At 36.6% G+C, this 67,775-nt stretch overlaps 1 protein-coding gene across 1 annotated transcript; it reads left to right on the forward strand.

The window, feature by feature from the left end:
* The first annotated feature begins 11,289 nt into the window (after positions 1-11,289).
* On the forward strand, positions 11,290-45,953 carry LOC110446305 (b(0,+)-type amino acid transporter 1-like). Its single transcript, XM_021491384.1, has 13 exons — positions 11,290-11,785; positions 34,355-34,489; positions 36,695-36,796; positions 37,510-37,749; positions 38,225-38,350; positions 38,687-38,786; positions 39,079-39,123; positions 40,481-40,604; positions 41,757-41,860; positions 42,521-42,617; positions 43,487-43,636; positions 44,029-44,197; positions 45,013-45,953. Exons 1-13 carry the CDS (start codon positions 11,761-11,763, stop codon positions 45,081-45,083), a joined length of 1,488 nt encoding a protein of 495 aa, XP_021347059.1. The 5' UTR covers positions 11,290-11,760; the 3' UTR covers positions 45,084-45,953.
* Positions 45,954-67,775: the final 21,822 nt, after the last annotated feature.

Genomic DNA, 67,775 nt, shown 5'->3' on the forward strand with positions numbered 1-67,775 from the left:
AAACCTATTCTATATTTTACAAAAGGGAGTGTGTCGTTCTGATTTTTGTAACTGTACCAGAATATACGTATTTCTGTTAATAAAAAACATACATAAACTTAGATGCTGCAATAAAACTAATTTGATAATTTTCTTCCATTTCTGAAGTTCAAATTAAAAAAAATTGAAAGAGATAATATTGAAGCATAACAATTTCAAACAAGTGCAAGAAAATTAATGAATGATATCTTATTTGTTGTAATTTTGTGTATAAACTAGACAATTATCTCTCAAACACATGGAGGTCCTTTTACATCTAGGTACAGTAGTATACAGACATGTTGGTATAGGTTTGCGTACTTGTTTATTTATACACACGCATACATACATGTATTCAGCAGCAGGTTTCCGTATAGGAAAATAATGCTAATTCGACATTAAGATATCGGGCTTCAGTGATGGGACATCAAGGTTACGTTGACATCCAGTAAATGCTATATCGGATAACTTACACCACACTTCTATCCCTGTTGTTTTTGTGTCTGTTGGCAGGTGAAGGGGGTTACAAAGAATTATCATAAATAGCTACTGGGCGTGAGGAAAATACCTCTTTTATTCTTTAATCCCTAGAGGAGGGGGATACTGAACGCTCATCCCTATCGAAGATTTAAAGAAAAAACAAGTTAATTCACAATGAAAAAGATATCTTATTTATTTTCATACCACAGCATGGTTTGCTTCAGTATTTATCATTTTTTCTATCGTTAAAACGTGTTTTTTCTTTTAAAACGCAAGAAATATATGAAATGTCTTATCCCCTAATTTTACCTATATAAACCTACTGGTAAAACCATGTTTTTTTCAGAACAACTTGTCTTTACCACTGTAATCAGCGCCCAGGCCGGGACATAGCGAAGTCCTTAAAAATGGTTATTGATATTCCCTGCTTAACGTTCAGAATTTAGGGGAATGGAAACAACTGGTTCACCCGTTGTCGGTATAACGTGACCGGGCAGAATGCTGTGCTGGGTACCTTCGACATGACATTTAAGTGAGATAGCACTATAAAGTCGGCATCAAATCCGTGCTATCACAGGGAGGCAAGAACACAAACTGCCCTGTCTTCTGCATACACACGCACCAGAACGCATACACTTCACACATGGAGGCACGTCCTTAAATGACCTTAGCTGTTAATAGGACGTTAAACAAAATTATACCAAACCAAACCTGTGCTGGGTGTCTTCGGCATGGCATTTCAGCGAGAAGGCACTATAATGTCGGCATCAGATCCTCGCTATCACAAGGAGGCAAGCACCCCAACATACCCTGTCTCCTGCATACACAAACGCAAACACTACGCACATGAGGGCAGGTCCTTAAATGACCTTAGCTGTTTATAGGACGTTAAACCAACTCAACAAAAAGTTTATATCTTACAAACTTTAAAGGGACATTACGGCGAAGCATATGTTTTTCATCATTTTTTTCCAAATACTACATACTACATAAACATATTATTGAGTTTCCTTATGAAAAATAGCGGTCGGATTTGGCTGATTTGTATTCATAAAAATGATTTATTCTAAGATAACTATTGGGATTTCAACCTGTCTGACCAACGCGTTGATCAGGGATTCCCTTTGTACTAGCGCATGCGCATAACACACCATTTCATCATAAAGAAAATGACTGGCCGTTGAAAGTGTTAGCAAGTGAAAACCGTTACCCGTCAGCTACGAAGCGAAAAGTTGCCAAATGGTCAAAAGCCAGCGAAAGAAGTACGTTATGGAAGCATTCTTGCTTATTGGAATTTTTTAAATGGAGAACAGCTGCTCTAACAGTTAGCAAAAACTTTGCATCTCGGTCAGACCACCTGTGTTACTGCCTCGTTTAATAACCGTCACGTGGCGTTATCAGCGCTATTTTTAACGGGGCTTTCCCTAACAATTTAAGCGGTCAAACTAGACATTTGGAACGGTTCGGTTTAGTTTGGATTTTTTTTACGTCCTATCAACAGCTACGGTCATTTAAGGACGGCCTCCTCGATATGTTCGTGTTTGTCTCCGTGTGATAGCGCGGAACTGATGTCGACTTCAAAGTGCTACCTCACTGAAACATACTGCCGAAGACACCCAGCAGGACACCCCACCCAGGTGAGGAAGCTTTTGGGTTCTGTCCCCTGGCCGGGACATGCAACAGTTCTTAATTATGGTATTTATGGTTTAACATTTAGCATAACATGAAATGACAACAACTGGTTCAAGCGTTGTCAGTATAATGTGACAAGGCAGCATGATGTGGTGGGTGCCTTCGGCATCATATTTCAGTGCGATAGATCTATAAAGTCAGCATCAGTTCCGCGCTATCACAAGGAGACTTATACCAGCATACCCTGTCTCCGGCACACATACACAAGTACACGCATACATAACACACATAGAGGCACGTCCTTAAATGACCTTAGCTTTTAAGAGGACGTTATACAACACAAAACTCTGTCCAATAATAATAAATGGGTAAATCACAGATAATTACTGCTTTTATCAATCTATAAATATATATATGACATTTAAAAAAATAAAATCCATAGTGTTAAAAAAAACATAAAAGTATAAATACTATAAACAAAAAATATTTGAAGAATTGCTGATTTAGTGACATGGAATCTAAGCCACAACCATTTGACATAATCACCGGATTCACCTTGATGTGATAGCTTGTGGACTTAGTGTGAATGGTAATATTGACATTCCTGATGTGTCAGCCCGTGGACCCAAAGAATGGATCATGAAACATATATAAGACAACTCCACCCTCTGTCAGTATGGTGCGACAGCTTGTTGACAATTCTGGTGTGACAGGCTGTGACCCATAAAATAGATCATGAGGCATCTATAAAACAACTCCACCCTCTGTCAATATGGTGCGACAGCTTGTTGACAATTTTGGTGTGACAGCCTGTGACCCATAAAATAGATCATGAGACATCTATAAGACAACTCCACCCTCTGTCAGTATGGTGCGACAGCTTGTTGACAATTCTGGTGTGACAGCCTGTGGACTTGGTGAGACAGGTAGTTGATATTTCTGGTGTGACAGCTTCTGGACAGGGTGTGACCCATAGAATGGATCATGAGACATCTATAAGACAACTCCACCCTCTGTCAGTATGGTGCGACAGCTTGTTGAAAATTCTGGTGTACATGTGAACATATGGTAAAACTACTCTTATTCATTCAAGCATTCCTGACAGAACCATGCCTTAGGCAACTCTTCCAAGTTTTCAAGTTTCAAGCAATTTGAATGGTACCACTTGTCACATCCATCACAACCAATTGAATCAAAACTTGCATCCTTTCCACAAATTCCACAAGGCCATATCACTTTCATGCGTTTGTTGGTAGATTTCCCTTTTCTGATACACTGTTGATTCCTTTGAACCACATGGTCTTTCATCACTTTGTTGTACATCAGACACACTTTGTAAATCATTAGATACATCGACTGCGGGAATGTCAACACTACTGAGACTTGATATATCTGTAATAAATGGCTCATCAAAACTATTCAAAGAGTCAGGTATTGCACATTTTTGGACCTTTACCACTGTCAAATTGAGGCTTTCTTGCATACTCTTTTTTGTTTTTAGAGCCTATTTATCCTGGATACTATATGCTTTACACAAATATGTAAGTTCCCTTTTAGAAAATGTTCTTTCCAAGAATGTGGCATCACATAATATTTCTATGAGATGCTTCTTTGTCTTTGGATATGTCATCTTTCATTGTCCTGAAGCTGAACTTTGTTGTTGATACCTTGTCAGTACGCATTCTGATCTGCTTTCTTGTTGCTTCCCTTTTCTTTACATTCTTCTCATTTAAGTATTCTTTTCTAAACAGTGACACAGACATTAAGACATATTTTTCAAGAATTTCATAAAGCAACAAATTAATATTGTGTCGAGCTTTGATGTTGTCAAATTCTGCCTCTGTGAATAGAAGTCTCCACTGTGTAGCCAAGTTAGCATCATTAATTAATGAAGATTTAAGGAAATGTCCAAAATTAGTGTGGTGTAAACAAAAGTGTGCAGGACTTTGTAAAGTTCGGATTGTTTTGTCAAGATTCTGAAAGAAATTGAAAGCATTGTCATTAACCACAAAGAGGCCCTTTCTCACATTTTGTTTTCTATAAATCTCTTGAAGTGATTCAGTGTCCTCACACTCCTCTTCAGTGTGTGACTGGAGATTTTCAAGAAGTCTCTTCTGTAAAATGTTCATTTCAGTGCCTTCAATTTTCTTCTTGTTATACAGAGACAGGGCAATATTTCTCTTGCATCTTTTTGCGAGAGATGATACACACCATTCTGCTATGTATCGAATCTTTGCCCTGCCTTCTCCAGATTCTTCAAATTGTGTACCTTTCACATATTCTGCCTCCTTCCTCATAGTGTCACGGATAGGCTCTGCTTTCTGTTGTACAATTCGGTTTCTCAATTCCGTGGACACTCTGTAAATGATGTTATCCTGTGCTGATGACGTGTTTTGTCCAAAAAGGTATGTAACTCTAAGACGATGACTTTCAGGGCAGATTAAGGCGCTGTATTCCATGTAAAAGGAATGGATATCCTTATTATTGAGATTTGGTGTCGATGTCAAGTGTTGTCTGATAACTCTGCAATGACATGACATAGGTAGGCTACAAACAGTCTTGTTCTGTCTATGTTGGTAAGCAATAGTTTCACAGCATCATTTTCCTGCTTCTGCTGGTCAGTCTTTGGTGATTGTATCTGTAACCCTTCTAAAATGGACTGCTCATCAATGCCATCCGGTAGTGATGTGACATCTTTAGAAAAAGATTCAATGCCCTCCAAACACTTCACTATTGCATCATCATCATCGTCATCATCGTCATCATCGCCATATGATTGTACAGGTTCCAGTGGCATTACTGCAGGACTTGCCATTAAAGCTGGCATCACCAAAGCACAGTTGATGCAACACTTCAGATCATCTTTTATCACCAGCGGTTGTCTCTGGTAGAAGTCATTGATGCATTCAGGAGGTTTTTGAAGGAGGCGAGTAGTGAAGTTCTTGATCCGTGAGTCCTTTTACATTGAGCACGACTTAAGGCTACTGTAAGCTGTCCATACTGCCGCATGTTCCTACAATCCACAGACACCCTATCCAGTGTCATTCCTTGTGACTTGTGCACAGTCATAGCATAGCTCAGTTGGAGAGGTAGCTGACGTCTGCTTCCAATATCCTTCTTCAGAATACTGCAGTACTTGGTGAAGACATGAGTGGTGATGACTTCTGTCCTGTTCAATCCAGGGAAGTAGACATGTACATATTCAGGCTCCATTTTTGAAGCAGTCCCTGTCAATGCATTTACTAGCACATCTGATAAATTGACAAGTAGCATAACTGGACATGACTTCTTCAGATGTACCTCCTTCTTCACTTTCAAGCCACTAACATCTCCCTCTTCCGTGCAATGGTACACAAATTCCTCTCCTGTAAGCACAAAACACTTCAATCTGATTAAAACCTATCTTGATCTATGTTCCGTACACTCTGCTGCATTATTTCATTTTTTATAAACTTAATATTGCATTTCAAAACGTGTGATTCAATTTCCATACTAATAATATTTAAATGAATTATTAAAAAACAAAGAAAAATAAAACATTTGTGTATACTGTATAGTCTGACACCATAATTTGGCACAACAATTTGAAGAATAAGACAGGGAGTCATAGTTCGTTTCATATTTATGTTAGAAATATGATTACAGCATGATGATTAGAACGGAGTTCTGAATACTATGTGGTCAGAATAGACAGGATGTCAGAATATCAAGGGGTTAGATTGGCATGTCAGAATAGTAAGAGACCGGCAAATAAGACAGGAAACCAGAATATTAAGTGGTCAGATTTTAAGTTCCATGATACTTGTTAGCATCTATGTACATTATGCATAAATCAATTTCTATGATCTATCTTAAACCATGTTTTATGTAGAACTTTGAAATATATATTTAACAGGTTACTTCATAATCTGGTAGAAGACAGTCAAGGTCAAGTTTCTAAGGAGGAAGTATTACAGCGTTTCCATGATTTCCAGCATACAACGCCTGACACAATCTTATTATCAACTCGTATATTTGCCCGGTATTTGACAAATGTTTTCTCAAATGTTTATGCATCTAGACTAAGAGATAGAAGAGCTGGCACACGAGCACATGTGCATTGTGGGATAAGTTATTGGCAAGAACCTGTGGTAAAAATCAATCCTGGAAACATCAACTTAACTGCATTAGCGGGGCAATATTTCTGTACAGACCAAACAAAAAATGGAGAGGTAGTGTTTTATGTCAAAAGCAAAATCATTGTTAAAGGCATTGAGGTTTTAAAGAAAGCGATTATCAATTTTTCGAAACAATGTTGGACATTAGAAGTCAGAGGGAAAACAATAAATCTAGAAAGACTTGGTAGTTCTGATGACTTTGATAATACAGAGAGAAATCTAACGAACGTATTTTTCATTGTAAGTCACCTCAAACTGTGTACTGGTAGAGATGCGGATGCCATTCAAGTTCCTGTTCACATAACTGCAGAAAACATCAGAAATGAATCAAATGATAGTGCGAGAATGATACGCTCCGCAAACTGTCTCTGTGTCATAACGCTTCTTTCCGAAGTAAACTGCAGTATAAAGTGTAGTGTGGCTGTGCATAACTTTAAGACACGAACCCTTTCAAAACCAGAAGCAGAAATTTGTACAGAGGATCTCCATGACATTGCAAAAATAATGTCATCAGTGTTTCCTGGTGCATCTCCTGAGATGCAAAGTTTTCTACAAAACCAGCATGACGTACTCGCCTCTAAGCAAACAAGTAAAAGTGCAATACGATGGGAAATAGACACCATTCGTACTTGCCTGGAGCTGTGGTGCAAAAGTCCTAGGGCACACGAGAACTTTAAAGGAAGTAATATTTTCAATCTCCCCTCAGGTAGAACGTTACAAAAATACAAAAATGTTACACCACAACATGCTGGTATCAACAGAGATGTATTTAACTGGATGGCCAACACTGCCAAAAAGGTTCACCTTCCACCTTTTATCTTACAAGATGGCGGGGACCAGAACCGACAATACATACGACTACATTTCAACAACGATGAGGATGCCATAAGAAAAAACTATATGAGTCCTAATTTGGCAAATATGTCCCGTAATGTGGCCCCCTCGCAAGATTTTTCACACAACGTGAAAAAGCTACGAAATGCTGTTCTATCCAGTGGAACACAGAAACACCATACACGGTACCTTCGACTAGGAGACCAGTCAATTGTTTGGGAGATGTGGCTAGATGCAGTTAGATGGGATGAAAAGATCAATTATAGGCGGGCCAACAGAAAAATATCAACATCTCATATGTACCAGAAAAGATGAGAAATCATTTAGCCGAGGAAATGCTGGATCAAGATTTCCTGTACCTAATGGAGGCCAATCAGAAGTCCATTCAAAACAGAAGTGTTCTTGATGGAGCAGTACGTTTCCTGGAGCAGACAAGACGACTGATTTCCATCTTTAGGGATAAGCGCCCAATATCATCTGTGCCAGATATTCGGCTCTCTACATTGAAAGAGATCCAAAAATGGTTCAGAGACTGGAAAGAAGAAGTCCATTGCTTAGTGGGATTATCTGCAAAGGAAAGAGAGCGGAGTCTTCCAAGCACAAAATGTCTGTGTGACCAAGAAAGTCTCTTATCAACATTTGTAGAGATTAGCTGTATACATCTGAAAGACTTTCCTTCCTCATCAATTTATCCTGCCCGTTTCAACTCAGATGTGATAGAAAATAACTTGTGTCAGGTCAGGGGAATTCACAATGGAAATTCAACAAATCCTTGCTATCAGACATACTGCAATACAATGAATTCTGTGATTTTGGGGCAATCAGCAAAATCCCGAGGGAGAAAAGGTAATGCCAGACAAATTTCTGCAGACCCATATTCATATAGTGCTACAATCACAACATGTCCAAAAAAAGGAAAGTGTTGAAAGACATCTCAAACCATATCTACCGTAGTACTTAGACAAAAGCACAAGCTGTCACACCAGGATTGTTCGGAAGCTGTCACACCATATCAACAGAGGGTGGAGGGCATCTTATAGATGTCTTATGATCCATTCTATGGGTCACACCCTGTCCACAAGCTGTCACACCAGAATTGTCAACAAACTGTCACACCATACTGACAGAGGGTGGAGTTGTCTTATAAATGTCTCATGATCCATTCTATGGGTCACATCCTGTCCACAAGCTGTCACACCAGAATTGTCAACAAGCTGTCACACCATAATTGTCAAAAAGCTGTCACAATAGACCGACCAAGGGTGGAGTGAAAATGAATTATGTAATTCCGGGGAAGAAATATTAATGCTGGACAAATTTCTGCAGACATGTAAATCTTGTACACTGCTACAGTCACATCATGTCCAGAGAAGGAAAAGTGTTAACATACATCTCAAACTTTATACAGGTGGATTGGGACTACTCGAGTGCTTATATAATTATGTCCAAACAAACACTATGTGCGTTTCAGTTAACATGACAGAAAAAAATAGGGTAGGTCATGATCATGAGCAAATAATTTTAATCAATTTGTTTTTTTATTTTCATATAGCAATATATATTGTGCTTTAAATTTATAATTTTACAAAATATTTCCACAAATACATTGTATTTTGACTATAAGATTTAAAGAATGGAGTCCACTCTCAGAAAAGGAAGAAATTACATTTTAATGAAAAACTGATCTTTCTTTGTCTGCCTAATACATTAATATTAGCTTCAAATATGTGATAAAATGCTGGCAGACAGGTCTGGATATATGAACCATACATAATATTTGTGTTTGCCTTACAGTGGAGACCAATACAGGCATGAACTCATAACTGTTAATAAATTGCTACATGTCTTAATACATTCTACTCATTTAAGAAATATGATGTACCTTCCATATCCATGAGACACTGTGCATTGTGGATATCAACGTAACGGTTTGTTGAATATAGATGTACAGTTTTTCTCCTGGGGGTAGTGTACGCCCTAATCGTTTCAACAGCTGAAGACTCTCTCTCTCCAAATAACCTCTAAAATTTGAAATTTAGTGCATATAGAACAAAACCTGATAATCAAATACCAACCCAATTATATCAACATTGAAATTGGAGAATAACTAGTGATGTCATCATTCCAACATTATCCCTGATGTATTCAGAAAACTAATCTGGACTTTGCTCATGTAGAAGAAAATTGCATGTACATGTACTTGAATTGTGTGATGCAACACAATTATGAAATTTCTTCTCAGAAAAAGATAATATGTCTTTGTAATTTGCATTTGGCCCTTACCATATCATTTAAATATGGATGCAATGTACAAGACAAGAAATCTGATAGAAATTATTGTTGCAGTATTTTCCTACTGGTAGTTGCTTTCTGTTTAGTGTTGATGAGCATGTACTGGTCACCATTTTCTCCGACTGATATCAATGTATATACTTAGAGTAGGATATAACTACATATAGCAATCTATAATAAAAATGTGCCCAGTACATGCTAATTGATACCACACCATACTTATTATTACCGTGTCAGTCCTTTCACAGCCAAGGCAAAATCTTCCTCTTTCTGGCGATGGATCTCATCCAGGTTCATATGGTGAAAATACTTCATGGAGGAGGAGAACAACACATATTCTCCTTGATCTCCATACTGTTGGGAAGGGAAAGGGGTAGCTGGTAAAAGTCCCCACTGACAATCATTTGTACTCCACCAAAAGGTTGGTAATTTCCCTTGACATGCCGCAATACACACTCTATTTGGTCAAATAATTTACAGCTAACAAGCGAAATTTCATCAATTATCAAAACGTTCACATCTAAAATATATCTACGTTTGCTTTCATATGTTTCATCGTGGTCAAATAAATTACACAACTCTGTGTTTGTGTACCGACCATCTAGTAAGCCAATAAATCTGTGGATAGTCACACAACTAATGTCTTTACTGGTAAGGGCCTCTCTGAGAAGAACGGCAGATTTCCCAGTACTTGAAGTAAATGTCACATTTTTACTTATTGATATAGTTTCAATGATATGTGAAAGCACAAAGGATTTCCCAGTGCCTGGAATATCTGTCAACATTATATCGTGGCCAAGATTCGCATGCTGAAAAACGTCTGTTTGAAAAGTATCCATAGCCACGTTTTTGGCAAACTTTTCAATACGCGGATGTCACTCACCTTAGATAAAAGTAGAGAACTTCCGAACAGAGTTTTATTCACTGCGGTCCTTTCATCATTTCCGGGTCAGGTTCAAGTTAATCATGGCGGTAAAACTGCAAATTCTCCGATAAAGTGCTTGATTGGATGTATTAAACGAATGATTACACAATTAATCATGATGGATTACTTAATTACAATTCAAACCGAAGCTATCGCCGGAGATCCCTGGAAAAAATAGCGAAAGTAAGTGTTGAAAATCTTCATTTGAAATTTGGCGGTACCGGTAGTGCTCTGACGAAGCTTCTTCCCTTGTGTATGTTTATGTGTGTTGTGACCCGTATCAGTATAGCATATGTGTATTTCAGACATTTGTAACGTGACCCTGTGATCAGATATTACTGGTTGTTGTTGTCGCATTGTCTGTGTCGCTGCAGCTTCATAAAGGCGACGACATTTTGTGAAATGTATACATATCTATCCTTATGTTGTTGTTGTTTTTTGCAGCTTTTCCACATGCGAGTTTGTGTCTAATTGTATGTGGATGTTTATACACTGAAAGGTACGAAATATCAATAGCGACTGGTTATAAACCAATAACCGGTATTCGTCATTTTACTGCAAGGACCAACAATAAATATTCCATCAGACAGCATGAATACAATTTGCGGATAAAATGTGTTTACTTGTTGATCGTATTCGTTAAGGAAGAGTATTGTTTTGATTTACTTACAATGGATCTACACATTTATTTAATTTCCCGTTGACGATTGTTTTCATAATTTTAGGAAAGCGCTATTAAGGATGTACAGCTTGGTTATTATGTCTCTCCGTTTGTTGCCCGGTGTGAATGACATTAGGGGTTGTGCGAATGTGCGTGTAATCTTAATTACTTTGAAATGATTCAATATATTCATTTTACATATTTGTCATCATACTAACTTTCATACTCGTACATTGAAAAGCGTTCGCAGGACAAACGCATACATTGCTGGAAACACAGGTACGGCACTAATACCGTCTAGGCGGGTGCTCTGTCCCGCGGGTATTAAGGCTGCTCACAGTATATACAAATTTGAACCCACATATATTCGATCAATAAGGTTCAACGGTCAAGCTAATTTGGTGTTGTGTGTCAGTCGGGGACGTGTTCAAAGAGTAGCAACTATAGCCAGTCAGTCAGACACATATTATTAAATGAAGGCCGTACGTCGACACCGGAATATTTACGTTACGCTCTCTTGATTTTCCCCACAGGTGAAGTAACGCCGGTTCATACACCTTTACATTGGTATACGTGTGTGAGGTGCAGGAGAAAATCATTTCAGTAAACATTTGTGTATATGATACTTTGGAGATAATTCGGTGACTGCAACTGTTTTAAGAAGCGAAAGTGTTATGAATTATTTCAAATCCTGTCTTGGATTTACATAAAATACAACAAGGACTATCTTACCAGTGTTTAAAGTGAAGAATTGAATAAATATGGAAAATACAGGCTACCAACCAGGTAAGTGTATTGCTGTTGAAACAGTTAGCGAGTTTATACACTGCAATTTGAAAGATGTGAATACTTAGAACCAGGGATAGTATATATATAGTATATATACTTCATTATACATGTACGTCCCTGCTAGAACGTAAGCTTCACCATGTTTTAAAAGTGAACAAACAGGTTCTGTCTACAACCAACCATGTCGTTTTCTGTACAACCACTATGTTAGGATTCAATACATTCTTATGGAAATAGCGATAAGCGGTTGTATGTATCAGGTCAGGTGTGGCAACGATAGATGTGAACATTGCATGAAGGTTATAATACAGACAGGTGTGAAACATATCGCTCTTCCTCCATTACTTTGTAAAACTCTTAATCTGACTCATTATTTCTTTTTAGCAGTCCTGACAACAGTAAGTTTCAATATGAAGATGTTTACATTGATATTCCTTACAGTTTATAAACGTAAACGTTCTTTAGTATTTCAACGCGTCTTGATGTTAGTTGAGTCTGATAAGCACTGTAACTAAAGGGAAATGAGAGGCGCACGTATCAGATTTCCTGTTATCGTCTGAAATCGACAACCAACATATAGGTTAAATTTGTACAGTTGTGGGATCGCACAACGTTACACGATGTGCGGTGTGCGCACGGTGTGTGCACGAAGTGCGAACGATAGAAATTGGACAATCATTCCTTGCGCACATTTGTGCGGACGATCGACGAGGGGTTTCGTGTTTGAGCATAAAATCAGATTTTTTAGTATGTTTCTATACTCTAGTTACATCTATAAGCGTTTACCCCGCCCGGGGCACTTACGTAACTCGCCAAGGTGTGAAAACCAGATGAAGGGGAGCTATAGACCAAAACGAATGCAAATAACAAATATTAAACGTCCAGTTGAGTTTTCATAACGGTCATACGGGGTCATATGTCAGCTCTATGTGTCAAGTACAGGCCAAGTAAAACTCCGGTCACTCATCAAATTGTTATTTACGTGTTCTGTTACCGAGGAGCCAAACCCATTCTTGACAGTCTAACGGTCAGAGTATACTGTATTACACGCATTGTAAACTTGTACATACTCTTAATTATAGAAGAGACGTATACGTCTCTGATTATAGTGATGAGAAATTATAGTGATATATACAGTGTACATTATTGCATACGAGCATTCCGTATTTTTTCCATTCCGTAATATTGATCAACAAATTGTACCATATCGCACAGATGTGCGGAGAGAAGCGCACAACGGGGCGAACGATTGTTAAATCGCACAGTTGTGCGCACCATGTGTGGACGATGTGCGGACGGTGTGTGGACGATGTATGCACGGTGTGCGCACGGTATTTTTGGTGCGTTGTGAGTTCCCACACCTGTATTAAAAAGCCGACTTTGCAAGTCCGATAGTGTAGGGCTGAATGGACAAACTTTGACTGTATAATGTGGACTTGTAAGTTCATTCACCAATCTTGAAGTGCAAGAATTCTTCCGTAGAATAATAAAGCATTCGAATGAATATTCAAATATGTTGAATGACGACGAGTATGTCTGATACAGATATGATGTTTGCATGTACTATCATACAATCATGTTTGTTCCCAGTATTGACAGTTATAAAATATCACAGATTATAAATGATACCCTGATGCGTCATTAGGTTAACACGTCCCATACGCCTTTGCAGTCGGATATTCCAATACGCGTATAAAGAGCGTCATTAAACGAGTCCCATTCAAAGTGTGTAATGTTATGTGCAGAAAGAACCACCACACTGTACCTTTTTATCAAGTCTTGGTAAACTGTTGAATTTGTGTAAATGATTCGTATTAAAATATCAGTGTATTCGCTTGTTAAATATTAAAGCGCATGCAGTATATGCTTGACACAGTAGAACCTTCATCTGATTGATATGTCCATACCATATAAATATGCCCTTCAGCTTAATTCATATCAAACACGCTATACTATAATATATTCTTTATCATCAGAACTAAAAAAAAAAAAACCAATATGTCATCACAACCACAAGGATGCAAATACGCCAACGTACATTGTCACCTGCATACACACACACACGCACGCAAACATACCCTGTCTCCGGCATACACACACACTCTCACACACACACACACACGCAAACATACCCTGTCTCCGGCATACACACACACAATCACGCAAACATACCATGTCTCCGGCATACACACTCACACGCAAGCAAACATACCCTGTCTCCGGCAGACACACACACACGCACGCAAACATACCCTGTCTCTGGCATACACACCCACACGCACGCAAACATACCCTGTCTCCGGCAGACACACACACACGCACGCAAAAATACCCTGTCTCCGGCATACACACACACAATCACGCAAACATACCATGTCTCCGGCATACACACTCACACGCAAGCAAACATACCCTGTCTCCGGCAGACACACACACACGCACGCAAACATACCCTGTCTCTGGCATACACACCCACACGCACGCAAACATACCCTGTCTCCGGCAGACACACACACACGCACGCAAAAATACCCTGTCTCCGGCATACACACACACAATCACGCAAACATACCATGTCTCCGGCATACACACTCACACGCAAGCAAACATACCCTGTCTCCGGCAGACACACACACACGCACGCAAACATACCCTGTCTCTGGCATACACACCCACACGCACGCAAACATACCCTGTCTCCGGCAGACACACACACACGCACGCAAAAATACCCTGTCTCCGGCATACACACACACAATCACGCAAACATACCATGTCTCCGGCATACACACTCACACGCAAGCAAACATACCCTGTCTCCGGCAGACACACACACACGCACGCAAACATACCCTGTCTCTGGCATACACACCCACACGNACACACACACACACACACACACACACACACACACGCAAACATACCCTGTCTCCGGCATACATACACACAATCACGCAAACATACCATGTCTCCGGCATACACACACACAAGCACGCAAACATACCCTGTCTCCGGCATACACACTCACACGCAAGCAAACATAACCTGTCTCCGGCAGAGACGCACACACGCACGCAAACATACCCTGTCTCCGGCATACACACACACAAGCACGCAAACATACCATGTCTCCGGCATACACACCCACACGCACGCAAACATACCCTGTCTCCGGTATAGACACACACAAGCACGCAAACATACTCTGTCTCTGGCATACACACCCACACGCACGCAAACATAACCTGTCTCCGGCATACACACACACACTCACGCAAACATACCCTGTCTCCGGCATACACACACACACCCACGCAAACATACCATGTCTCCGGCATACACACACACAAGCACGCAAACATCCCCTGTCTCCGGCATACACACACACACGCACGCGAACATACCACGTCTCCGGCATACACACCCACACGCACGCAAACACACCCTGTCTCCGGCATACATGTACACACACACAAGCACACAAACATACCATGTCTCCGGCATACACACCCACACGCACGCAAACATACCCTGTCTCCGGCATACACACACACACGCACGCAAACATACCCTGTCTCCGGCATACATGTACACACACACAAGCACGCAAACATACCATGTCTCCGGCATACACACCCACACGCGCGCAAACATACCCTGTCTCCGGCATACACACACACACTTTCGCAAACATACCCTGTCTCCGGCATACACACACACACACTTTCACAAACATACCCTGTCTCCGGCATACACACACAAGCACGCAAACATACCCTGTCTCTGACACATACACACACACAACCTCGCATACACAACACACATGGAGGCACGTCCTTAAATTACCGTAGCTGTTAATAGGACGTTAAACAAAATACAACTAACCAAACCATTACAATCAAACTGAAAAGTTAACACCTAGATATATCGTTAGTGACTGGCTTCTGTGAATTGCCACACAGTGTACCAGGTCGCGGGTGTTAGTCAGAAGTCGGCCGCACGTAACGAGGGCGATCCTGACACTATATGAATTAACATATATGTGTAGATACGGCTACATCGGTCCGGGTTTACATTGGTCGAGTTAAAGTCACAACCTACTGGTGAAGCCATTCTTATTAAAACACATTTACATTACATCAACGATAATCTCAGATAGAATAAGAGTTTGTTTCATAACGGAACGCCAATAGTTTTGTCTTTAAATAGATTATTTAACAATGGATTGATATTTTTCATTTATGAACTCATATACAAATAATGTAAATTTACTGATGTCTTCAATTAGATTCTTTTACAATGGATTGATATTTTTCATTTATGAACTCATTTACAAAGAATGTACCTTTACTGATGAAGACAAAGGGTTATTTCTTTTAATAGTCTGTTTATGAATGTGATATGGTTATAAGAAAGAATGCCTTTTTATGAATGTGGTTTGAAGCAAGAAAGTAAATTTGGTTTGTATTGTTTGATAGCCGATCGACACTGTGACACAAATTAAAACCCTATCTCACTGAAACACCATGCCGAAGGCACCCAGCACATTTGTTTTGGTTTGGTTTTATTTTGTTTAACGTCCTATTAACATTAAGGTCACTTGATTAAGGACGTGCCTCCATGTGTGTTGTGTAAGGGTGACCCGGCACAGTATCCACCCGGTCACATTATTCTGAAAACGGGTAAACCAGGTTTCGCTATTATCCTAAATGAAAAACGTTTAACAAGAAATAACAACTAGCATTTTAAAGGACTTTTAGTATGTCCCGTTCGGGGACAGAACACATCGCCTACCCCATCTGTGCGAACGCTCAACACTTTGGCAAAAAGTGAGGTTTTGAGAAACAAAGCACTCGGAAGGAAAAGGGTTGTTAGGAAGTAGAGAGGAAGTATATAGATCCAAAATTTTACGATTGGGAAGCTGATTGATTTTGTTTTTTAATGTCCTCTTAGCATAAGACACAGAAGATAACTCCGGATTTTTGCACGGGTCCCACATTAGTCGCCTTTTACGACACTCTGTGGGATGCAGTAAGCCTTTTTTTCCCTTCTCTTCATGTATGAGAATATTGAATACATCTACATTGCATGAGGAAGACCTGTCTCTATATCAATGGTAATATAAGAGAATATATATATGACCGAATAGATCACTTTGTAGAGGAATGTCCTTTGAAAAACTCATTGAAGAGTCGATCCATTTTTTTTTATCGAATTATAATCATATTCGTTTTATCGGACGGAATCGATAAACTGTCAACACATTTGATAAAAAATAATCTAAACTCTGTCGAATAGAAATTATTGTTGTTCGTATGACGGAATCGGTAAAATGTAAACTGGGGGAACAAATTATAAAAAAAATGAATCTTAAACTCGTTCCAATTTCCTGATTTTGATGAACGTTGCTGAAGATTAGACCCTCTTTAAAAGTTCGATATTTGCACATTAGTCGCCTCTTACGATACATAGAGTGGGTCTTTTCTTTTCTCAACCCCCCACCTGCAAGGGTTAACTTACTCGAATTAGATAATTATTATAAATAAAAAGCACTTTTCACTTCTTCGCCTGATGTGGGTGCTCTCTTATTCTCATCTTTTCTGACACCAGATAGTATGCCTATAGAACGAAATATACTTTGAATATGTTAGCGCAAGGGATTGGAGAGTTCCAGCTCGTAAATAAGATTGAAATCAGACATTAAAGCAATGCTATATTTATACTCACACAATGTACATGAATTTGGATAATCTTTTAAAAATGTAGCGTTATAACGAATCAACGGTAAGTTTATGCTGTCGGGTTGTCCGTGTATTTATTATTACACTGTTTAACATGTATTACATTGTCATATTTGTATGTCGGTCTGTACAGATATAAAACAGTATATTGACATGTCAATTATTTTGATAAATGTAAACTAGTATATAAGAAATATATCAATATATAACCATTCTGACTTAAGACACTCAAACTCTTCGGGTAGAAGTATGTACAGGTAGGCTATATCGGTATGTAAGTTAAGTTAAGTTTTATTTAAGGTATGTATGACCCTTCCTGCTCATGGTCCGTGACCGTCGCTATGGTGACAAAATCGTAACCCGAGCGTTTGTCGGGGCTGTATATACAAATGTACCTACCCGTCAATTAGTTTATTCAGTAAAATGACCGTGTTTTATGGTTGTGTGGCTTCACTAGGGTAATTTAAACTTGTTACAGGGAACTACTAACTATACATTTTTACTTCATCGTGTCACACATGAAATCCCGGGAACCCACACAAGTCGTCTCATATAATCAGATATGGTAAAAATACCTTTGTCCAAAACGTGCTGGACTTGTACCTGAACAATTGCATAAATTGGATACAAGTTCAGAATACTTCCGGGTTATTACAAACGGTAAAATGTTTGTGGTAAGAGCCTCTTTCATGTTAAATGTTCAACAGAATAGTCCGTATGAAACCAGTAATGCTATATTCATTAGGGTTTTCCGTGATAGGTCTAAGATAACTGGCGACTTCCCCAATGCATCTCTCAATTAGGTTCTCATTTTATACTATTTCAGATACAAAAATATAACAATTATTTAAAACAGGCGAATCATACATTTTAACAAGAAAGCACCTTGGTAAAAAATAACGCCGATGGAATTCTTCTTAGACCCAATGTAAGCGATCCCCAAAATTGCCTCATAGGGCAATGTGGCATTTTCACCGGTAGTCGAACTAGCACACAAGGGTTTAAACGCTGTCAAACGCTTATAAAAAGACCTGACCGCTGAACAGGACTAATACATTTTGGTATCAAGATTCACGAGGTTCATGTGCGAGTTCTTGAAATGCCTTAAGTAGTCTAATATTTTAGTTTCAACATATATACAAATTGATACAACACAAAGACAACATGTAATAAGTGGGGACAGCACACTAACCGGGCATCAGCTAAGATCTCCTTTTGTTTGCTTGTATATACCCGGGTCCGTATTTTCTGATTTATCATTTCAAACAAACGTTTGAATCTCATCCGCAATCAATATAAGCATGTATACATAGATTCATTCTTATATCAAGGGCATTTCAAAGTAAAATTATTCAAGTCACATTTCTTATGATCCTCATAACTGCACGTTTCGTTTCACAGGCTATATCACTTCTAAAGTATGTTTCATTAAATTTGAATAAAATTCTAGTGACTTCTAAATATGAAAACGTAAGTAAGACAAATATCAGCGGTAGCCGCAGATATATGAATTGAATAAAAACAATGAGGTAATACTCCCGAAACGCCGTGTAGCGAAAAAAGTTTATAAAAGCATTTCTTAGTTATTGAAAAAGTTGTTCATATCTAACTGTTTAAAATTCTTTGTACAAAATGTTCTCGTAATGAAACGGGGCAATAAAGGAAACACATGACAGAATTTGGTAAACAGACATATATATATATATTATATACATATACTTTATATTAAAGCATTTCGCAGATTTATTGAAAGAGTACGTGGTGTCTACTATATTTACAATATATTTAAAATATATTTAAAATATATAAAAAAAAAATATCTCCAAAAAAGGTTATAATGGTGCACGTAGGATTTGGTAAGCAGACTAATGTTACTGTTCCTGGTACGGAAGTCGTGCAAAGTTAGAAATACAAGGAAGTAATGGCGAAATAAATACCAGCGCTTTAAAAATGACATTCCGGGCGTCGATTTTATCATGACCAGGGACACGTTTGTCTTAGTCTGTATTGTCGACATTGTACACACGTACGGCAGAACTGTCTGTATCTCTGTCTACCTACTAAATGGGCTAGAGATTGTAACACAACGGGAAACATGTCGTAGTCAGCGATTACGGGGGCTACTTTTCCCTTAGCTTACAAAGCAATTGTTTGATACTATCACAACAGTCACATAACATTAGAGGACACGGTCTTATTCACTTTGACCTTCAGCATAAAGTCTTCTTTTTAAACCTCCTCATTGGTTTTAAGAAGCACCAATCGAATATGGATTTTGTTTATAGCCAATGGTTCGGAAAAGCATATTTCCTTGAATGAAGAAACACAAAAGTGCCAGGCTTAGTAAATGAAACGTTTTTCAAGATATCAATGATCCAACCATGTATTCCTATTTCCAAACTTCCTTGTAATGTATCTGAATGTATCTCATACATGGAAGTTACTTGAAAAATATTCAGACAATGGTCCTGTCTTTTGAATTAATATAATAAAATATTTGCCGATTAAGACTTCGATAATCTGTAAAAACCTCTGACATGCTACTTTATAAACAGAAAAGTTTATAGATACACTTAAAAAGATATTTTCGCGAAACTGTGCTGGGTAACTGTGGCATGGCATTTCAGTGAGATAGCACTATAAAGTCGGCATCAGATTTGCGCTATAACAAGGAGGCAATTACTCCAACATAAGCACACATACATTCATGCACACATCCTTAATACACATGGAGGCCATCCTTAAAGTAGATGTTCTTAAAGATTTATCTGTATTGTTAGGTAAACAAGTGAGACACATGTGACTGGGCTTAAGAGATAAGTATTCTCAAACGTGGGTTCACGCGTGCATGTACATTTACAAACGTTTCAAAATACGTAAACTAGCAAAATCCAATTACTCGCTTGATTGAAACCAGATAATTAGGTATTGAAGTTTTAAAGAATAACCTATGACAATTAAGTGTATTTTATCTTCACTAGGCATTCCATCATTGTAGATGTCCTTAACCATTCAGTTGCAGCAATTTTTGTTCATCCTAGAGTTGCCCCTGTATTTATACAAAACATTTTTATCAATGGTTGCACGTTTTTTTCTAAAGTATAATATCGTTGATTTCGAGCGCAAACAATTTTGGTCAACGATGCGTTCAGTGTAATTATTGTCGGGACATTGTTTTAAAATCTTATTTCATTTTTGTTTTTTTATTCAATGCAATGTACAGTACTGTAACTGCTATGCGAAAATATCGACCTTATATTGTCGACACTAATGTAACGACTTCATTACCACAAATATTGTACCTAATGTATCCCTTTACAATGCCTCACTTTTGGCCTTTAGTTGACGCTCAGCAATTTAGGAGTGGGACGACTGGTTCGCCCGTTGTCAGTATTATATGGCCGGGTGGGGTGTCCTGCTGGGTGTTTTCGGCAGTATGATTCAGTGAAGTAGCACTATAAAGTCGGCATTAGTTCCGCGCTATCACAAGGAGACAAACATGACAACATCGCAGCCTCCCAAAACACACACGCATACACTACACGCATGCATCTTGCACACAGGGGAGGCCGTCCTTAAATGGCCATAGCTGTTAGGACGTTAAACAATGCTAAAACAAGCCAGACCATTTGAGCAAACCGTATCAAACAAATATCCTTCCGCGAGGGAGCAGTGTAATGTGGGGTTTCTCCGTTAATATTTCTGTTTACCTTTTTCTACATATACATTATACCACTGATGGCCTCAGGATATTTTCATCAGTCACGTGAAACTCCGCCACGGCTTGTACCAGCGACTCTTAAATAATTGTGTTAATATATACTCAGAATGAGACATGTATATGAAATACATAACAATTACACAATAACCGTCGCCGTCAGGGTCATTCCATTGTCAACAACCTGTATATCGTCTGAAATATTCACGAGTAATACAAAGAAATAATTATTGGAAAAGAGTGTATGTACCAGCAGAGACCAACAAAGTAAATATTTTACTGTACCGTTTGACCTTTTTGTCCATCTACTCATTACTGGTGAAAAAGGTCAAAAGATGTATATATATATAATACAGCAAAAGGAATGATACTCATGGTACAGTGAATGGTTACTGTATGCACCATTGATCACTTATAAAGTTTGCATCATATCCGCACTATCACAAGGAGGCAAGCAAACGAACAAACCCTGTCTCCTGCACACACACACAATCAGGCATACACTACACATATCGAGGCACGTCGTTAAATTACCTTAGCTGTTTATAGGTATTTTTTTACGGTACGATTTCTCACCCTGACACGATTTCCCACCCGGATGAGAAATCGTGTTAGGAGTAGGCATAATACCCGTTGCCTTGAGGACGAACACAGATTTTGATGTTGGGCGATTTTGGTATATTTAGGCTTGTTTATTTAGAAACTATTGCGCAAACTTCAAACTTTTTTAAGCTTCAATTTTTTTAATTTTATCTCAACATCTTTGACTTATACAATAGTATTCACATATACAATATTGACTATTGACTTATACAATAGTATACGCAAACCGAGTTTCGATATAATCAATGTTAGCACGATTTCTCACCTGGGTGAGAAATCGTGCCGTCGTTACAATCAAACCAAACTTACTGGGATTGAGAAAAATATATACCTGTTGTTACCAACAGCATGTACCGTAAGAGGCGAGTAATGAAGGAACCCCCAGCAGAATTTGGGACTTGCTTCTGTGCCCTCTACATGCGGACACAAAAGCGACCAAACTAAATCTGCAATTGCAACAGTTGGAATCTTAATATTTCTCTCTAACTACCTTTTATATCCTTGTGCCTTGCATGGCAATACCTCATGTTTGGCGTTAATGCAGAGCGTTCGCTCAGGCATCTGATTGGTCATCATCATCCGCTTACCGGCTCAGGTAAGGAAGGTAATTGGTTCTGTCCCCAGGCCGGGGCATACCAATGTCCTTAAAAACGTAGTTGTTATTCTCCGCTTACCGTTCAGCTTAATGGTAATGTCAACAGCTGGTTTACCATTGTCAGTAAAATGTGACCGGGCGGTATGTTGTGCTGGTTGCCTTAGGCACGGTATTTCAGTGAGATAGCACTTTAAAGTCAGCATCAGATCTACTCTATCACAAGGAGGCAAGTACACCAGCATACCGTCTCCAGCACACATACACACATGCATGCATCCAAAGCATACACGGAATCGTGTCCTTAAATGACATTATAGCTGTTAATAGGACGTTGATCAAAACACAGCCAAACACAACACTATAATAATAATAATAATAATGATATACAGCATTTATATAGCGCCCAATATAATTTGTAAAATTACTCTAAGGCGCTTTACAACATATGGATAAAAGTAATGGTTATAATTGTGAAAACAAACAACAAAGGCTTGCAATCACTTTCATACATTTAACAAGCAATGTGCACATAATTGAACAAATAAAAGGGTGGTATTTACATGACGTCTTTGCAAATAATACCAGTGGACACCAGGTACACACGTTGCGAGCTACAGTTGGGAGCAAACTTACCTTGGTATCTAGTGCACTTCGTTTTTTGTTTTTTATTACTTAAAATTTCAACTGAAAATATACATGTATAAAGAGGATTGTACACTATCTCTGGTGATTATAGAAAATGTATAGATAGCTGTACTATTTCGGAGGAAAAAGTTTAAAAGTGCACTTAATCAAGTTAAATGTACATCACATTTCATACCAATGTTGTAGTGTCAGGATGGGGGTATCAGTATCTGTCATGTGGTATGGGTAAATGTTTTCCTAAGGTTTCTCTACAACACGACATAAGTAGAGTAATTCGTTTCTTCGTTTTATACAAACAAGTCAGGAAAAAATAAAATTCCAGAAAGATCTTATATCATGGCATGGCACTATATAGATATAAGGTAAAGATCAAGCTAAAGATGTGTTATTAACTTAAGTTGTTAATATGGTGGTACTGTAATGAATTGCCACTTGTTAAAATGATGACAAAATTCATGGTTGCAGGGTGCAAGCACCTGTAGGTAAGGTTATATATATATATATACTTGTACAAAAATGAAATAAGTTGATTGATAAAATATCAAATCAGTTTTAATCATACAGTTGCAACTTTAATTCAGTGGCAGATTTAAAGATGGTTACAAGGACAATGTAACCACCCCCTTACACATATTTTTCTTTTCAATGTGGTTTCTGCCTGATAATATATGGGCAATGACCAACCACTGACCATTCACCTGTGGTCACATGGGATTCAGATGGGCTGTACCTAAATCTTGAACACATTTTGTGAAGGCAATGAATCCTGTCAATTAATCCGGTCTATTGTCTGTCCAGTAGATACACAGGTAATCAGTACACAGTTACAGGTAGGATACTGTTGCTGTCGCTTTGTCAGGAAATGACACTACTACCTAATCCCTCAAATGGTTTACAATTTGGTTGTTACATAAATAGTCAACACGTATTGGTATCGCACCCCAACATCAATTAATGGGTCACTGAACCATGCTAGAGCCTTTTGAACCTGTACGTTAAGTGGTCCATAATACCCGCAGGCCACAGGTGTTACAATTAAAAAACAGGCTCAATTAGGAAATTAAATTTTGAAAATTTCAAAATAAATCTGGAAGCATTATGAGAAGGCTAAATGAATAAAGCAATATGTAGGTACTTTTTTGAAAGCACAATTACATCTGTTCTTTTTTTATCCAAGGACTTGAAGCAGTTATCATTTATAGTTAATTCATCATTTTTTAAAAGAGAATTACATATAAATCACTATGGTATTTTTTTATGCATAAGTCACCTACTCTTTGGATAGGTGATCTGACAATACCATAAGGTGTGTATTTTGATTGGATGATACATTTTTTTGTTTTTTTCAGACATTTGTAAAGCTTATTCTTATATTATATTTTTATAGTAGACATATAGCAAAATATATATTCTAACTTGAAACACAGACTAAGAGAACATGTATTTCCGTACTAGAAAACTGCACACTTCCTAGAATCAATATCATTTGTTTTTTAGTGAGTTTTTCAAGAAAGTTTTGATAACTTGATTAACAAAGAGACAATTGTAAAAATTATGACATCCCCCTGAAAACACTTTACAAAGGTACATAGGGATTTTTTGGGGTCAGGTCCCTCCTACCCTCCGTTTGCACATTGATTTCTACAGCTGGAGTGTATACAGTGCTTTAACTCCAGTTCACTTCATTGTTAACTCCATTGTACAAACTAGTGAACTGGAGTTCACTTTTCTTGTCAACTCCAGTGCACTAGGCTACCAAGTTAAGTTTATCACTGTATGTTGCTATCATTAATTGAATAGTGGGTTCCTTAATATTAAACATCACTGTAATCTTACGATAAGAGTAATCTATGATTATCAATTTTAATATCAGTTTAAGAAGCGACGCTAATTTTGTTTCATAAAATTATAAAACATACCTTGTACATGTAGGACATGATATCTAACATGTTCATAACATCCCCTATATATATATATATTTTTTTTAACTAGGGTTGTCGACGATAAGCCGGTTACGCGGACGGAAGAACACACATATCAGTTACAAAATCCAATAATCGAATAGTCTGACAATGCATGACTCCTCATACATCAATGAGTAGGTGAGAATTACACAGCGCACGGCCTACGCTTTTATTGGGTTTTTTTTGCACTCGACAGCAAAGAGGTGCCGCCAGCGCAATACAAATCATGTACTTTAAAAGGGAATGAGGAAGTACAGTTGTTAATATGCAATCTTTGCAACGACATTATATTATATGACTTATCTGTTTAGATGCAGTCTAGTGGTAAGACGTCGGGCTCGTGACAGAAGGGTTGCGGGTTCGAGTCACGTCACGGCACTAACTTTTAACAATATATTTTACTCCCCTTGTTCCAATCTACTCAGCTGTAAATGAGTACGTGGTTGGACAGTGCTAGAATTGTTGAATGCTAGCTGTGAGCGTCGAAATGGCGGCACCAGCTGTGTGCTCCCCAAGGAGATGAGATATATGTTGGCTGGTTTAAAAGGCCCTGTAACCACGGATAATAACTTGTGAACCGCTTTGAGACGACCTACAAGCTAGGTTGTAATAAGGCGGTAAATAAGAACCTCGAATTATTATTATTGTTATCATTAATATTTATAGCACGTCATACATTAACAAAACCTTTGATAAATGTAACCCCGCATAAACTAATGCATGCATACACAACACACATGGCGGCATGTCTTTAAACGACCTTAGCTGTTAATAGGAGGTTAAATCCTGTACAACCAACAAAGTTAAAGTAATAATCCGCCATAATAATGTTTTGACTTGATGTCGGAGATTTTGATGCGATACTACTGTTCAGGTTTTGTGGATGTTGAGGTCAGAAGTGTTTTGGTTAGGTTGTGGACGAGACTATTTCACAGATAGTATTTACTTATGTCTGTTTTATATAACAGTCATCAACTTCGCATTTTCTTATGCATAGTTCACATTTCGTACAACTTAAAAAAAAACTTTCAAAAAGAAAAATTGTTTTCTCAATACAATATTATATTATACTATTCATAAATGAAGCAAATTTTGTGAGAATTGTGAACTGTGTTTACCTTTGGCACCCTATCATAATATTGAAAAATACTTGCAAGGTCCCTGTGTTTTGACAAATGCTATGAAATCGTTACCCACATTAAACGTGTTACTGCATCCCTTTATGTCTGATAGAATATTAAAACGTGTTACTCCATCCCCTTATGTCTGATAGAACATTAAAACGTGTTTCTCCATCCCCTTATGTCTGATAGAACATTAAAACGTGTTACTCCATCCCCATTTGTCTGATTGAACATTTAAACGTGTTACTCCATCCCCTTATGTCTGATAGAATATTAAAACGTGTTACTCCATCCCCTTATGTCTCACAGAACATTAAATAAAACATGTTACTCCATCTCCTTATGTCTAATAGAACATTAAATAAAAAGTGTTACTCAATCCCCTTATGTCTGATAGAACATTAAAACGTGTTCCTCCATCCCCATTTGTCTGATTGAACATTTAAACGTGTTACTCCATCCCCTTATGTCTGATTGAACATTAAAACGTGTTACTCCATCCCCTTATGTCTGACAGAACATTAAATAAAACATGTTACTCCATCTCCTTATGTCTAATAGAACATTAAATAAAAAGTGTTACTCAATCCCCTTATGTCTGAAAGAACATCAAATAAAACATGTTACTCCATCCCCTTATGTCTAATAGAACATTAAATAAAAAGTGTTACTCAATCCCCTTATGTCTGAAAGAACATTAAATAAAACATGTTACTCCATCCCCTTATGTCTGATTGAACATTAAAACGTGTTACTCCATCCCCTTATGTCTGATAGAACATTAAATAAAACGTGTTACTCCATCCCCTTCTGTCTGATAGAACTTGAAATAAAACGTGTTACTCCATCCTCTTATGTCTGACAGAACATTAAAACGTGTTACTGCATCCCCTTATGTCTGATAGAACATTAAATAAAACGTGTTACTCCATCCCCTTATGTCTGATAGAACTTGAAATAAAACGTGTTACTCCATCCTCTTATGTCTGACAGAACATTAAAACGTGTTACTCCATCCCCTTATGTCTAATGGAACATTAAATAAAACGTGTTGCTCCATCCCCTTATGTCTTACAGAACATTAAATAAAACATGTTACTCCTTCCCCTTATGTCTGACAGAACATAAAATAAAACGCGTTACTCCATCCCCTTATGTCTAATAGAACATTAAATAAAACGTGTTACTCAATCCCCTTATGTCTAATAGAACATTAAATAAAACGTGTTACTCAATCCCCTTATGTCTAATAGAACATTGAATAAAACCTGTTACTCAATCCCCTTATGTCTGATAGAACATTAAAACGTGTTACTTCATCCCCTTATGTCTGATATAGCATGAAATGAAACGTGTTACTCCATCTCCTTATGTCTGACAGAACATTAAAACGTGTTACTCTATCCCCTTATGTCTGATAGAACATTAAAACGTGTTACTTCATCCCCTTATGTCTGATATAGCATGAAATGAAACGTGTTACTCCATCTCCTTATGTCTGACAGAACATTAAAACGTGTTACTCTATCCCCTTATGTCTGACAGAACATTTAAACGTGTTATTCCATCCCCATTTGTCTGATTGAACAGTAAAACGTGTTACTCCATCCCCTTATGTCTTACAGAACATTAAATAAAACATGTTACTCCTTCCCCTTATGTCTGACAGAACATAAAATAAAACGCGTTACTCCATCCCCTTATGTCTAATAGAACATTAAATAAAACATGTTACTCCTTCCCCTTATGTCTGATAGAACATTAAATAAAACGTGTTCCTCCATCCCCTTATGTCTGATAGAACTTGAAATAAAACGTGTTACTCCATCCTCTTATGTCTGACAGAACATTAAAACGTGTTACTCCATCCCCTTATGTCTGATAGAACATTAAATAAAACGTGTTCCTCCATCCCCTTATGTCTGATAGAACTTGAAATAAAACGTGTTACTCCATCCTCTTATGTCTGACAGAACATTAAAACGTGTTACTCTATCGCCTTATGTCTGACAGAATATTTAAACGTGTTACTCCATCCCCTTATGTCTGATAGAACTTTAAATAAAACGTGTTACTCCATCCTCTTATGTCTGACAGAACATTAAAACGTGTTACTCTATCCCCTTATGTCTGACAGAACATTAAAAAGTGTTACTCCATTCCTATTTGTCTGATAGAATATTAAAACGTGTTATTCCATCCCCTTATGTCTGATAGAACATTAAAACGTGTTACTCCATCCCTTATGTCTGACAGAACATTAAAACTTGTTATTCCATCCCCTTATGTCTGACAGAACATTAAAACGTGTTATTCCATCCCCATTTGTCTGATTGAACAGTAAAACGTGTTACTCCATCCCCTTATGTCTTACAGAACATTAAATAAAACATGTTACTCCTTCCCCTTATGTCTGACAGAACATAAAATAAAACGTGTTACTCCATCCCCTTATGTCTAATAGAACATTAAATAAAACGTGTTACTCAATCCCCTTATGTCTGATAGAACATTAAAACGTGTTACTCCATCCCTTATGTCTGTTATGTCTGATAGAACATTAAATAAAACGTGTTACTCAATCCCCTTATGTCTAATAGAACATTAAATAAAACATGTTACTCCTTCCCCTTATGTCTGACAGAACATAAAATAAAACGTGTTACTCCATCCCCTTATGTCTGATAGAATATTAAAACGTGTTACTCCATCCCCTTATGTCTCACAGAACATTAAATAAAACGTGTTACTCCATCCCCTTATGTCTGATAGAATATTAAAACGTGTTACTCCATCCCCTTATGTCTAATGGAACATTAAATAAAACGTGTTACTCCATCCCCTTATGTCTGATAGAATATTAAAACGTGTTACTCCATCCCCTTATGTCTAATGGAACATTAAATAAAACGTGTTGCTCCATCCCCTTATGTCTTACAGAACATTAAATAAAACATGTTACTCCTTCCCCTTATGTCTGACAGAACATAAAATAAAACGCGTTACTCCATCCCCTTATGTCTAATAGAACATTAAATAAAACGTGTTACTCCATCCCCTTATGTCTTACAGAACATTAAATAAAACATGTTACTCCTTCCCCTTATGTCTGATAGAACATTAAATAAAACGTGTTACTCAATCCCCTTATGTCTAATAGAACATTAAATAAAACGTGTTACTCAATCCCCTTATGTCTAATAGAACATTAAATAAAACGTGTTACTCAATCCCCTTATGTCTAATAGAACATTGAATAAAACCTGTTACTCAATCCCCTTATGTCTGATAGAACATTAAAACGTGTTACTCCATCCCCTTATGTCTGATATAGCATGAAATGAAACGTGTTACTCCATCCCCTTATGTCTGACAGAACATTAAAACGTGTTACTCCATCCCCTTATGTCTTACAGAACATTAAATAAAACATGTTACTCCATCCCCTTATGTCTGATAGAACATTAAATAAAACATGTTACTCCTTCCCCTTATGTCTGACAGAACATAAAATAAAACGTGTTACTCCATCCCCTTATGTCTGACAGAACATTAAATAAAACATGTTACTCCATCCCCTTATGTATGACAGAACATTAAATAAAACATGTTACTCCTTCCCCTTATGTCTGACAGAACATAAAATAAAACGTGTTACTCCATCCCCTTATGTCTGACAGAACATTAAATAAAACATGTTACTCCATCCCCTTATGTCTGACAGAACATTAAAACTTGTTATTCCATCCCCTTATGTCTGACAGAACATTAAAACGTGTTATTCCATCCCCATTTGTCTAATTGAACATTAAAACGTGTTACTCCATCCCCTTATGTCTGATAGAACATTAAATAAAACATGTTACTCCTTCCCCTTATGTCTGACAGAACATTAAATAAAACATGTTACTCCATCCCCTTATGTCTAATAGAACATTAAATAAAACATGTTACTCCATCCCCTTATGTCTGACAGAACATTAAAACGTGTTACTATATCCCCTTATGTCTGATAGAACATTAAAACGTGTTACTTCATCCCCTTATGTCTGATATAGCATGAAATGAAACGTGTTACTCCATCTCCTTATGTCTGACAGAACATTAAAACGTGTTACTCTATCCCCTTATGTCTGATAGAACATTAAAACGTGTTACTTCATCCCCTTATGTCTGATATAGCATGAAATGAAACGTGTTACTCCATCTCCTTATGTCTGACAGAACATTAAAACGTGTTACTCTATCCCCTTATGTCTGACAGAACATTAAAACGTGTTACTCTATCCCCTTATGTCTGACAGAACATTAAAAAGTGTTACTCCATTCCTATTTGTCTGATAGAATATTAAAACGTGTTACTCCATCCCCTTATGTCTAATAGAACATTAAATAAAACATGTTACTCCATCCCCTTATGTCTGACAGAACATTAAATAAAACATGTTACTCCTTCCCCTTATGTCTGACAGAACATTAAATAAAACATGTTACTCCATCCCCTTATGTCTGATAGAACATTAAATAAAACGTGTTACTCCATCCCCTTATGTCTGATATAGCATGAAATGAAACGTGTTACTCCATCTCCTTATGTCTGACAGAACATTAAAACGTGTTACTCTATCCCCTTATGTCTGACAGAACATTAAAAAGTGTTACTCCATTCCTATTTGTCTGATAGAATATTAAAACGTGTTACTCCATCCCCTTATGTCTAATAGAACATTAAATAAAACATGTTACTCCATCCCCTTATGTATGACAGAACATTAAATAAAACATGTTACTCCTTCCCCTTATGTCTGACAGAACATTAAATAAAACATGTTACTCCATCCCCTTATGTCTGACAGAACATTAAATAAAACATGTTACTCCTTCCCCTTAGGTCTGATAGAACATTCTGCAACACCTCTCACTAAATTCTAACTTCCATTCAAATACCTTGTTAACGGTAAGCTTTACAGCTAACTTATAAAACATTCAATACGCATTTATATCAATCGAGCATACAATTAACACATACACATCGCAAAGCATACAATTCACATTAACAGTGTACAACTATCATATACATCAATATTACATACAACAGTCAGGTTTACGGGCCACTGAAAGTATTTTAATGGAATACAGACAAACAAGTTAATGATTTTCTCCAATTGATTGCATCATATATTTTCAGAAATTATTTGATTATTCAATTATATAGTACTTAGGAAATATATTTTAGGCCGTTTATCAGAATGACTTATTTTCCATAACCGCTTGGACCTATACTCATCTTCATTCTCTCCCTGCTGCCTATAAAGCCATTTTCTGACAGGCTGATTATCAGTAATATACGAGCGATTGTATTTTAAATGAGAGTAATTTGTTTGGCTAATGACGTTTAAACGAAAATTGTAGCGGCTATCGGGCTGACTGGCGTGGGCGGTAGTACATGTAGCTGACTTGTATGTGTGATTCTGTATATAAATAATCAGCTTAATACGTCGTTATATTATGCAAATACCCTCCGGTGATACATTAATAGTAATGAGTCAGATAGCTATATTTAATCATGAGGTCTATATCAAATAAACACGTACTCTACAAGCCAATCTTAGATGAATGCTAATAATATTATAAATAGTTGCAATGTACGTGATTCATTTTTATGATCAGCCGAAATGATACAAGACACGTGAAACACAACTGTATCGTTTTACTGTTAAGTGAGATATACAATTATACAAAATAATATATCCAATACATCTTTCATTGAAAATGCCATTTGTCTTTCTAGATTTGAAAAAATGAAATCAGGGAAAATACAGAACTCTGGGAATTGACTTCTTTTTCTTTTCACTTTATTCGGAAGCAAATTCATATTGACTACCGTCGAATTGCCCCAACGTAGACAGGTCTTTTAAGACAGAAATACCGACGAAGCAACTTATACGTAAACTGATATGCATTTATCCCGAAAATGTTGCTAGGTAGAAAACGCTCTGAATCAATGAATCAACTTTAACATGTAGAAGGAAGGGCTGCACACGTATATTACTACTGGACGGGAGTATACGTAACGATCGCGGCATTAACGTGCTTACGTTTGAAGATTTAGTGTTTGGTTTCCATTGTCGTAACGCTCCGAGTAAATGTCATGACATGGAACTAAAGACGATGAGTCCGTGGTATCTGTATTTTATGATCGTTGGGATAAATAAGATTCAAGAAGCCATATTAACTCTTGTCATTTCGGGACAAACCATTCTTATGATATTTGAATATGAAATTGAAAAATTGAAGGATCTTCCTTCCTTCTTTGAAGAGCCTATCTTTTCATAAAATACCGAAAAATGCCGACTTGAATTGGTACACAGTTTCTACTGCAAAACTGACGTCAGTTTAACTAATTTTCCTCACAACACAAATATTTGTCATGTAGACGATTTCATTCTCTATGTATGTTTCATGCCACCAGTGTGATATTTTAAAAGCGGAAGACAAGATAGTTGTTTTTGTGTGGTTTCAGGTACTCTTTGTGTTCAAATTATTTTACATCTCAAGATTTGTATAGTAGTCATTGGTTGCTGGTATAAAATGTAGAAAATACATAAGTCTCATTAAGTAAATTGAATTATGATCAAGATCAAACTTTCTGAAGACCATTTTTAGTCACCAACCATTTATTTAGTATTGCCTTTTGTCGAAGATTATCGGTCCATGGTGTTGCAGAAAGATGCACGTGTCTGTGACGAACCAGATAAAAATTACTTTAAAGACAATCTATTCAAAACAAACTTCACTTGGCCATAATGCATAGTAATTGTAGAACATTACATGACTCAAAGCTGCTCAATGTTAAGATGTACATACAGTTATCATACTTCACGTTCAATAAATATACTTCACTTAAACATGCAGTACATTAAACAATAAACTGTACGTATCTTCAACACACGTTATTTTGGTAAAGAAACAGTATCTGCAGAATTTGGTTTGATGTATAGGGTTTGACGTCCTACCAACAGCTAAGGTCGTTTAAGGACGTTCCTCCAGGTGTATTCTAAATTCGTGCATGAATGTATGTGTGCTGAAGCCGTGTTGGTGTAATATTGCCTCTTTGTGATAGCGCGGATCTGATGCTGGCTTTATATTGCTATCTCACTGTAATGTCTCATTATACTGACATTATACTGACAACGGGTGAACATACAGTGCCTACTGTGTACACAATTAGCTTACAGTAAATGCTCCACCTGAAGTAAACCTGCTTCACTTAAAGTAAATATACAATACCTGATGCAAAGATGCTGTACCTCCCCTAAAGCTGTATTACTTAAGTAATCATACAACGGATAAAGTAAACACACAATACTTACAGTGTACCTCATTCACCTACAATAAATATATAGTATCTTCAGCAAAAACATGATACATAATACATAAAGTAAACACGAAATACACAGATATTGCAAAAACTGCATGGTGACATTAAAGTACGTTCGTTGTTATCCAATCAAAGTATACGTGAAGAAGTATAGTGATAAGACTTTCGTTTCCAATATGTACTGAGCTTGTACATGTGGCGTCCTACATGACGCCTTGACACCCTTACCGTGTTCAGATAACGTCATTATACATAAACAGACGGTCAGGCGTGATTTTGTTAATCCCTTGTAAGTGAAAACTATTTACATGAAGCGATCAACCACATCCTACCACACGCCATATAATGTACACGTTTGTCATAAATAAAACAATTAATCTGGAGCTTGTACTTGGCTGATAAATCAAGCGACACGAACACCTACAAAACAATACGGAAAATATGTTATAATATGTGTAGTATTATAAATACTTGCAGGATTCAATATTGACTAGATTTACTTTCGGTTGTGACGTTATGAAACAGGTACATGCGACTCTTGTATGCAATCTCATTTATGTCTGAGCTAAATCGACATAATGTCAGACAAAACAACATTTTAATAAACATCAATAATATATCAAACTCCTTATCAATAATATATAATATATCAAACTCCTTAACTCACTATGGCCCTGTAATTTGACATATTTAATAATTTAACATCATATGGAAATATTTACTTGTTCCGTGACATTTACACAACTACATGTAAAATATTAGCGATATTTCATCTCATTTTCTTTTTACATATAGAAGAAGACGAAGGTCCTCGACAGAGATACGCCATCAGAAATGGCAACATGGCCGTGGCCAATAATGAAAAGGTCAAAATGAAGAAAAATGTCGGACTCATCAGCGGTATATCTTTCATCGTTGGCTCTATCATTGGTAAGTCTGTTTGCCATACTTTTGACTTAAATCGTTACATTTGCAATCTGTTTTTTAGCTCACCTGCCCGAAGGGCAAGTGAGCTTATGTCATGGTGCGGCGTCCGTCGTCCATTAACTTTTCCTTTAAACAACTTCTCCTGAAGATCGGACAGGCCTAATGTCATGCTATTTGGCTGAAAGCTGTGTTTGTAGGGGCCTAACAAAGTTTGAGAACGAAAAGGACATTGACCTACTTTCAATGTCATAGCGGTCAAATATGTCAAAACTCTTCAAACAACTTCTTCTGAAGAACTAAAGGGTATAGAATCTTCATATTTTGCTGGTGGCTTCCCGGGAAAGAGCCCGACAAAAGTTAAGAATAAAAATGACCTTGAGATACTTTCAAGGTCACAGCGGTTAAATATGTCAAACGTTTCAAACGACTACTTCTGAAGAACTGAAAGGTATAGAATCTTCATATTTGGCTGGTTGCCTCCTGGGATATAGCCCGACAAAGTTTTAGAATGAAAATGACCTTGACCTTCTTTCAAGGTCAAAGCGATCAAATATGTCAAACGTTTCGAACGACTTTTTCTGAGAAACTGAAAGGGAAACAATCTTAATATTTGGTTGGTAACTTCTTTATGAAATAGATTTTGACCTACTTTCAGTGTCACAGGGGTCCAATATGTCAAAAATGTCAAACGACTTGTTATGAATAATCGAAAGGAATAGACTCATAATGTTTTGCCTGTGGCTTCTTGGGATAGAGCTCACCAAAATTTGCAAATGCAAATGATCTTAACCTATATAAAAGGTCACAGAGGTCAACAACATTTCAAACTTTAGATTTGGCTGGTAGCTTCTTGGGATAGAGCCAACAAAGTTTGAGACGGAAAATGACCTTGACCTACTTATAAGGTCACAGCATAGAATCATATAATAATATTTCAACATGGTAGTTTCAACAGCTGGAGCCGACAAAGTTTGCCAGTGAAATAGTGTCATAATATTTACTGAGAATATTCTGTTATGACTGCTAAATATTCAGGTGATACAGGCCCTCTGTGCCTCTTATTAATAAGACTTTTGATGATTCTAATTTTCAGCAGATCTGTATTTTTTAGCTCACTTGGTGAGAAGGGGACTCAATTTTGTATAAAAGGTGGGCAGGGAGGCGGGTCAAAATAGGGGAAATAGAGGAGAAACCTTTAGAATCCTTCTCCTACCGTAGGGTTTGGTTTGGCTTGTTTAAGTATTGTTTAACAGCTATGGTCATTTAAGGAAGACCTCCCCTGTGTCCAAGATGCATGCGTGTAGTGTACGCGTGCGTGTTTTGCGGGCTGCGATATGTTCGTGTTTGTCTCCTTGTGATAGCGCGGAACTGATGCCGTTTTTATAGTGCTACCTCACTGAAACATACCGCCGAAGACACCCAGCAGGACATCCCTCCCGGTCACATTATACTGACAACGGGCGAACCAGTAGAAACTACCATTTTTACAGACTCTGGCATTTCTCGGCCAGGGGACAGAACCCAAAGCCTTCCTCACAGGGGCAAACGCTCATCTAAAGGCTAAAAGTGAGGCATTGTCAAGGGAGACATTATGAAGAAGGAAGTTGTTCAGAAAGAAGAGAATGGATAAGATCCGAAATTGAGTCGCCTCTTACGATCATGCAATTTGGGCAGCAGATACAATTCGTAAGCCCTACCTGTAGGAACTCTGTCTCCTGCATACAGACACACAAGCACGCATACACTACACACACGGAAGTATGTCCTTAAATGACATTTAGCTGCTAATAGGACGTTAAACAAAATTAAACCAAACCAAATAATTTCATTATTGCTTATGAGCAGGAACTTATAATAAATAAATTCTTCATCAAATCATTAGGTATATAAGCCTCAAGATAACTTTCCGCTTAAGGTAGCATTTAGTGTGCATTAGAAGTATAAAAAAAACCTAGCTATAGTGCAATGACTTTGCAAAAATAAACGTGTGTAATTGAACGACACTTAACATTTTAGTCATTAACATAAATATATTTTGCTATACCAATCGTGCATACACACACGCAAGCACGCATACTCTACACCCATGGGGGCACGTCCTTAAATGACCTTAGCTGTTGATAGGACGTTATACAAAGTTAAACCAAACCATTGCTGCTGAAGTTGTTTTATCCATGTTATATTGCTTACAATTTACTTTTTATTCAGGTTCTGGTATATTCATTTCACCGAAAGGCGTGTTAACTGAAACTGGATCAGTGGGCCTAAGCCTTGTTGTGTGGGTGTCGGCAGGGATTCTCTCTCTTCTAGGTAAGAAATGGTAATTTGGTAAGTGTCAGCAGGTATTATCATCTCCCTTCCAAGTAAGAAATGGTAATTGTTTACGTATCAGCATGAATTGTTATAAGAAAAGACAAAGAACATGCATATGATCTGTTTCGTTGGATAAATGTTCATAGGACAGAAACAGTCTAAATGTATGTCACGTGTATGATATGTTTTATAGAACTGAACCTAAGATGACGTAAAAAACGAAACTTGTCGATTTAATTTATTTAAGCAGAATATACACTTATATCGTTATTGCTTATGAGCAGGAACTTATAATAAATAAATTCTTCATCAAAACATTAGGTATATAAGCCTCAAGATAACTTTCCGCTTAAGGTAGCATTTAGTGTGCATTAGAAACATAAAAAAATAAACCTGTGTAATTGAACGACACTTAACATTTTAGTCATTAACATAAATATATTTTGCTATATATATAGTAGAATATTTACGTATTATATAATTGATAAATATGAAACAAGCATATTTCAATTATTGAAGATTTGGTTATTCCACTTCCCATGTTTTGGTTTATTTTCGAAGCATAGTAATACGTAAGTCGATTTAAATTTTTCAATTTTATAGTTTGTATTTAATGCAGATTCTTGATTTTCTTGTGGGCTTATCACTTTTTAGTTAGTTTCAATTATGTTAAATATCATTACCTCTACCATTCATTTGTGCAATAACAGGATCGTTAGCGTACGCCGAAGTTGGATGCCTGATAACTAAGTCGGGAGGCGAGTACCCATACCTGTGGGCGGGGCTAGGAAGGGTCATTGCCTTTATGTTTGCCTGGACGAAGATCATTGTGTTGACTCCTTCAGCAGTCGCCATCATCACCCTCACCTTTGCCGAATACACCGTCACATTCTTCGACTACTGTGGAGCTCCACAAACACCCGTCAAAGTCATTGCAGCTTTGGCTATCCGTACGTTGCTCTGTGATCAGTTTACCTATAAATATAATCGCCCTTAATGAAAAAAAGGTATATTTACATCGTGATTCGTAGAAAAGTACAGTAATCTACAGTCAGTGCAGCAAGGAACGCCCATATTATACGTACAGTGTACATCGTGTTGTTTCCCATGTCCTATGTAAACAGGGAACGCCTATATTCTAAAAATACTTTTCTGACGTCCAATGTTCTATGTAATCGGGGAATGCTCCTCATTTACGTACATACTGTTGCCGTTCCCTTTTAAGTATAACCAGGGAACGCCCTATTCTACGGAATTATTGTTGCCATCCCCTGTTTTATATAATAAGGGAACGTCTCTTTTTTACGTACATATTGTTGCAACCCATTGTTTTATGAAATCAGGGAACGCCCCTTTTCCACGAAGTGAGTATTGCCATTCCACGTTTTTGTCATGTATGTTTTACTCTCCTGTTTTTCTTGCCAGTGACCTTGGCGATTATTAACTGCTGGGACACGAAGTTAGCTGCCAATGTACAGGTGTTCTTCACCGCCGCCAAACTCATCGCTCTCGTCATCATCATTATCGGCGGCTTTGTATGGCTTGGACGAGGTAATGAGTTCGCAACCATTTATTGCACCTTTCTAAAAAAGTTAAATGTTCATTATCTTAACGATAATGTTCTTTAATACATATTTTCACCAAAATAATATTTATACTGATGGACACACGACCAACCAAACAGTCAGCACATGGAACCTTATTTTAGCGTTTTTATGTGCGGAAATAAAATCTATTTTGTTATATCAGTAAAAGTCAAGCTTATTGGTCAGGAATGTATGAAACGTTTGTTAATTCATATATTTTGATCATAAATCCATTTAAACATTTGAATTTTACTTTGTCCAGAGAAGATTACAGACGTATAATTATTGCATTGATCCTAAGGTGAGACCGCCACCATGCAGAAAGGATTTGCCGGCAGCACGGGTTCAGCGTCGTCTATCGCTCTGGCATTTTACGATGCTCTATGGGCCTATGACGGATGGTATGGTCAATACATTCGAAGAGGATTTATTATATTATCTTATGATCTTTTGATAAGATTTTACCATATTCATGTTTTTTACAGAAACAAAAATCCGTTTGTTTAAATCATGCAAATTTTGTATCAAGCTGAATCTGTTAAATATTGTACATAAAATGAATGATCTCTTCTGATGTGACTTGATAATAAGAAAATAATGGAGAATTGAAAAACAAGTTTGTCAACATTCCTTTATAAAATAATTCTGAAAAAATGCTTTCAAGACTAAATGCCGTTTTCGTGTTTTGTTAAGGAATACACTTAATTACGTGACGGAGGAACTGCGGAATCCGTATGTGTAAGTACCAATCACAAAATTCAAAGATTTGAATTGAGTTAATTGATTAAACTGCCCAAAAAATATATAAAATAGGATTGCAAAGCGATAAATGACAGAAGGAAGAGGTAGGGTGTGGATGGCTGGCTGGTGTATAATTTCGGTTATATGAACGTGTCGGTTTATTGTCGTTTGGTGTGAAAGAAACTGTTTTCTGTGGGAATGAGTGGTGGTTTATTCCTTGTTTACCGACAGAAAGGTTCTGTAGGACGAATGATGTGTATTTCTGAGTATACAAATGTATATAACCTGTTTTCTGGGGGAATGAGTGGTGGTTTATTCCTTGTTTATGGATAGAAAGGTTTTGTAGGACGAATGATGTGTATTTCTGAGTATACGAATGTATATAACCTGTTTTCTGTGGGAATCAGTGGTGGTTTATTCCTTGTTTACCGACAGAAAGGTTCTGTAAGACGAATGATGTGTATTTCTGAGTATACGAATTTTTATAACCTGTTGTCTGTGGGAATGAGTGGTGGTTTATTCCTTGTTTATGGATAGAAAGGTTTTGTAGGACGAATGATGTGTATTTCTGAGTATACGAATGTATATAACCTGTTTTCTGTGGGAATGAGTGGTGGTTTATTCCTTGTTTACCGACAGAAAGGTTTCGTAGGACGAATAATGTGTATTTCTAGGTATACGAATGTTTATAACCTGTTTTCTGTGGGAATGAGTGGTGGTTTATTCCTTGTTTACGGACAGAAAGGTTCTGTAGGACGAATGATGTGTATTTCTGAGTATAAGAATGTTTATAACCTGTTGTCTGTGGGAATGAGTGGTGGTTTATTCCTTGTTTATGGACAGAAAGGTTCTGTAGGACGAATGATGTGTATTTCTGAGTATACGAATGTATATAACCTGTTTTCTGTGGGAATGAGTGGTGATTTATTCCTTGTTTACCGACAGAAAGGTTCCGTAGGACGAATGATGTGTATTTCTGAGTATACGAATGTATATAACCTGTTTTCTGTGGGAATGAGTGGTGATTTATTCCTTGTTTACCGACAGAAAGGTTCCGTAGGACGAATGATGTGTATTTCTGAGTATACAAATGTATATAACCTGTGTTCTGTGGGAATGAGTGGTGGTTTATTCCTTGTTTACGGACAGAAAGGTTCTGTAGGACGAATGATGTGTATTTCTGAGTATAGGATTCGTATAAACTGTTTTCCGATGGAGTGTTATATCCGATATATTTGCAAGCTTTTATTTCCTTTCTTATTTTTCTTTTTGCACCAGTCTTGTAAGATAATGCTGTAAAGCGATCAATTATAATTCTTGTTTTTTGAACTGTAGTATTTGCTCTGCTTTGTAGCAACCTTCCAAGGGCAAATGTTATTGGTGTGGTTCTGGTGACCGTTGTTTACCTACTGGCAAACATCTCCTACCTGACAGTATTGGGGACAGACGGTCTGCTAGAGTCTAATGCTGTGGTCGTCGTAAGTCTTTAATTTTTTCAATAAGTTGGTATCTGGAAGACTAAGAAGCGGTAAATACAATATCATGATTAAAAATCAAAATAATTAATTACTCGCATTGTCGATTGGCCGGAGCCCTCGTATGGAATAATTAAGGAACACTGTATGTACAAATTGCTCATCAAATTAATTAGGATTATATTAAGGTTTACAATGCGTGTTACACAGCATTACAGTGACCGTTTGACTATCAAGAATGGGTTTAGCTTCCAGGAAACAGAACATTTTTATAATTGACCGGAGTTTTACCTGACCCGTGCCTTACAAAGAGAGTTGATATGTGATACCGTATGACCGTTATGAAAGCACAACTGGACGTTAAGTATTTGTTATTTGCGTTCGTTTTGGTCTATATCACCCCTTCACCTGGATGTTCGCACCGTGTCAATACGTGTATGTGCTATTTTACATGTGTGGGTTTGGGTCGCTTAAAAAACACAGAAAACACCATTTCTAAATGAAGAAAATAGAGATAGAAATATTGGCTGACATATGTAGCTAGAATATAGAAATATACTTAAAAATCAAGTTTATATGTTTAAACACGAGGCCGTATTTATTGTTAAGCCATTTCTCAATTTACAACAACCGCTATTGTCATCGCACAACGTTCGTCGATCGTCCGCACAAATGTACGCAAGCAATAATCGTCCAGATTTGAATCGTTCGCACATCGTGCATACATCATGCACACTCCGTGCGCACATCGCGCACACATCGTGCAACGTTGTGCGTTCCCACAACTGTATATCAAAGTGGAAGTTAAGGAGAGGTTACTTCATTTAGGAAAAACAACAGTACAGTGGGACAGGGATCCTCAATAACAATATCGCAGTGATAAAAGCAAATATTTCACATTAAAATAAACACTGATCAATGTGATATTCGAAGACAATTCGATTTTGTAAATGTTATCAATCTTGATACATCCAAATCAAAAAGCTCCGTTCACTCGAGGGTTATAGTTAAATGCCACGTGATCTTTTCCAAGCAAAGATACATTGATAACATTCTTCGTAATTTTGAGCTGGGTATTTCCGTCAAATTGATTTTGCCTCATCAACAATCGAGATGAACACTAAGGGTTTTAAATGCGTTTAACTTCCGTTTCAGACATGGGGAGAAAAGGTCCTTGGATCCGCTGGAATCATCATGCCTATATTTGTATTGTTTTCTACCTTCGGTGCAGCCAATGGTGCTTTGTATGCCGGAGTAAGGTACATTGTAACATACGTCAGGATATATTTTACTGAACAAACACAGCATTTCTTTTTATATAAATCTGTTACTTTAATGCAACTAATAAACAAAAGTTATCTGAATTTAAATTGCAAACATCTGGTAAGCATTAAATCATACTGTTCCTATCTTCGTTCAGATTCAATTTCATGTTTGATCATCAAAGCATGTACAGAGTTTATCGATGTATAATAATCGGACCTGTATGATGCTATCAGGCGCGTTGCAGTTATCTTTCTTTTTATGAAACTCTCAGAAATTGAAATGATAACGAGCAGATTCCGCAGTAATAAAGTTCAACTTTGCAAAGTTTCGATACTACATGTAATACAAACAAGTCATCCGAACTAACGAGATTCGAGTTCACGCGATATCGGGGGTATTATCTATAATTAATACCGGACTCGGTTCAAAATCATTAACAAAACAATGTTTGCGGACAATCGAGGTTAACTTTAATATCAAATTCAACCGCTGACAAAAAAAGTTCAACCTTAAACAGAAACCAAAAAACCCGGTCTAATGTAAATGTATTCATTCAAACCAACGTGTCTTACAATGACGTGACTCATTCGTGCACGCACAGATGCATGTTTCAGGATACACGACATTAAGAATTTATATATTTATGCTTACAGGACCCTTTATGCGGCTGCCCGAGAGCACCATTTCCCTGAGGTGTTGTCGTACGTTAGCTGTAAACGCTACACTCCGACACCCTGTATCATATTTACGGTAAGACAATGTTTATAGACGCATGCTCATCAATCAGTGTTAGTAATACATTTTCACCTACTTGTTCATTGATCAAATTCCTCGTACACATTCATACCTGTCATTTTTGTAATCACTCATACACACAAATGTAGGCGTAAAAAGGTACGTTTTCAAGTTAGTGTAGCTGACCATGTTATTTCTATTATTAGTGTTGATTTTGTAATCTTAATTTGTTGCTATTTAAAATCATGTTCATCAACTTCCGTTAGTAAAACGCATGCGTCCTCAAATTGTGTCCTTAGTGTGCATTCAGGAAGGTATTCCTTTGTATGAAATAGTTATACTCGTCGTTTTTATATTAAAGTACCATTGTCTAACAACTAATGACACGTGTTTAAGTTTGTTAACTTATTGTGGTCTGTTGTTTGAAATAGTTCTATTTAAAAACAAATAATCTAAATTTGTCAGCAGCTAAGAAAACATCAGGACTAGGGAAATAAATCCTGTCAAATGTTTTTTCTTGTTTTAAAGAAAACTGAAATATTAATTATATTTTCATAAGTGAAATAACAGGAATTATACATTCGATAAAAACGTATATCTTCACTGCAGCGAATAAACTTGAATGTTATGAAGATATCACTTTAAGTATTGTCCAATCATATTGACACTTTCTATTCACTGCGTAGAGTTTCAGTTTTGACTTTTGCAACATAATAATGTTTTTTACATAACGCTACGAATTGCCGCATGTTTTTTAAAAGAAAAAGAAAAAATGAAAAAATAGACATATATATCTAAATATCGAGATTCCGCCATACTTGTAAAATATATATGGTATTCAAATATCCTCTATACATAAAAGGAAACAATTTTCTTTTTTTCAGACGATAGTATCCCTGTTGATGTTGATACCAGGCAATATAGGAAGTCTGATCGACTTCTTCAGTTTTGCCGCCTGGCTATTTTACGCGCTCACTATCTTATCGTTAGTTGTGCTTAGGTTCACCATGAAGAACGCACATCGCCCAATAAAGGTTAGCAGGATTTTTTTCCAGAGCAAGGTTTCTATATATACATGGTTTCTATATATAAATGGTTTCTATATATAAATGGTTTCAATGGTTTCTATATATAAATGAAAGATATGAACAGTTTTATGACTGACTATTAATTATCATTTTCCCGGAAAATAAATCCTCGAAAATGTTTAAGACGCATGCGAATAGATCATTAGATATGTAAATTTCTATATTGTATCTATGGTTTTTACGTAGCTCTTTCGATCACCAAACAAATGAATATTAATAAATATGGTTATAATTAAATCTTCCCTCGAACAGAGAAGAGTGACAGATGTAAACAGATGTAACCATCAACACAAACTACCTCGACGATTATATTTCATAACATCCATTTTCCCCTCCAGGTCTTCATTTTGTTCCCCCTGATTTTCATGGCGTGTTCAGTGTATCTAGTGATAGCACCCATTATCCAGGATCCCGCCATCGAGTTCCTCTACGCCTTTATATTCATAGTCGGCGGTCTGGTATTCTACATCCCCTTTGTACACTTCAATCTAGATCATGGGTGTTTCCGTAAGTATGATCACGTTACCTTTACCAAATATATTTGTAAACCTGCTGGAAGAACAGCACCTCCGCCCACAAAAAGGAGAAAACATAATGGCGTAGAGCAGAGAGAGAAAGTGAATACTTCAGTGTATACCATTTTGTTATAATTGATAATGTGAAAGAAATTTTAAACGAATTTTATTTATTACACTCACACCAAGACGTATATAAATATCATACAAATCTTATTTAATAAAACCTCCACCTACGGTACCTATAAGTGAACAGCGCCAATTGACGTTTAGGCTAGGTTTAGTGTTAGCAGTAGTTACAGGACGGGGGAATATATTCAAATGCGATGATTAAATGAAAGTTTCTGATTTTTGTCTGGAACATAAGACAGCAGGCCCCGTTTTCACGAAACTGCTCTCATGCTCAAGCATGGATTTTATGCTTAAACCATCTTTTTTGTAACTCATCTAAATCATGTGACGCAATCAAAAGGTCACACTTCTTCCAATTCCTTAAAATATTACTACATTTAGAAATGTATTACAGGAACAAGAAATTAACATATTAAAGGAAATAACATCATTCGATCTCTAACAGCGGACTGAAATCAAGAAAAACTTCGACTGTTTAAGGATAAAATAAGATGTTACTGTAGTGTTTTTTAAGAATTTTGATTGATATGTTAAAAATGGTACTCGATAACATAGGAAGTCATACAGAAACACATTTTTGACAATAAAAATATGTTTATATTAAGTACAGAACTGATTATTGCTTAAACATCCTTTTTTTTACCATTAATCCATTGCTAACCTTCGTATTGACAGGACCTGTTACAAAATTTGTGCAGTACTGGCTTGAGGTTGTACCGAGTCCATACGAGCCTGAGGAACCCTAACCTGGCACTAAAGGATGCCACAACCGTGAGATCCATTGGTTATCATCAAATGAACATTTCTATAATCTGTGTTATAACCAGTGTTGTCTAGAGTATACGTACGGTGTGTCTGTGTACATTGGAATGGACCTGACGTAAACGGCTTAGTTACTGGTGAAAGCTTAGGCCGTTTACCAGCTTTCAAACACCTACGTGATCGCAATTTTTGTATGTATTGAGCATAATAGTTCCCACGTGATAAAGGCATTGCACAAAGAAACTAATCATATCGTCATGCATGTGAACATGGCTTTCCTTCCATGTTGTGCTTGGTATTGTCTTTACCCAATTAAACGTTTAAATTTGCGGGATTTTGAAACTGGGAAGGTAACTGATCGCTTTATCCTATCTCCGCATTACAATTTAAATGCAGCTTTTATTTATTTTTTTCCTTAATATGCTCTCCAAGAGAATGCATCGTTAAATTTTTGGTAAGATACACCTACTGCATAAACAACGTTTAGTAATTGAAATCGGTAGTTATACAATGTATTTGTTATACTTCCTATACAGAATCTTTTAATCCATGTGTTTCTGGTAACACCGGTACATGCGAAAGCCATAGACTGCATAGAAACGGACACTTGTATTAAGTATTTTATACAGAATATGAATATTTGATATATCATTGACTGTACATGTACACATCTGATTTTAGTTACTTAATGATGTGTCAGCTGATTTCAGAGTAGCAAGGTGCTGGTTACAGTAAATACTTGCCGTATTATCGTGTTTTTATTAGTGCAAATATTATGCTATGCAATATTTTTTATATTACAACTATACATATTATACATGATGAATATCAGATAATAAACTATTAACAATCAGTGATTTTGTTTGATGTAAGCCTTTCAACTCATAACAAAGACAACTCCAACAAGAAATGTGAATGAAAAAAGGTATTTGTATTTATTTAATGGATATAGCCACCTATATCAAAAACTTATAATTATTTTGTAGAACACAAGCTATTGAGTTGTTGCGAATATACCAAACATGGTAGCAACTACATATACCAGATCTATAACCAAACATGGTAGCAACTACATATACCAGATCCATAACCAAACACCTTAGCTATCCCAAGTGGAACAAATAACGTCATGTGAAATTATTCGTACTGACCAAAATACCGCGGGTTGGAGGAGGATGGATTTCAAATACCAACTTGGATCTGTTGTAAACAATTTGTAACAGGGCTGCCTAATGAGTTGAGGGTCGCGGTCACTTTGGTCACTTTAACCAACTAGGGGCGGGCATTTCGACTAACGCCATCAGCAGCCAATCAATGACCTTCACTATTTACAGAAGCAGTTTAAGTGTCTTGTACCAGAACATCGTTATATATACATATATAATGTTGCTGACTTTATTGTAATCCTCACAAAATTTCGCATTTTAACTTGTTATGATGTTTTAAGCATAGTAAATTCATCAATGAACTAAATAGCCAGATATCCAAATGTCCATATCATCAAATACTTATCTACAACTGTATCACTTCACATTTGTTCTTGTAACCTAGACCAGGTAATGCTAACCGATATCAAATGTCATCCTGTTCAATTTGCCTGGTCCCTCTAGGAGACCCTTTGAAACTACATTAACCATGTTCTTGTCATGTAGTGTACAGTGGAAACATAGTTTATATATATATCTCCGCATTACAATATATTTTAATATATATATATATATTTCATACTGTCAAAATGGGGTCAAACAGATTTTCCTCAATATTTACAATTATAAAGCTTAATAAGTGTGTTCACCAGTATCAAAGATGTCTTAACTCTTCGATAATTACCTGCAGGAAAACAATAAGTCAGCAGAAGTAAATTTACAAAAGTCAAGTCTTGCAATTTGGCATCATTCCGGGATACGAGCTTTGTAATAAATATAACGACTTGACCTGTTGAACAATATATTCCAGATAGCAATACAATTGTTTGGTATCAGTAATACAGTAATATTAATTGAAGGAACGAATCCTTAACCGTAATATAAAAAAACACTATATATAAATACGAAGTATAAATTTTTTTTATTTAAGATTGAGGTTTTCGATGCAGAGAGCCAAACAAATCTACAATTATACTACTCTATATTGCGATTTCGGACAATGGAACCCAAGAGTGGTCCTAAAGGTCGAATAATGTAAACACATGTTTAATGCTTTCCGAAATATACCTTGAACGAAAAGAGAGGCTATATAAAACCCTTCATAATGGTACAGTACTTTTACATTTGATTTACATTTACAAAATATTCTTACATCAATATATCATGTAAGCCCTGTTAGAACACATACACGCTACAATGTCACGGCCAACCACGTCGACTGACAATCAACCAAGGCTAAAGCTCAATCACTTGTTCCCTTAAACAATTACTATGGTGTATTGACGTACCTTTAAAACAGATAGTATGTCGACAAGAACAACATTTTCTCTCATTTCCGTTTGTGTAAGATAGAGCTTTCTCTTACCCTGGACAGGTATCCGCACTTTTGCCGGTGAGAGATTTCCTTGTCTCACCCTAGGGTTGAGACGGGGGATTCCCCTATTCATAACAATGGCATTGCATCACTTCAACAATACAATGACGTCACGTCAACAATCCATCAACGTCACGTCAACCCTGAATTTAGCATGTAACGTTATTATTACATTGTGTATATGATACACAATGGGAGCACATTACAATACAATACAATGACGTCACGTCAACAATCCATCAACGTCACGTCAACCCTGAATTTAGCATGTAACGTTATTATTACATTGTGTATATGATACACAATGGGAGCACAGGGTAAGAGAAAACGAATCATCGGGGAAAGATTCGGGGAAAGAATCGGGGAAAGATTCTTTTAAAAGTTTTAAAAACTTAAGAATCTTCCCCCTCTGGTTGAGATTCTCCTATCCAACCCCCAAGGGGTTGAAAGATTCTATTATTCTCACATACTTCACTGGGTGATCCCGTTGTTGCTAGTGAAAAGATAACCCTATCTTACACGGGGTAGAGAAAGACAGATGACACGCGCTATGACGTCATAATAATGGATTGTCGACATGACGTCATGTTATTGTTTCCGTGATGTCATACAATTGTTGTGAATGGGGAATCATCCGTCTCTACCCTAGGGCTTTGGGGTTTGCTGGAAGAATAAGATCGATGTTTATTCCAACTGGAATTTGTTTATTTGTATGTATGTGAAAAAAATAAATTCAAACATTGGTCTGTTCCATAGACAGAGATATCTCAACCCTTGTGTAAGAGTTTGGCTGGCCAGCACTCGGCAAGCCTCGTGCTGACCAGCCAAACTCTTACACTCGGTTTGAGATATCCCTGTCCACGGAAGAGACCCATGTAAGATTCTATTATTCCAGGGTAAGAAAGGGGCGTTGGAAATTCCTATCTTACATCCCATTCCACGTGACGTGACGTCACAATGACTCCACAATGACGTGACGTCCCGAATTGGGAAAAATAAAATAAAACACATGTCTCAAGTGTTTCGGAACTTGAATGCAGAATACAGCGAAAAGGACGTTACTAACCAAACCCTTCCAGTAGAGTTAACCACCTTTTTACGTAAAGCAATTACTTCCTCTATGTGTATTGTGCATGTATGCATGTGTGTATATGTGCTAGCTAGGGTATTTTGATGTATTTGTCTCCTATAATGCTGCCTAACTGAAATTGTACGGACAATGGGTGAACCAGTTGTTGCCATTACCCCAAATGCTGAACGTTAGTCAGGGAAAAACATCTTCCAATTTTATGGTGGTTGGTGTGTCCCGGCTTGGGGACAGAGCCCATTGCCTTCCCGACTGGGGAGAACGTTCAACAACAAAGCAAAAAGTGATGTTTTGCAAAGGAATCGGAAGGTAGTTAGAAGTAGATCAAAATACAATGATCCCAATTATTGCAATGGGTGGAGTTATTTTGGTCGGATGTGTGTCCCCAATTAGAGAGCACAAACGCAAATCCGCATATCTGCGGCGGGATTCCACATAAGCCACCTACGATCATGCAGAGGGTGAAAAACAGTTGTTTTATTTTCTAAATCCCAGACCTGAAAGGGGGGCACCCATAGTATAATGTTGGCTTATTTTATTGTGGCATCAACAGACATTTTCTGCACCAAACACTTGGGATAATTTCTTTCAACTTCCTGACTACCTTTTGGATTCCTTATTTATACTCAGCAAAACGTCGGTTTTCGACACAAGTATTTAGTATTTGCACAAGAGAAGAAGATTACTGGTTTTGTCACCCGATCGAAGCAAACCCATGTCCTTAAAGCTGGTGCGTATTGCTCTGTGCTTAACGTTCGGCTTTAAATGGGTGGTGTTAAAGACTAGTTAACCCGATGTCAGCGTAATGTGTCAGAGTTAAGCGGCAGGTGCCTGTGTCCAGACTACGGCATTTCAGTCAAATTAGCATGTCAATGACAAATTTGTGATACTGAACGAATTAAATCGTGTATAACCTGTTGAACAAATGTAATTAGAAGGAAAAGTCAACTTCGTCTCTCACTCATCATTACACAACCATAATACAAATATATGAAAATATCAAGGCGGCAAAAAAAAGACTTTTGTTTTACAAGATTTCCTATGGACAAATTAAGGTTACACACTATATTCCCAGTGGCTTAGAAAATACTTCACACCATTAATGACAACAAAACTTCGGAGAATGTAATAAATCAAATATATACTTTACTTCAAAAAGGAAATTAGTTACAGTACAATTTCCTTAAAATCAGAAAACAATAATATACACAATAAACGTTACAAAAAGTTCTCAAGGGCACATCTTTCAAGAGTGTTGCTTATATTTGGATATCTTTCACGGGTGCGCAATATTTGGTATTACTGAAGATACTGTTAGATATTCTGTTTAATACATATTGCGAAGCGACACATCAAGCAGACAATGCTTGATTTGGATACTTTTACAGCTGGCATGTCTAGACAATCCTACGCGACAAAATATAGTTCTAAGTGCAAAAATTTCTAAATAAAATAGGAGTGATTTAAATATTCTTTTATTTCAATAGGTTTTAACTTAATATTCTTAATATAAGTCCCGTCAAAACAACACAGATCACGACGCGTTGAGCGCCGAATCCAAAATGGTGTGCAGTGGGGAGAACTTGACTTGTTGTCCAGATTCTGAAACGGACTCAGCTAATTTCATGGTCCTGATGATGAAATATTATCAGTAAGTTATTATTTATTACTATAACTTTTAGAAATAATCCTGATTCTTTTATACTTTGTTCCGTGGCCTAACCTGGCACTTGGAGACGTGGACGCTGACATGTTTTTTATTTGGTTCGTGCACAGGGATTCGTTACAAATGTCTGAAATAGAAATATGCTATACTGATATGGGTCACATCACACATAAATATACGCATGTTGTGTTGTGACCCATATCAGTATAGCATATATGTATTTCAGACATTTGTAACGAACCCCTGTGGCTCGTTTTTCGATCAGATAGGCCTAGACTAGTTGGAGACTGCTGGCATGCATTGCCTGCTGGCTGAAAGTTAAAGTTATAGTTGAACGTTGTGTTTTCCCCAGGACATAGCCCAGCCAATTTATTTGTAGCAGATAATTACTTCGGGCAGTGGACGAGGATGATGTATCTGAACCGGCCTATCTAAAGGATTTTCTCGAGGCCTGCTTGAACTTATGTGCTTGCGGTGCATATGGCGGCATTGTGCGTACGTGAGATGTCCTTGCTCTGTTCTGAATCGACATTCCCGTGGCCGGTTATTTGATCGATCTAATTTGGTGGGATACCATCCTCAATATCCAGGGGTTACGCTCAATTTCGCTCTCTACACCCCTTGAATATGTAATAGCAAAAGTGAAGGCTCGGTGTGCGCCACCTTGTTGGTGAGACAAAAGACCAGTTCGATTATTTGATATAGGCCTACATCAAAATAATCTCGCGGACACATAACGGTAAATTGACAGGCTTTGAAGTCGGGTGTCTCTCCTTTGTAATCTTCAAAGGACAGGTATCAGCCTAGCGATTGGTCATTTTTTTTACCTTTTTTAACCATTTATTTTTTGTTTTTATAAAAACAAGTGTATCGATTTCATACTTCCAAAATTAAAAAAACCAAACATAAAATGATGACCACATTTGGAAAATTTTAAAATATTATAAAAGAAAACATCTGTAGTTTCAAAGATTTCACATATTTGTGCATGTTTATATAGATGCATGAAGCAATATATATCATTCCGTTCAGATGTGGTTTAGGGGATCAGATAATTGAAAAAAAGTGGCAGGGAATGCCTTTGTGTGCACACAGTTCCACTTGTTCTTAACAAATTAAGAAAAAAAAATTCAGGGAGATATATTCAGTCCTGATCAGTGACCAAGTATTGCTACAGAGTTAATGGACTTATAAAACCATCTTACATTTATATTTTAAAACACATATGAAACTTTTATTTACTTTTTTTTATAACACCTCGTCTTACACATATGAGTTTGGTCAGCCAAAGACAACAGTGTCTTCAAAGAAAGAAGATCCAGTGCATCTCACTCCGAAAGGAATCGAGGCAAATCACAGAACAAATGAACCAAATGACAACTGTATTGTTCCGACTTGGTTTACAGACCTTTCATATAAGTAATATAAAATTTCTTAGGCATCAACATGGCATATAAACTAGTCTTGTGAAATTTTACAGGACTGGTAAACATAGGTCGCACTTATCACCCGTTTCACGGGTACAAAAAGGACGTGTGGTACTATACATCCGTAATACGGATGAAAAATACGGACGTTAAGCGGATAATTAACATACGGAAAACGGACGTAGCTATTTTACCTGTGTAACTGCTTCCACTATATCAATTCTTTTCCGAAGGTCTGACGGGTGTATCATGCTTCCGCTGGCTGTGCTCCTGATACTGATGGTTGGAAATATGACCTTAAAGTTACCGCGGCCACAGTAGTTAAAATTTTACTATAAGATGCTAGCTACCAAAGCGTTAATATATTCCATGCTATCTATCTCACAACTTGAACACATTACATCAAAGGATGTACCACAATCAGTTATCTATTCACGTTCTACGTGTTCAAGAGCGCTTTAGTAACACATTTGAACACTGTTTTAATTCGGAAATATTCACAATATAGCATAATATTACCTGAAAATATTACAGTGGTAAATCATTGGAATTAATGTGTAGACAACAAATTCCACTCTATTAAACCTTAAAACGGTGAGTGGCATTTTAGCTATAGAGAGAGGCGCAGAGACGAAGTTGTTCCTTGCCGTCTCCGGAGTGGTCATTCATACTTAATCAATTGTTATATATGGAACTGTAAAGAATAGCTTCAATAGACCTTAAGCAGCTTCAAGAAAAGAAAATAACATTACATGTTTTAAATCTCTTTTAAAAATAAGATCTCTCGTCAAACTTATTGGAAGTTGTAATTTTTGCTTATATGCGTCACCATAGCCACTTTCAATAATTAAGTTGACGTTTGTTTATTTTTCATTTGTTTAATCTCTGTTGTGTTGATTGGCCGTTAGGCATATACGTATCATAACTCGAGCCTTCCTTCCCGAGTCATACCAGTGTACCTGCTTTAAATGACCCATTCTTTGCTGCCAGATCATTGTACCACTTCAGTCTGTTTTCTTGTTCAGACACTTCCTTGCCATTCAGTGGACGCTGTCAAGTTTGCTTCGGCATTCATGAGGTTCACAGGACTCCTGATCGCTGTCAGTTACTGGTTAGCCTATGAGTCATAGGAAGAATTACCTCCTTTCCTAGTGTAACAGTCTCACAGAAATCACAATGAAACGTTATTGGATAAAAAGAACCTACAAGATATGGCAGAGAATTAACAGACAGCGCCAACCATTGCATTGCCAAGAACAAAGAGTACACCGCACCAAATACAGAACAAAAAGCCAACACTTCAGGGTGTCGGGTGTGAAAGTCAATAGAAGTGAGAGGAAGGTGTAAGACAAGAATTTAAATTTTAGACATGTTCAATAGAAATCCCTACAGTCCGTCACATGTCAACACATGAATATGGTTAAAGCAGGTCACAGATTCATAAACATTAAAGGGGACATCACGGTGAAGTATATTTTAACGCTTTTTTCAAATACTGCATGAATAATAATAATGATAAATTTTATTTATTGAGGATAAAATACATGTTTAGCCAAAGGCTAATCTTCCACATGGTCCTCTTGTTAGTAAAATACATGTGCTAGTTAAAAGTTACATATATATTGATGCAATCGACATATATAAGTTTATATCACAGTTATCTTAGTTAAGAGTATCACAGAATTCATAAAGTTTCATGCAAAGGTATTTGATCAATTAAATGGCATGTGACTAATATACATACATGCTAATATAGCAAACAATAAAAATTGACATGGTTATACGCTAATATAGCATAATCTAAAATATTAATATAATTTAGATAAAAAGTCTATTTAGAAAGTAACAAGTTTTGGTTACATGGAGAAACAAGTTAAAATCTAAGACATTGCTATGAAGTATTTAATAAGTTTTCGTTTGAAAGTGGTAAAATTTTTCTATTTTCTTTAGGTCACTGGGTAAAACATTCCAGTCATTAATACTGTCAATAAAAAAATGTCTGGAATAAAAAACAGTTCTATGTGTTGGTACATTAAAATTATTTTCAATAGCAAATCTTGTTTTCCTACAGTGACAATCTCGCACTAGAGACACATCATTTGATAAATATTCAGGTACAACCTGATGATGACATTTATAAAGCATGCACAACCTTCTGTATTTATAATATTTGTCAATCGGCATCTAAGAAGTTCAAACATTTGCCTAGAAGGTGTGTCAAATGGTACATTTAAAATTAGTCTAGCTGCTTGCTTCTGAGTCTTGAGCAGCTTGCCCATTAAATTTGCGGTACACCCTGACCATACATAAAATGTAAAACAATTCAGCTTTCCTTCCGTAGGTAGATATGGGCTTATACGTCTCAATAACCCTAACCTTTGCCTTATTCTAGATAAAACAGATGTAACATGACTTCCCAAAGTCAATCCATTATCAATATGTACACCAAGCAGTTTTCCACTGCAAACTTGTTCAAGGGGTTCATTGCACATAAATCATTTAAACAGGTTCTTTTTTGCTTTTGTTTTGAGGCAATGGACATTTATCATCATTTTATTTTCAATCCACCATTCACTAACATTGTCTAAATCAGATTGCATTAGACTGTTGATGTTATCTAACGACTTATCAACAGCAGATAAGGTAGAGTCGTCTGCATACATATAAGTGTCAGATACAACATATAGGGGCAAGTCATTTATAAAAATTAAAAACATAAGAGGACCAAGAATAAACTTCACATGGTGATACACTGCGATATGCAGATGTGCAAAGGGGGTTTGACAAAGTCAAGGTTGCTGTTACTAAACGTAGAACAGTGAGAGTCTACTGTCGAAAATACATTGTATAACCCTCAACAGCTTTGAGTGTGGTAAACATGTTGTTATTGCATTATAGGGCAAAAGTGGTCATAATCATACAGAAAGTCAACTTACAAAAGACCAAGGTCATCGGGTCAAAGGTAAAAGCCAAATTTTGTAAATATGTTTGTTATGACATTGTAAGGAAAATTTGGTCAGAATAAATTGGGGGTCTGCATATTAGATAACTAAGTATGTCGTCTGTCCTCGGTCCATCCGTCTGTTTGTCCGGTAGCACTTGAAGATTATCTCAGGAACCAGAAAGCCAAAATGTATATGGAAAATTATAGCAAAGTTTAATAGGTAAGAGGCATATCTCTAAAGGATCACTGCTCAGAGCTACATGTGTGTTTTGTGTATAATAAAATATAACTCTTATACTACTGTGTATTACAGAATTCAAACCTGTATAAAAATGCACAACATTTCATTTAAGATTTTTCATATTTTGTGCCACAGATTATGGAAAATAGAAGAATAAATTGTGTATTAACCTTTTAAACTGAATCATTGGCCATTGTCCCTCTGTCCGTCCGTACACTTTTCAGTGTCCTCTCAATAGCTTAAGTAACTATAAACAATTTTACTTGTGTCTTGGAAAGAAAGTTAAATGCTATAACGTATTGCCTAAGTTCAATTCTGTTTTTATTGGGTCGTTTTTAAGAGAGTTATTTTTGCCCTGTAATTTATATCTGTCGGTAAACTTTTCGGTGTCCCCTCAATATATTTTGTAACGATTAACTGATTAACGTCAAACTTAGTAAGAAGGACAAATGCTATTAAATATTGTCTAAGTTCGATACCTGTTTTTTGGTTTACTTTAAGAGAGTTATTGTCCTTTGATATACATCTATCGGGTAACTTTTCGGTGTTTGCTCATTATTACCTAAATTAACTTCAAACTTGGTAAGAAGGTTAAAGGCTATAAAAATCTTACTGAAGTTTGATTCCTGTTTTTATTGGGTTATTTTTAAGAGAAGAGAGTTGTTGCCCTTAATTTTTAAATGCAATGTTTTTGACACATTTCCAGTTAATTTCAGAGTAAGTATTAAATATTCTCAGACCTTAGATTCATGTTGCAAAAGTTATTCAACATATTGAAGAAAATTATCAATCTTTTAAATAAATCATCTGAAGGACAAATGTTTAGGCATTTTAAGATTTTAAAACATTTGGAACTGTGTTGAATTAAGCTTGTCAGTCGATCCTTCTAATCACCAGTTGATGGACATTTTACAGACCACGCCTGAGGAAGTAATAAAGTCAATCTTCTTTTCATCAATTTTTGAGTCTGCATGTACTTTGTACTTTGCATGTATAAGAACTAAACAACTTGAAGGACTATACCATTATGCTTTCATTAATCTAGATCTAAATCAAAATCTAGTTTACAGTTTATTTCAGATTCTTCCGCAGGAATGGGTGGATGTACATTATTACCATCAGAACATGCATCTGTATCAGGCATTATATTTAAATATACCATGAAACACCGAATCTACCATCAGACAATTAAATGAGACAACAATATGGTTAACTGCATTGTAGACATATTTGCCAAACTTTCCATTATTTTCATTCAAGATACACGTGTCATATGTGAAAGTCATGGAACTCGATTGTCAAACCGTAGGCTTGCCGTGCATTTGAATTAAAGACCTTATATATTTCATAAAGGTGGTCAGAGTCATCTCCAGAGAATTCGGGGTATATCTGGAAGCTTTGCGTTGAGTTTTGTTCAAATTTATAATCCAACAGAGAGGGATTATTTATTATAGTTATTAATTCATATCAACGAATATTATCTTTCACGTCCACCATCTAACTTCCTCACTATACAAGGTGGTAGACTCTGCTGATGGATTTCGCAGTTTGATGTAAACATGATAGCCACAGTTATCCATTTTGAGTAGTTGCACGGTTCATAATATACACGCTTTACTAACTATTTGATATAACCAGTACTCCTTTAAATGTTGAAAGAATAAGTTTTAACGCAAAATCTTATTTTATTCAAAATCTTTCTCTATTGTTTCAGAAATAAATTGATACAAAAAACTGAAAAGTTACTCGATCGCATGACGACATATCGACCAAAGTGGTAAACAGTGTGATTCTCACTCACACACACTTAATATGAAGTTTCTGGGTTGAAAGGCTGTGCTGCAAGTAGTAAATTTCCTTCTGTATGATTTTCTAACGAACATTCCAGTCAAGACCGAACGAATAGAAATAAGTTTGGAATCAAAATGAACGCTTCCAGTTTTCGGAAATAGGCCAATCTGTCACAAACATATACTTTATTGATTTTAATATGTTTTACGGCACGGCCGTTAGTGAGGGCGGAGCCAGGTTGTACTGTAAATGTATCGGAATATCGGTACTGTACTCTTTCAAGCATTGAGTGATGTGTTAAATTACTAAATCAGACCTACATGTATAGCTATGCAGTGTATATTACAGATAAGTTTCCTTTCTTGATTTTTTTTTGGCTGACAAGATGTTTGATATCTTGAAGTTTTCTGCCTAGGCGTATGATGACATGACATTAATGTGAGAATGCGAAAGGTTCATTAAACTATATAAGTATTTAAATTTGCACCTCTTGAATCCATTGCAAGAATCAAGTGCGGCATATTCTACAAAGACATTGTTATAAAACATATTAGGATGAATATTGTTAATCATGTATAATAGCATAGTTATCTGATATCCACGAAAAAATATACATATATATATGTATATATCTTTACGAATAAGCCCTTTGGATTACTTCAAACTTAACTTCAATGATTTATAAATATGTATCCAGAGCGAACTTATGCATAGTATTTTACATTTTTTATGCTTTTTATGTCTAAAAATTAATTTGTTCAATGCTATAAAAACTGGATTTATATGAAGTTTATTAAAAATAAGAAGAATATGCGAAATCACATTTTTTGTCATTTTTCAATACCCATCATTGCAGCCAAGAGAGTCAATAGATCTATATATCATATATATATATTGTGGATGAGTACATTTGTTTCAGCAATTTACTGACTATATGCTTTATATGTCTCTGCTTTATGTATAGTTTTAGCAATAGAGAAAATGTATTGTTTCCTCAATTAAAAATGGAATCAGTTCAGCACATTAATCTGGATAGATTTTTTTTTAAATCGTGCAGATTTGTAAAACAGCAGATTTTCTTTTATGAATAAAAAAAGCTGTGAGATAGTAATCAAAAATGAAAATGTTACAGTATGGATTCAATTTTTTTCTTCTATTTTCTTCGTGCAAAATATCAATTAAAAAATTCTGATGAAAATATTTGTATGTTTTTTTATCCTATCATTTTGCGTCACTGTGATAAACTCCCTTTTTGTTGACAACCACGTTGTTTTGTTGATATTCCGTTTTCTAAATATACAACATTGCAATCTCTACCCAGAGTTGTCGTGCAAGGACCGTAACTCTACGTGATAGTCTCGTTCAACCCGACTCTTGTTGTCTGCGCAAGCGTCTGATTGACCGAGACTACACTGCCGATACAATAATTTTTCGACCATTCAGAACTAGAGCAATGTAGCCGGTAACGTTATGTCAAGAGAGTTTACATCTTTAACCGGAAAGTATCAAATATTTAAGTATCCTATAGTTAGATATAAGTTTTAAATCTTACAAAAATGTAACGTTTGTTCGAGATTCGGCAAACGAGAACTTGTTTCGAGATCAAGATGGCGGAACTACAGCGCGTGCGACCGGCGGCCATGTTAAGACAAGTTTTTCAGTTCCATAGGTATTGTGAATATTCTTTATTTTTCTTATATACGTGTTACCTATTGGGAGAGCTCCGCCCTCTATAACAGTACAAAATACATTTCAGTTAAATGAGAAAGACAAAACATGTCAAATTGCAACAAAATATACAAAAGCGTGTACCTCGGTGAAACTGGCAAACCCCGAGCTAGTCACATATCAGTTGACACACTCGTAAAATAAGCAAATTTATTACGCGAACCACATTATACTCTTACTATGGAAGACATGAAACACTCACAAAAACTCCGCAAATAATCTCGTTCTGGGTAAATATCTTCCTCCCGAACCAGGGTACACTCCCATAAAGGGATATACAAACACATCACAACCAGGCTGATGCATAGCTGTAGGCACAGACAAAAAGTTATGTCAAGCAATATCTGTATTCTTTCAGCACTTACAGCGGCGAACATACCAACACATTACTAGGAGGGAACTGCAGATGTACAGCTACATGTATGATAGAAATGGTTCAAGTATATACATGTAAATATATATATATATATATATATATATATATATATATAAATAAAACTATTTACTTCAATATGCATATCAATATTCCGTTAATGGCGTCGCTCCATTTCTGACGTCACCATATTCTCCGTCAAAAGCAGTGTTTCTGTTGACAATGTGGACCTATCGTTAAACAAGTGCTCCATCTTGTTAACGATACAGGTTTAGGGTGGAATATGTTTTACCATATACATTTGTAAATATTGCAGATTCTTAAATAGTTAATACAAGTTAAAGCTTCTGTTTCAGTGTTAAATATGTAGATTTAGTGTATGTAAAAGTGAGTGAATTGTATGATGTTGTGTAATATATGTAGCCCTTGTTACGTCATAACACCATATTTTGAGTAAAGCGCGCGAAATATAATAAGAGTAGGGCCAATCAGAGATAATGAGAAACCGATGTTAGCAAAAAGGGGAGACTGAGGAGTCAGTAGTAGCCGATGAGGGTGAAGTGTGTATGCGTATTCAATGTAGTGAGAGGGAGATATAGGAGAGACAAATGTGCTTCACGTTATTGACAAAGGGAACTGATTTCAGTTTGTGTTCTTATATTTACATTGGATATTCACGCTAATTATAATTGAGACATATTCGTAGTGTAACGCTAGTGTAAAGACAGCGCGTTTATTTCTAAATTGACTTTGTGTTACATGATTTCATGGATGGATAAATAAAAAAGAAGTGAACGTACCGGTCTTGCACAAAGCGCCTCGCCCTGCAACTGTAAGGAAACGCTACAATATTAGATTTCTTATCAAGTAAAAACTTTTATTTCATTGAAAATGTGTTAAGACGGTCCTGAACAGTGACACTGAAATTTTGATCTCTTTTGTGTTGATGGGCTGTAAAAAAACTCCAATATCTTACAGAGCAAAAACAGTGTTGTAGCGAAAACGTATTTATTAAACCTCCTCTAATGCAATTTTACATGAAACAGTGAACCAGTTTCCTGCCCTTTAAAGTGATTTCATTGTTTCAATTTATTACCAGACTGTAAAGTTATCATTACAACGTAGTAAGGTCGTTGTTACGAGATAGTAAGTGGTTATTACGACATTATTATACGAGATAATCCGTCGTTATTATAACATAACATTTATTTTGTCTCACTGGCCCGTATCCGCTTCCGTAATTATAATGATCTTCCCCGATATAATCAGAATCAGGATGGTCGGATGGCGTTGTCGTTAGCACATTCATCTGTCAATTCCGTCTTTGCGTATTGCAGAGTTATCTTCTCTTGGGAGCAGGTATTGATTGTTACGTCACTTGTTTGTGAGAGTAACGTCATCAATTTTTGAGAAAACGACGTAATTTTCTCACGCAAACCAATGACGTACAATCAATACTTGCTCCCAAGAGAAGATTACTCTGCAATACGCAAAGACGGAATAAGATAACCTGGGTTCGATTCCAAGATCAGAATTGAAAAGAAACACACTCGTAGCAATTGCCTTGTATGCTAACATTTGACAAACATTTTGAATTTTGTAGTCTATTTGGTAATGCATAATCTGCATTGAGGTTTAAGCAATAAGATTAAGGTTGAATCTAATCGATAGGAGTAACTTCATTATTTGAATAAATAACCATTCATTTTATTATTTTAAACAAGCAAATGCCGTTACTTTCAAATTGACATAAAACGAAAGGTAAACTGCTAAACTTTACAGGCCAAACAAGTAGTGTAAATATTTTTTTTGTGTAAAGCTTTTGAAATTAGGTCACACCTCTTGTCTATGAAATGAGTGAATATACCTATTAGTGTATGGCATGAACTTGACTTTGTATGACATTGTATTGTGCATAATACATGTAATGTAATATCAATAAGCTGTATTGCTTACGATAATACAATAATTGAATAGTATCTACATCCCGTATACCTGCATAAGATACTAGATTGATATTGTACTTGTAAGCATTTGTTTTTTGTTCTCAAATAATACGATTGTAATAAGTGAGCATTAATTTGAAAAAAAGTCAATTGCATATAAAAAGTTTCTCATTTCAGATATATCAATCGGTTATCTTCTGGCATGTTTAAATATGGGTCGTCTCACTGTATTGATAACCTCTTTCATATTAACATTAAATAGTGTCAGAACCTTGTCGGGCAGGACAAAGAAGATTTGGTTGAAAAATATCACACTTCTTCCTGCCGTTTTCACACAATTATGGAATAATGCCTCGATGTGGTGTGTTTGTTAACGGAGTAATGGCTTTGGTGTGCTGGCTAACGGAGTAATTACTTTAGTGTGCTGGTAAACGGAGTAATTACTTTGGTGTGCTGGTTAACGGAGTAATGACTTTGGTGTGCTGGTTAAAAAAGCAATAGCTTCGGAGTGTTTGTTAATAGAGAATGTTTGTTAACCGAAGTATTACTTAGGTGTGCTGGTTAACAGACTTATTACCTTCGTTAACAGTTATTTCTTTGGTGTGTTGGTTTACCGAGGTATTATCACTGTGTGTTGATTAACAGTTATTACTCCGGTGTGCTGGTTAAAATATTTACTTCGGTGTGCTGGTTAACGGAGTAATCACATTTGTGTGTTGCTTAACAGAGTAATTACCTCGGTGTGTTGATCAACAGAGTAATTACTTCGGTGTGTTGGTTGACATAGTGTTTAATCCGGTGTGTTGATTAACAGAATAATTACTTCTGTGTGTTGTTTAACAGAGTAATTACTTCGTTGTGTTGATCAATAGAATTATTACTTCGGTGTGTTGGTTAACAGATTTCTTTTATCTGGCGTGCTGATTAACAGAATAATCACTTCTATGTGTTGGTTATAAGGAATAACTTCGGTGTGTTTGGTTAGCAGAATAATTACTTCGATGTATTTATATACATATTTATGACTTGGGTGTGTTTGTTAATAGTGTTACTGCTTTGGTGTGTTGATAACAGAGTAAGTACGTCAGTGTGTTGGTTAACAGTTATAACTCTGGGGTATTGGTTAACAGTTATATATCCGGTGTGTTAGTAAACAGTTATAACTCCAGGGTATTGGTTAACAGTTATAACTCCGGTGTGATGGTTAACATTTATAACTCCAGGGTATTAGTTAACAGTTATAACTCCGGTGTATTGGATAACAGTTATAACTCCAGGGTATTGGTTAACAGTTATAAATCCGGTGTGTTGGTTAATAGTTATAACTCCGTTGTGTTGGTTAACAGTTATAACTCCAGGGTATTGGTTAACAGTTATAACTCCGGTGTGTTGGTTAACAGTTATAACTCCGGTGTGATGGTTAACATTTATAACTCCAGGGTATTAGTTAACAGTTATAACTCCGGTGTATTGGATAACAGTTATAACTCCAGGCTATTGGTTAACAGTTATAAATCCGGTGTGTTGGTTTACAGTTATAACTCCAGTGTGTTGGTTAACAGTTACAACTCCGGTGTGTTGGTTAACGTTTATAACTCCGGTGTGTTGGTAAACAGTTATAACTCCGGTGTGTTGGTTAACATTTATAAATGCGGTGTGTTGGTTAATAGTTATAACTCCGTTGTGTTGGTTAACAGTTATAAATCCAGTGTTTGGTTAACAGTTATAACTCCGGTTTGTTGGTTAACAGTTATAACTCCGGTGTGTTGGTAAACAGTTATAACTCCGGTGTATTGGTTAACAGTTATAACTCCGGTGTATTGGTTAACAGTTATAACTCCAGGGTATTTGTTAATAGTTATAACTCAGGTGTGTTGGTTAACAGAGTAATTACTTCGGTGTGTCAGTTGATATAGAAATAACTTAGATGTGCTTGTTTACAGAATAATGACCTCGGTGTGTTGGCTACCAGAGTAATATCTTCAGAGTGCTGGTTAACAGAATAATTACTTCAGTGTTTGGTTAACAGAGTAATTACTTCAGTAATGGTTAACTGTAATTACATAGGTGTGTTGCTTTACAAAGTTATTATTTCGGGGTGTTTTTTAACAGTTATTTCCTCGTTCTGTGTTAACAGCAATGCCTTTGGTGTGCTGGTTAACAGAATTAGTATCACTTCGGTGTTTGTTGAAATGGTTATTTCGGTGTGTTGGTTGACACAATAATTTTGAATAGAGTTGATAATGTCATTACAATTACACATGTGTTTTTATATGCATTTGTTCGATGTCGATGACAATAATACTTAATAACACTGGTTTGTATAAAACTCGATTTATTGATCATTCTGATACATAAAAAAACACAAAATCACAATGTGGATTGCTTGTCTCTAAGGCGCTACGTGACACACGACCTGCATACAAATGGGGAAAAACGTAAAAAACGGATTGAAAGTTCTGCATTTCCTATATGGTTTAATAAAACACTGTATGCAGAGTCTACAGATGACATTATTTCAAATTTAACGCCCCCCCCCCCCAACTCTCTTCCCCACCAAACACACATACCTGCTAATACACGTTGTATTTCTATAATGTTAACAAATGTGTATGTTGCTACCCACGTTTGCGTCAGATCCTCTGAGGTCAACATGGACAACATTTTAACTTCAACCGATCAGGGCACGGCATCCATCTTGTCCAATGACAAAATAGAAAAGTGGATGTCTACGTTCTGTTCGCAATGTCATTCGACACATTGCATACCTATTTTGATAAGATACATGTAACCATAGCAACTCTTACTTTACAAGTTGACGTTTGTCTTACCTTTTCGTTCGTTTGATGTCATTTCCTATAACATGTTTTATCTACTTACTAATAATGATAACTGATAAATAAAATAAAAAAAATCTGACCATGTCTAAACAGGAAAAGACAGGATTTACAGTTAACTGTGCAGTTCCACAATACACTAATACAATAACTCAGACCTTTGTTCAACCATAACCAAAGTTACGGGAACAATCTTGTCCCATCTGAAAACGTTACCAACAGAGACCAGGATATGCAGACTCTATTTATGTTGTTATTTATCAGAAAATAAAAGAGAACGTTCCTAGACGAACAGCAAGACGAAACCATTGACTCATGTTGAGGAAATCGAATATTTCATTTGATCGCTGATATGAGAGAAGACTCTCCAACTCTATTACATATTAGTCTTATTATCCACGTAGGTTAATCGATATACAAACTAATGAAGATAAATATGTCAAAATGCTTGAAAAGTGAAGTATGAGTGTCGCTGTATCCAAATTTGAAGCAGAGTATGTTTGTAGAAATGCCCATAGGGTTTTTTTTCCTTTTTTTTTTGCAATTGCCTAAAAATGGTTTCTGGTATTAGTTGCAGAGATACAGGATAAGGAAATCAGGTAAAGCCCGAGGCTTGTCTTACATGTAACTTAGAAGTCCCTGGATAAGATCAAAGTGCCGATGGCACTCAGTGATGCTGTGTATGAATGATTCAAATAATGGAATAAGGACGTGGTATATCAGTACAGAATGGCAGTAAATAATAAAGAACATGTTGTTGAGTAAGGGTCATAATATCCCATCCCTTAATATATAAAAGCAGAGTATTTCTAAAACAATTGAAACTTGTCTGATATTATGGTCCTTAATTAGTGTTTCAAATCGATGGAAATCCTTCAAGGAATGAAGCTGCTACAGCGCAGACAATGATCTTTTTAAAAATAGAAATAGTGACCTTGACCAGACTACCTTGCAAACCAAAATTGTCCCGTAAGATTAAAGGAAAGTTAAATTTACGATAAGATAAAATAAAAAAATAAAAAAATGTCATATAAATAATATAAATAAATAATTATGATATTATTATTACAATTTGTTATTATCATGATGAATTATACAAAAAAATAAAACGAGATTGTATTATTTCCAGTGCGTGTATTCACGGAATTATGCAAGTCCTTTGTGTATCTCTCCTTCTCTCGATATTGTAACGAAGGTTAAAGATCTATATAATTATTCAGTTTCTGGTTAATGTGAATAATATGTATATAAGGTTTTAATTTTCGATGTTCAATATGCGTTATTCACGAAGCACTTGTATTATAATATTCGGGCCATTATCTAGAGATTGAATTGGGAAGCTATCTACAAACTCGCTGGTCACAGCTGCTGTCGCATTGGGAAGCTATCTATAAACTCGTTAGGCACAGCTGCTGGCGGCTACTTTAGTATAAGTCAACATTCTCTTTCACTTGGAGACTTTCCAGTGAGAAAACGAAAACACGAAGCCTACTTTATCAAGGACAGTTATCAAAGAAACTACGCAATGCTGGACAAGGGGAGAAAACTCTTCAACAAACACGTTAGAGTATTGGAATACGAGGCGTAGTAATTTGAACCAAATATAGTTCGGAACTTTCACTGATTAAAATCGCCACTGTTAAAGATCTTTACAAATTTTCTATGGTTTTTTTTTTGTCTTATACAGATATATTGTACCATATTATAGCATTGATCATATCATGAAATAATGAACACATCATCTAAAGATCTTTCGCGGAAGGAGATAAAGTGGGGTCTTTTTTGTGAAGAAATTATTCGGTCCAAAAAGCGTAGTAATATGAGAGTGATATAGTTCATGATGCTCACTGAAAAAACTCGCCTTTTTCGTAAAGATTTTAACATTTTCACTTTGATTTATTGATCGTTTGATATGAATTTCATCATTTTATAGCATTAAACATACCATGAAATAATCGACACAGCATTTGACGATCTTCCCCGAAAGAAGAAAGTCTGTTGTTTGGTTTTGATTTGTCCAGGCTTGGCGAGGACCGCTATGAATGCTGTACATAGCGTCCAAAAAAGGATTTCTCTCATTCCAACGGCCAGATTTGGCTCAGAACAATAAACAGACGTTTTGAGTTAATAAAATCTAGTGTTGTTTGTTGACAAAAAAAATTTGTCATGGTGTTTTAGCATACTTATTTGGTCAAACGCTTCTACAGCGTGATCTATTTATGGCAAATATACCATCTTAAAGTTCAACGCGTTGACAGTTTCCACTCAGTGGCATCCGAACGTTGTACTGGTATTGTTACCTTACTTAACGACAACTTGGACGTGACAGGCCACGTGACACTTCATGACAGCGGGAGGGATTCCGATAAGAATCTGCGACGTTATGCTAAAACAAAGCTGGTAGTCTGTAAATGGGACACCGTTGTAGTAGGCGCCCGTCGAGTTGTAATAATTCTCCAAGCTGGCTAAGTCCATTGGATACATTACAAGCATTTGTGTAACAGCGCTGCCATCGGGATATGTCCAGACCATCTGCGACTCATCGATCTGGCCGGATATCCAATAGTACAGAGGCAGGGCGCCTGTAAATAAGAGATAATAGTGAGGGAGAAATTCATGACCGCCAAACATATAAAAGTGCTGCCCCCATTGCAACAATTGGAATCTTTATATTTTCTCTTTATTTCCTAACAATCATTTTGTTTTCTAATGCCTTGCGTGGCAATACCTCACATTCGGCCTTAGTGTCGAACGTACCAAAGTAGTTGTTTTTAGCGTACGTTCCAGCATTACGGGTTATCACAGCAACTGATTCACCCGTTGTCAGTATTGTGTGACTGGGAGTAATGTTGTGTTTGTTGGCTTCGGCATTTTATTTTATCACAGCAACTGATTCACCCGTTGTCAGTATTGTGTGACTGGGAGTAATGTTATGTTTGTTGGCTTTGGCATTTTATTTCAGTGGGTCTGCTGTATCAAAAAAGGCAACACTTACCGAAAGAAGGCAAATACATTAACACAATTTGCCTCCGTCACACATACACACATGCGCGCATGCATAACACACACATGCAGGCACGTCCTTATATGACCGAAGCTCCTAATGGACGTTACACATAACATAACCAAACCGAATTAAACCACCTGTGTTTGCGAAATCATATATCACAAGGTCAACATACAGGAGCAAAACCAGTCAAAAACGCTTCAAGGAAAAAAGGAAAAGTAATACCTTAATGTCACCACAAAGGGACAAAATGTACTAGTTTCACCACACAGGAAGAATATTGTAATGCGGATTTACCTCTTCCGGAAATCGGGGTCCGGTCCCCGGATTTGATGTTAGACGCGGAAGCACGTTATCCGGTGTTCGTTGAGTTTTACCGCCATTAAAAGGTTGCACTGAAAACTCGGACGATCTTTGTGTTGTTATTGAAGAACACAGCCAGCCATCCGGCATAACAAGTGGTGTCAGAAGTGGGATTTTGCTTATACGCCCTGCAGGGAGTCCAAAACCCGTTTCTTTTTGTGTAATGTATTGCAATTCGTACCTCAAAGTGGACAGAGGTCTGCTACAGGTAATCGCGCTGCATTTTGTGTTTGTGGGTTGTTACTCGTCATTTAAATGATTATTTTGTAATTTGATTACTATAACTCATTTATTACTTTCACAAAGTAAGAGCACAATAACTAATTTACTTGGTTTGGGTAATTTACTGTTTTGTGTGCCTATATTTAGCCTTTGTTCTTGTACTTTCGTTTTACATGTATTTTCGTATTGGTGTTCACTGCGAACACTGGAATTGCTTCCAAACGAATCGTTCACTGCGAACGGTCAAACATTATCTTTCAGAGGTCGGAGAAGGATCTCGTAGACTACCTTAAATCACACAACGTGACAATACCACCTCACGAGGCTGATTTGACCCCCCTGCTAGTATCCGACAGCAAAGGAAAGCGCCTTGCAGTGGTACACAGGGGCAGTAATCCAAAACTTCCGATACAGTTCTCATGTAAAGGTGGTGCAAACTCATCAACCCTAGTATCCCTACTAAAAGAACAAATTCCCATCCTCAAGCAGAAATTTGGTAAACCTGTTTATGTTTATTTCTGGGC

The sequence above is a fragment of the Mizuhopecten yessoensis genome, unplaced genomic scaffold, assembly GCF_002113885.1.
Source record: "Mizuhopecten yessoensis strain PY_sf001 unplaced genomic scaffold, ASM211388v2 scaffold2671, whole genome shotgun sequence".
NCBI classification, from domain to species: Eukaryota; Metazoa; Mollusca; class Bivalvia; order Pectinida; family Pectinidae; genus Mizuhopecten; species Mizuhopecten yessoensis.

Excerpts from the sequence above, each read along its gene's own strand:
- LOC110446305 (XM_021491384.1), top strand. The coding sequence starts at position 11,761 with ATGGAAAATACAGGCTACCAACCAG. Across the intron at positions 36,797-37,509 it reads AGGGATTCTCTCTCTTCTAG|GATCGTTAGCGTACGCCGAA; the intron begins GTAAGAAATGGT and ends GTGCAATAACAG. Across the intron at positions 43,637-44,028 it reads ACGCACATCGCCCAATAAAG|GTCTTCATTTTGTTCCCCCT; the intron begins GTTAGCAGGATT and ends TTTCCCCTCCAG.